Genomic DNA, 72,089 nt, shown 5'->3' with positions numbered 1-72,089 from the left:
TTTTATTAAGATCAGAAGACATCGTAATGCTTTACTAAAAGTGTTAAATCAAACTTTTGTGCCAAAGGAATTACGTGTAAACAAGTTGGATAGGCTGATTGCAAATATACAGGCTGACAATTTCCTCTCTTTTTCTGAAGATGAAATTCCTTCTAAGATGAGTGGTAGCCCTAAAGCTCTGCATATCGCGGTTAAGTGGAAATGACATATTTTATCTCGAGTGTTAGTAGATAATGGCTCAGTTTTGAACGTAATGCCATTAATGACTTTAAAGATATTACCAATTGAGAGCACACTCATGAGAAATAGTCAGAGTATTGTTTGAGCTTTTGATGGAACCAAGAAAGAAGTATTAGGAAAAATTGACATTCCTTTAACTATTGGTCCAGCTACATATGAGATAGAATTCCTTGTAATGGATATTATACCCACTTATAATTGTTTGCTGGGAAGGCCTTGGATTCACAAAGCAGGGGCAGTTCCATCCATGTTACACCAAAAAGTAAATTTTATAATAGATGGTAAGCTGATATGTCTTAATGCTGAAGAAGACATTATTGCTTCAGTCTTTACCACTGCTCCATATGTTGAATTGGATGAAGAAGCTATTGAGTGTTCTTTCAGTTCATTGGAATTTGTCAATGCCACATTTGTAGCCGATGGCAAAAGGATACCTAAACCTAAAATTTTGAATTACACTAAAATGGGACTCAGATTGACCTTAGGAAAAGAGGGAAAAGCTAAAAAAGGATTAGGAAATCATTTACAATGACCAATTAATACAGTTCTTCTTATCTCTAAAAAAGATCGATTTGGCTTGGGATATCAGCCGACCATTAAAAAGAAACATATGGGTATTAGAAAAAGTCAAGAAATGAGAAAGAAAAAGTTAGCTGGAGAAAATCTCACATGGGAACCAATGACTTTTCCACCATTGAATAATACTTTTGTGACTGGAGGACATGTTTTCCAAGAAAATCAGTAACTCAAAGGGTTGATTGTTGAAGATGCTTTGAAAGAAATGAGTATCAATGTCATATCAGATGATGAATCTGTAGAAAAGAAAGTTATATGCATTTACCCTGCATCATCAGACTTTGAGTTAAATAATTGGACTGCATAAGAATTACTTGTAGTTTTCAAATCCTTTTCAAAGTAATACACCAAAACTTTCATTGTTGCCTATACCCTGGGGCAATAGTTTGATTTTGTGTAAAGGGTTAAACTATGTGTTTTATTTTTCAATAAAAGGTGCATTAGTTCCAAATGGAAATCATTTTTAAATGCATTTTCATGATTATATGTATATACTCTTGTTTATTTTTTTCAGGAACTCAAATATCAATGACATAGATGCTGATGATACTAACCCGGAAATTGATTTCAAACAGTCTATGTATCCTGAGGAAGTCGAGGGTTATGACAATGGTGAAGGATGTGATTTACCCTCTGAGCTGTTAAAAATGGTGGAAAAGGAGGATAAGCAAATTCTACCTCATAAAGAACCCATTGAGATCTTAAATTTAGGGACCACTGTGGACAAGAAGGAGGTGAAAATTGGTACCACTTTATCTAATAAAGGGGACATAATTTAATTGAATTGTTACAAGAATACAAGGATGTATTTGCTTGGTCATACGAGTACATGCCAAGATTAAATATAGAATTGGTAGTACATAAGTTACCAATAAAACCAGAATGTAAGCTAGTGCAGCAAAAGTTGAGAAGAATAAGACCCGAAATTCTAATCAAGGTCAAGGAAGAAGTAAAGAAACAATTTGATGTTGGGTTTCTTAAAGTGGTCAAGTACCCTGAATGGGTAGCAAATATTGTCCCTGTATGAAATAAAGATGGTAAAGTCTGTATGTGTGTTGATTACTGAGATCTTAATAGAGCCAGTCCGAAGGATAAATTTCCTTTGCCACACATAGACACTTTGGTGGAGAATACTTCTAAGAATTCTCTATTCTCATTTATTGATTTTTTTTGCTATAATCAAATCAGAATGTACCTTGATGATATGGATAAAACAAGATTTGTCACCTTATGGGGAACACTTTATTATAAAGTGATGCCATTTGGATTAAAGTATGCAGGGGCAACATATCAAAGGGCTATGGTAACATTATTTCACGACATGATGTGTTGAAAACTTTTTGATATTTCGATATAACAAATTAAGTTAAATGAATTTTAAGATTTTCCAAAATGATTTTCTAAGTATATTCGATATAATTATTCGAATATCAAAACATTACTCCAAATATTTCTAAAATCATTTTTAATCCTTACTTAAGTGTAAAATTAAGTTTTAATCTTAAAACAATTTCAAAATAATCTTTCAAAGTATTTCGAACCATTTCAAAGTCAAAAATTCCAGATTGCTCAGAGGGAACCGATTCCCCCCCAAGGGGGTACCGATTCCCCCCTGAATGGTTTGGCTCCGAGATTTTCAGAATGCTCGGAGGGAACCGATTCCCCCATAGGGGGTACCGATTCCCCCCTGTTCAACGGTCGAAATATTTGAATTTTACACTTAGGGAACCGATTCCCCATAGGGGGTACCAATTCCCCCCACGCTCCAAACTGTTTTATTAATTGTTTTCACACTAAAACGGCTATATGATCTTCACTAATCATCCCCAACATTCAGAAGTGATTCAAGATGTATTTAAACAAGTTCTGAAGCCCTTGATCAACAAGAAATCATAGAGAAACAAGAGAGAAAGCATCAAACACCAAGTTTGTGCAAATCAAGCAAATTTTCCTTTCAATATTCATTTTTCTTTCAAGAACACCATTTGTGCTCATTTGTAATTATCTTTGAGTGTTCTTTTCTTGTTCTAGAATTGTGCAAACATCTTACCTTGTGAGGTTTTCTTGTAAGTTTGCAAATTTGTAATCTTCTCTTTGGGAAAAAGAGTGTTCTCAAGAGTTGGGGTATACTCTTGAGGGATTTGTAAGGTTATCTCTTTGGCCTCAAAAGAAAGAACAAATTAGTTAATTTGTTGGAAAATCCTTAGTGTGGATAGCTAAGGTAGTGGACGTAGACTTTGTTTGAGAAAGTTGAACCATTGTAAATCGCTGTGCAATTACTTTCAATTTTCTGCAAAAGCTTCCACGAAATTTTTAATTGCCAATTCATCCCCCCTCTTGGCCGATTCCGTCGATCGATTAACTCAACAATTGGTATCAGAGCCTAACTCATTTGAAGGTTTAATCGCCTCTTGAGTCGATTCGGGAAGAGTTATATCGATTATTAAAGTCATCAATGGCCTCCGCTTCAAACTTCGACTCCGGTCTTGATTCGATGCCCGTCAACAAGCCTCCTTTCTTCAATGGAGCTAATTACGCCTATTGGAAGAATAGAATGATGTACTTCATTCAAGCAAGTGACATGGGAGCATGGAATACCGTACAAGAAGGATACATCAAGCCTATCACTCATCCAAGGTTGTGGAGTGAAGGAGAGACAAGAATGTTCCAGCTCAACTCCAAAGCCATCCATATTATTTTTTGTGCTCTTGGACCAGATGAATACAGAAGAGTTTCATCGTATACAACCGCCAAAGAAATATGGGACAAGCTTCAAGTCACACATGAAGGTACAGATGAAGTAAAGAAATCAAAAATTAGTATTCTAACGCATAGCTATGAAAATTTCAGGATGAAACCAAATGAAGACATCAAAGCTATGACGGATAGATTTTCAACGATTATCAATGGTCTTAAATCGTATGGAGAGATCATCTCAAATGAAAAGCTTGTGAGGAAGTTAGTCTACTCCCTCCCAAAATCATGGCAATCAAAGAAGACGGTAATCATCGAGTCTAAGGACCTATCGTCCTTAACTCTTGAAGAACTTATCGGTTCACTCCTCACTCATGAGATGATGCTTGAAGATGAGGTGGACCTTGATAAAGTTGAAGAGACACCAAAGGATAAGGAGAAGAAGAAAAACATTGGAGTTACTCTCAAATCCACAAAAGATGAGAATGATTCTAATAATGATGATGATGACGAGGAAATGGCATTATTTGCCAAATGGTTCAGAAAAATGATGAGACTTACCAAGGAAGAAAATTCAAACGAAACAAAGGCCTCAAAAATGAACCGAAAGAGAAGGACCCAATCATTTGCTATGAATGCAAAAAGCCAGGGCATGTTAAATATGATTGCCCACAATTGAAGAAAAATGGTCAATCAAAGAATAAGCACAAGGCTCATGTGGCTACATGGAGCGATGAAGAAAGTTCCGATGAAGAGGAACAAGAAGTAGCTAACTTGTGCTTGATGGCATTTGGGGAAGATTCTAAGGTAACCTCTAACTCATCCGATTTTGATGATTTATCCTATGATGAGTTATTAGAGGAATATAATGGGTTGGCTTCGGATTATGAGAAATTATTTTTAAAATATAAAAACGATGTTTCAAAATTGAAAAATGAAAACAAACTCATATCCAAAACCAACAACGATCTTGAAAGTAAAATCAAAGATTTGCAAATCAAACTAGAAGAGTTTGAAAAGAAAAATTTAGATTTGCAAAATTTACTTTCAAAGATCAATGATGATCATCAAAAGAAAATTGATGATCTTAAAGCTTCTTTTGATAAAGTTGGAACAAAACATTTTGAAAAAGGTGAAAATTCAAAATCCAACTTTGTTAGAAAAAGTTTTAGAAACTACAATCATAGAGGTCCCCAAAGAACCTCTAATGGAAAAATCGTTAGAAGTATGTGGGTTCCTAAAGAACTCATTACTACTAAAGATAAAAATATCCTACATAAATGGATACCTAAGGGGACTAGGATTTTGGAAACTAATGAATATGGACCCAAAAGAATTTGGGTACCAAAAATCAAAAATTAATCTATGTTTGTAGGGAAAGGAGCATTGCTACAAGGCATGGGAAACAAATTCAAATTCATGGTACCTTGATAGTGGATTCTCAAGACATATGACCGGAGACAAAAGCTGGTTCATTGAGCTTAACGCCAAAAATGGAGGAGAAGTGACTTTTGGAGACAATTCAAAAGGTCATATTGAAGGTATTGGTACTATAGGTAATACCTCTTCCATACAAATTAAAAATGTTTTGTATGTGAATGGATTAAAGCATAATCTTTTGAGTATTAGTCAATTGTGTGATAAAGGATTCAATGTCTTATTTGAAATTAATGGTTGTAAAGTCATTGACATTGCATCTAATCAGATTATGCTTGTTGGTCATAGAATAGGAAACATTTACATGGTGCATTTAGATTATATTGATATGACTAATTTATGCCTAGTTGCTAAGGATGAGCATGATAGTTGGTTATGGCATAGGAGACTAGGTCATGCTAGTATGAGTGTTTTGCAACAGTTAATTCAAGGAGACTTAGTAAGAGGGTTGCCTAAGCTTAAATTTGATAATTATAAAATTTGTGATGCTTGTGCTAAAGGAAAACAAAAACGAGTTTCTTTTAAATCTATTAATGATGTATCAATTAGTATAGTATTACAACTGATCCATTTAGATCTTTTTGGGCCAACTAGAACTACTAGCTTGGGAGGAAAACAATATGCATTTGTCTTGGTAGATGACTATTCTAGATACACTTGGGTTCTATTCTTAAGTACTAAAGATGAAGCATTAGAAAATTTCATCACATTTTCAAAAATAATCCAAAATGAAAAAGGTTACTCTATCACTAGTGTTAGAAGTGATCATGGAACTGAATTTGAAAATCTTGGATTTATTGAGTTTTGTAATTCTAATGGTATTAGCCACAATTTTTCAGCACCTAAAACCCCTCAACAAAATAGAGTTGTTGAGAGGAAAAATCGAACTTTAGAAGAAATGGCTAGAACCATGCTTTGTGAAAATAATTTGCCAAAATATTTTTGGGCGAAAGCCACAAATACCGCTTGTTATGTTGTAAATCGAGTAATGATTAGGCCAATTTTAAAGAAAACTCCATATGAAATTCTCAAAAATAAAAAGCCTAACATTAGCTATTTTCATCCTTTTGGATGTAAATGTTTTGTTTTAAACAATGGTAAAGAAAACCTTGGCAAATTTGATGCTAAAAGTGATGAAGGAATATTTATGGGTTATTCCTTAAATTCTAAAGCTTATCGTGTATTTAATAAAAGAACTTTAGTTGTAGAAGAGTCTATACATGTTGTTTTCGATGATAATCTCCTTCCGAGGAAGGATTCTTGTGTTAATGATGATGTAGGTATTATACAAACAAATGACGTTAGACATGATGATGGAGAATCATCATCAAAGGAAGAAACAAAGGATGAGGAAACTCATGATCCCCTCGAGAATCCAACCATTGAAGAAAGGGAAGTATCTTTTCCAAGAGAGTACAACTATGTCAAGGATGGTGAAATTATAGGTGATCCATCAAAAGGGGTAACTACTCGATCTTCTCTTAGAAATATCTGTAATTATGTTGCATTTATTTCATGCATAGAGCCTAAGAACATCAAAGAAGCATTAAAAGATGAACATTGGATTATGGCTATGCAAGAAGAATTAAATCAATTTGAGAGAAGTAAAGTATGGACATTAGTTGAAAGGCCTAGTAATAAATCTACTGTAGGTACTAGATGGGTTTTTAGAAATAAACTTGATGAAAGTGGTAATATAGTGAGGAACAAGGCTAGACTTGTTGCTCAAGGCTATACTCAAGAAGAAGGCATAGACTATGATGAAACATACGCTCCCGTAGCTAGGATGGAAGCAATTAGAATGTTATTAGCATTTGCATGTTTCAATGAATTTAAATTATATCAAATGGATGTTAAAAGTGCATTTTTAAATGGTTTTATAAAGGAAGAAGTGTACGTGGAACAACCTCCAGGTTTTGAAGATTCAAATTTTCTGGATCATGTTTTAAAATTGACAAAAGTCTTTATGGTTTAAAACAAGCTCCTAGAGCTTGGTATGAAAGATTGTCAAATTTTTTAAGTGAAAAAGGTTTTTCAAAAGGAAAGGTTGACACTACATTGCTTTTAAAGAGAAAAGGTAAAGATTTATTAGTAGTTCAAATTTATGTTGATGATATAATATTTGGTTCTACTAATGATGTTCTTTGCCAAGAATTTTCTAAGCTAATGCAAAGTGAGTTTGAGATGAGCATGATGGGGGAGCTCTCATTTTTCTTGGGACTCCAAATCAAGCAAATAAAAGATGGCATCTTCATTAATCAAGCTAAGTACGTCAAAGATATGCTCAAGAAGTTTGGACTGGAAAATGGGAAACCTCATGACACTCCAATGAGCTCTTCAACAAAGCTTGACTTAGATGAAGGAGGTAAATGTGTAGATGTTAAATTATATAGGTCAATGATTGGCTCTTTGCTTTATCTTACTGCAAGTAGACCGAACATTATGTTTAGTGTTTGCTTATGTGCTAGATTTCAATCATGTCCCAAGGAATCACATTTACTAGCTGTTAAGAGAATCTTTAGATACCTTAAGGACACTCCTAGTTTAGGACTTTGGTATCCTAGAGACTCTAGCTTTAGCTTGCATGCCTTTTCTGATGCGGATTATAGAGGATGCAAATTAGATAGGAAAAGCACCTCCGGTACTTGTCAATTCCTTGGAAATATGTTGATTTCTTGGTTTTCAAAGAAGCAAAATTGTGTTGCATTATTTACCACTGAAGCGGAATATATTTCAGCCGGTAGTTGTTGTGCACAAGTTTTATGGATGAAACAACAACTTTTTGATTATGGAATTGAAGTAGGTACCATTCCTATCAAGTGTGACAATACTAGTGCTATTTGTCTCACTAAAAATCCCATCCAACACTCTAGAACTAAGCACATTGAAATAAGACATCACTTCATTAGAGACCATGTCACTAAGGAAGATGTAGTTCTAGAATATGTTGATACTTTGCATCAATTAGCGGATATTTTTACAAAACCCTTAGATAAGGAAAGGTTTTGGACACTTAGGAGAGAATTAGGTTTAACTGACCTATCTTCACTTAGTGTTTAAAATAATTCAGTACTTTTAATAAATACTGAAAAATGCTCATAATAGTAATTTTTGATTGCATTCATTGCTATTAGTTAGGAGGAGTTTATGATTCTTGATGAAAAATTAATTTTATGTTCAAATATCGATTAAAGATTAATTTAATTGTTTGAACATAATTATTTTTCAATATATGAGTTGCCTATACCACTAGAGAAGATTAATTTAGCATTTTATGTGCTTAAAAGTCGGATTTTAGCATTTTGGTGCAGAGGGAATCGATCCCCCCATAAGGGAACCGATTCCCCCTTTGAAGGGGAACCGATTCCCCCCACAGGGGAATCGATACCCCCATGGGGTTCTGTTAAAATCGGGCAAGAACACCCAAAACCCTAAAACCTATTCTGTCATTTCTCTCCCTCAAACACTCAAATCTCATTCTTGCCTCAAATCATTGATTTTAATCGGAAATCACTTCAAATATCATCTCCTAAACTTGCAATCATCATTAAAATCGTGCAAACAACATCTAAATCCCCTCAATCTTCATCTTTCAAGGTAAATTTTTTCTAAACTCTCTATTTCATTGATTTTGAACATAAGATTAGTTTTAATTAGTTCTAGGTTGAAATAGTGATCGGGCATTGATTGTTTAGTGATTAGAAACTAGATGTTACAACTAATTTCATCAAAAACACAAAAATTTTCCAAAAATTTTAAATTTTTGAAATTAAAAAAAAAATTGTTGTTTTTCAAATCATTGTGTTTTGATTAAATTATGTTATTGTTATGAAAACTATAAATATATTGTTTCTCAAAACCATATTTTTTCAAAAGTTTTTCAAAAACTTTGCCCATTAGGATTGATTTAGAGAACCTTGAAATATTGCGAACTCAATTGAGTTTTGGGATTAATTGAATTGCATACATTTGTTTTTAAAATTGCAGGTTATCCAATCTATTCCGATTTCCTTCACCATGTCTAATCCTAAATGTGCTAGGTCTTCATCTAGTCATTCACACCGACAACCAAATCCACCTCCAAATCCTCCACCTATTCCAATTTCTAATCCTAATCCTATTGATCCTAATTTGACTATCCAAAATTCGTGTTTCAATCATCCTGGTCCTAGAAATCATCGTTTTTGGTATTATCAATATTTCGACTCTTACAAAATCTGGGAAGAACGTATTCCTTCTCGTCAAGCTATGTTAGCTATCAATTTTAAATATCTTCCTCTTTTACAAGAGTGGAAATTTGATAAATTCTTTGACCTTGAACCCATCGTTTACCATCAACTTGTTCGTATTTTCTATTCTAATGTCGTTTGTGTTAAAGACCAAACTGAAACCGAAACCATAGGAATTCGTTCCTACCTTCTAGGACAATTCTTATATATTGACTCGGCTTACATAGCCAATACATTTGGATTAGATAATGAAGGGATTTCAAATGAAAAACAGGTTTTAGGATCTCGTTATAAAAGAAGGGATAGTGCAAGTGTCCTAGACCTTCATGAACGTTTTCTTCATCTAATGATTTCTTGGTGGTTTCAACCATCTGGAGGTCGTTATTCTACTCTTAGAGCCTTAGATCTTTGGTGGTTACATTGTTTCGAAAACAATATTAAAATCAACCTACCTCAGATTATTTTTACTGAAATTGTTGAAACCGTAAATCTTGTTCCTAATAAAAAACTTTGTTCATCTCTTGTTTACGGTTGTATTTTAAGTAATCTGTTTTCCAAAGCTGGGCTTAGAGTCGGTCTAGATGTTGTTTTTCCTCTTAAGAAACAAATTAACCTTCTTTCCTTAACGAGAGCGGGATGGATTAAGGATAAGGAAACCGGGGAATGGGTTCGAACTTCTGCAACTACTCCGGGAGCTAGTTCTTCACAAGCTCCACCCGAAGCTGACGAAGATCTCGAGTTTGAGCAACTAATGCGAGACATCGATGAAGCTGAAGCTGAACCTGAGCAGGCCGAGGAGCAGCCCGAAGAGCAAGCACAACAATCGACTCAAATGCCTCCATATTTTCAATCTTTTATGGAGACATTTGATTACCGATATACGACCATGGATTCGCGCTTTAATTCTATAGAGTCCCATTTATCCACAATGGGAGCTCAACAATTAGAAATTCTTCGGGAAATGTGTGCAAATAATGAAGCAACCAACGCACGTATTAATGACCTCACTAACGAAATGGCCGCTATGCGAGCTCGTTTTCCTCCTCCTAATCTGGATATATGATTAAATGTTTTACTTTGTTTTCCAAACCTATTGTTTTAACATTTTGAATATTTTGGAATGTTTGAATTTATGGATGGTGTGAACTTATATGTTTGGTGTGATTTATTCATTATTGCATCATTTACATCATTATTAGCAAATATGACCAATTTTACCATATCACATTGTTTATGAATATTGATTATGGAACTAATGGCTAACGGTTCTCTTGATTGTGATCTTAGCAGCTTATGCATACATATACCTAATCAATTGGCTTAATATTTTTCACGTTTATTTGAATCTTTTTGATTTAACAAAAAGGGGGAGAAGTGTGTTTTAAGTGTGTTTTTAAAATGATAAATGGGAGAAGTGTTAAAGTAAGGGGGAGTAATTTCATAACTTGATTTCAAAATCTTAAAATTACTAAAATGTTTTGTTATATCAAAAAGGGGGAGATTGTTGAAAACTTTTTGATATTTCGATATAACAAATTAAGTTAAATGAATTTTAAGATTTTCCAAAATGATTTTCTAAGTATATTCGATATAATTATTCGAATATCAAAACATTACTCCAAATATTCTAAAATCATTTTTAATCCTTACTTAAGTGTAAAATTAAGTTTTAATCTTAAAACAATTTCAAAATAATCTTCCAAAGTATTTCGAACCATTTCAAAGTCAAAAATTCCAGATTGCTCAGAGGGAACCGATTACCCCCCAAGGGGGTACCGATTCCCCCCTGAATGGTTTGGCTCCGAGATTTCCAGAATGCTCGGAGGGAACCGATTCCCCCATAGGGGGTACCGATTCCCCCCTGTTCAACGGTCGAAATATTTGAATTCTACACTTAGGGAACCGATTCCCCATAGGGGGTACCGATTCCCCCCACGCTCTAAACTATTTTATTAATTGTTTTCACACTAAAACGGCTATATGATCTTCACTAATCATCCCCAACGTTCAGAAGTGATTCAAGATGTATTTAAACAAGTTCTGAAGCCCTTGATCAACAAGAAATCATAGAGAAACAAGAGAGAAAGCATCAAACACCAAGTTTGTGCAAATCAAGCCAATTTTCCTTTCAATATTCATTTTGCTTTCAAGAACACCATTTGTGCTCATTTGTAATTATCTTTGAGTGTTCTTTTCTTGTTCTAGAATTGTGCAAACATCTTACCTTGTGAGGTTTTCTTGTAAGTTTGCAAATTTGTAATCTTCTCTTTGGGAAAAAGAGTGTTCTCAAGAGTTGGGGTATACTCTTGAGGGATTTGTAAGGTTATCTCTTTGGCCTCAAAAGAAAGAACAAATTAGTGAATTTGTTGGAAAATCCTTAGTGTGGATAGCTAAGGTAGTAGACGTAGACTTTGTTTGAGAAAGTCGAACCACTGTAAATCGCTGTGCAATTACTTTCAATTTTCTGCAAAAGCTTCCACGAAATTTTTAATTGCCAATTCACCCCCCCTCTTGGCCGATTCCGTCGATTGATTAACTCAACATGATGCATAAAGAAATAGAAGTTTATGTCGATGATATGATTGTCAAAGCCAAGTCAGAAGATGAGCATGTTAATAATTTGAAAAAGCTTTTCCAACGGTTAAGGGAATGTCAATTAAAGCTCAATCCAAATAAGTGTACATTTGGGGTGATATATGGTAAAATTTTGGGATTTGTGGTGAGCCAAAAATGAATTGAAATATACTAGATAAGGTGAAAGTTATTCAATATTTTCCACCCTCACGAACACAAAAGGAGGTTCGAAGATTTTTAGGAAGACTAAATTATATAGCTCCATTTATTTCACAACTAACTGAGAAATGTGATCCTATTTTTCACCTCCTTAGAAAGAATGATTCTGGAACATGGAATGAAGAATGTCAAGAAGCCTTTGAGAAGTTAAAAAATATCTGTCAAGTACCCCCATCTTGATACCGCCTATCCCAAGAAAACCCTTAATCATTTATTTATCGGTCTGGGAAAATTCAATGGGGTGCGTATTAGGAAAGCATGATCAAACTGAGAAGAAAGAAAGGGCAATTTACTATCTCAGTAAGAAGTTCACTGAATGTGAAACAAGATATTCTCTAATTGAAAATTTGTGTTGTGCTTTGGTATGGACCATTCGAAGGCTTAGGCAGTACATGTTGTATCACACTACACGGCTTATATCTAGATTTGATGATGTACCTTAATTATCTGGAATATTAGCTCATTGGCAAATTCTGTTGTTAGAATTCGATATCCAATATGTCAGTCAAAAAGCAATAAAAGGGAGTGCAATAACTGAATGTATTGCAAATAGAACTTCTCAAGAATATGAGCCAATAGATTTTGATTTTCCTGATGACGATTTGATGGTAATTTCAATTAAAGAAGTAGTTACATCCATTGATGAATATTGGAAGTTGAATTTTGATGGTGCTTCGAATGCTTTGGGACAAGTAATTGGGGTAATTTTAGTCTCACCAGAAGAAAAACATTATCAGTTTACTAGCCGACTTAATTTTGATTGTACAAACAATAAGGCTGAGTATGAGGCATGTATTTTGAGTTTTAAAGCTGCCATTGAACATAAAGTAAAAATGCTCAAGGTATATGGGGATTCAGCTCTGGTAATTTACCAAATTAGAGGAGAATGAGAGACAAGAGATACTAAGCGTGCAAAATATTATAAATTGGTTCTGAAACTCATCAAAGAATTTGAAGAAGTGACTTTCAGTTACATCCCCAGAGAAGAAAATCAAATGACATATACCTTGGCAACTTTAGCTGTCGCATTTAAAATAGATGAATATTCAAGCACGGTGCCTATTGAAATACAGGCTTATGAATATCCAGCTCATTGTTTTAATATTGAGGAAGAAGAAGAAGAAGAATAAAACCTTGGTACTATGATATCTTGCAATATATCAGATATCAGAGTTATCTTTAACAAACAACTGAAAGTGATAAAAGAGTCATCTGAAGAATGTCATCAGGGTATGTACTCGATGGGGAAGTCTTGTACAAAAAAGAGTCTGAATCAAGTCCTATTGAGATGTGTGGATACCAAAGAAGCTAAAACAATTCTCGAAGAAGTGCATGAAGGAGTATGTGGTACTCATTCTAATAGGCATACAATGGTTAGACAGATTATGAGATTTGGATACTATTGGTCAACTATGGAAACTGACTGTACCAATTATGCCCGAAAATGTCATAAGTGTCAAATTTATGGAGACAAGATGTACACTCATCCTCATCATTTGCATGCAATGACAACTCCTTGGCCATTCTCTATGTGAGGCATAGATGTTATTGGATAAATTTTTCTTAAAGCCTCAAATGGCCATCGCTTCATTTTGGTAGCAATAGATTATTTTGCCAAATGGGTAGAAACAACTTCTTATGAGAACATTACTCAATCCACTATCTGTAAATTCTTGAAAAAATAAATCATTCGTCGATATGGTCTGCCAGAGAGAATTATTATTGACAATGCTTTGAATCTGAACAACAAGATGATGAAATTAGTCTGTGAACAGTTCCTGATAAAGCATCATAATTCCACCACTTATCGCCCAAAGATGAATGGAGCGGTTGAGGCAGATAATAAGAATATCAAGAGTCTTATAGAGAAGATGACTGAAAATTATAAAGATTGGCATGAGAAACTACTATTTACCATGTTAGCCTATCGAACTTCGGTACGCACATCGACTGAGGCAATTCTATTTTCATTAACCTATGGGTTGGAGGTAGTTTTACCTATTGAGGTAGAAATTCCCTCACTACGAGTTTTATTAGAAGTAAAACTAGATGATGTAGATTAGGTGCAAACCAGATATGACCAACTAAATTTGATTGAAGAAAAGAGAATGAAAGCTATTTTTCATGGTCATATGTATCAAAAGCGAATGATACGAGAACATGATAAGAAAGTCTGCCTCCGAGAATTTTATGAAGAAGATCTCGTGCTCATAAGGATTTTTCCTTTCCAAAAGGACTTTCGAGGGAAGTGGATGCCAAATTGGGAAGGACCTTATGTTGTAAAAAAGGTTTTTTCTATAGGAGCTTTAGTCCTTGCTGAAATGGATGGACCTGAATTACATTACTCAGTAAATTCTGATACGGTTAAAAGGTATTTTGCATGAAAGGAAAAAAGATTTAAGATCTTTGGTGGTATGAGAAGGGGCTCTATACCTTTATCACAATCTCAAGATCCTTTCGATAGAAGATACGCTTGAATCACTTTATGGCATGCCAGGTCAAAAGCATTTGTGCTATTGGTGTTTGAGGATGCCTATTTTGTCTTTACAAATAAAAGTTTACCATGTAAATTCTTTGTATGTATAAAAGAGACATTGTCTTGTTAATTCTTTTTTGCAAGCATCTTGGTTTGAAAATTTAAAACATTTAGTTTAATTTGAAGTACATAAAATCATGGTGTATTAGTGTACAAAGAGTCTTTGAAGAATACTGATATTCTGAGGCTAGAAATGATTTTAACATATGATGACATATACATAAATCATTGAAGCATAGGAGGTTTCAGATACTTGAAAATGATCTAAAATATTTGTTATTAATTGAATGGTTTTCATTTGTATTGGTGGAATTGAAGAAGAACAAAAACAGGTCAGGTTCGAAGAAAAAGGTCAAGATAATTAGCTGAGATAAAATGATTATGTTTGCTGCACCCATGATAAGATTGAGTCGAGAATGGACAAAAAAAGGGTCCTTGTTCGAAGAAAAAGAAAATGCCCTAAAACTTTGTCATTGCACAAATTTTAGGCATAAATAGGATCATGATATTCATAAATGCATGATAGCAAACATTTGCAGTTTTTTTGAAAAGAAAGCCAAAAGTTCAAATCCCGAGATTAGAGTAATCAACTCAAAATCCCTAAAAAGAGGGGATATCCAAAGATTGTATGAGCTTACTATCCACGGAAGAGTAGTGGAACCAATTTTTTAAATATTGCAGATTTGGTCTCTACGAAAGAGTAGTGGAAGAAAATCAACCTTGAATCTGATCTTCACGGAAGAGTAGTGAAACAGATTCTTTTCAAGTCAATCCGATCTCCACGGAAGAGTAGTGGAAGCAAGCAATGCAATTCAACCTTCACAAAGAGTAGTGAAGCAATGCAATTCAGCCTTCACAAAAAAAATAGTGAAGCAAGATCAGATCAAAAGTTCGATCTCAACGGAAGAGTAGTGGAATGATTTTTTATCAAAATATGAAGTAATTTAGACGAAAATTTCTTGTCTTTTTAGCTTTGCATTATTCTTGTTAACACAAAAATAAGCAAAGAGGGGCAGCTGTCGACAGTCGTTTTTGTCCGAATTCGATTTCAATATAATTATATTATTATATTATAATTACTTTATTTTTTATGTTATATTATTATAATTAATTTTTACAATTTTACAGGTCCAAATGCCAATTTAACCTGAAGGCCCATTTACAACAAAGGCCCGATTACAACCCAACCCGAGCTAGGTCCAGATTTAATTTACAACCGGTTCAGCCCATAACCAGTCCAACCCAGGAAGCCTAATAGACTTAGTAGGCCCAAAACCTATTTAGGGTTTTCTACTAGGGTTTCATCTCATCTCCAGCGCCACCACCTTTCCACAACCGCTCGATCAGAGGAAGATCCAAGGGTCCACATCCATCCAGCAAGAACCCTAGGGTATCATTACCACCCTAGAGTCTATTCTAGCCACTGCCTCTAGGTGCTCCAACCGCCTGCTGCCATGACGTTGCCAGCTCACCAGAACTCAATAGAAGACTTCAGAAGAAGTGTCTCAGCCGCACAGCGCATCACTCTATAGTGAGTCACCACCGTAGGTCCGGTGACCCAACGGTAGGGATAATCATTTCGGTCAACTTTTTAGGGCTATAATAACCCGATCCTGTAAGAAAACCAGACAACAAGAGCAAGAGACCAAGAAACAGAAAGAGATAAATGACAGCGAGAGACCAACAACAGAGAGCCATATACAAGCCAAGAAAGAGAGAACAAACAATCCAACAACAAAAAACAAAGAAGAGAAGGAGAATAAGCGTACCTTGTCATTGTTGAAGCCTAAAAAAATCATTGAGAAACCCTCAGTTCGAAGGTATTTTCTTATATCTAGGAAGTTTTGCTGGGTTTTAATCAAAAGAGAGGCCAGATTTAGGCTTAGGGTAAACAAGGCTTCGATTTGGTGTGTTTTGGAATTTTTTTGCCATCTTGGATGGTGGCTGGTGGCAGCAGCGATCGGCGGTGCATGGTGGCCGGCCAGTGGCAGCTCTCCCTTAGGCGAGGGATTTTTAGAGTGTTTAGAGCTTCTCTCTCCTTTGTGAGAGAAGTAAAATGAGAAAATGGAATAGATGGCCCTCTTTGGGTTAATTTTAGCGTTTAAATATCCTCTCTCATACGATGTCATTTTGGGGGAGGGTATCTTTGTAATTTTAGCATGGTTAAACTACACACGAGGTCCTTCAAGCTTTGTATTCTTCCATTTTAGTCACTGAAATTATGATTTTTGAATTTCAATTTTGGTTTCGTATTTTAATTATTTTTATTTTAGTCCTTACTATATTTATATATATATTTAGGTTAAATTATGCATTTAGTCCCCTAAATATTAATAAATTTATATTTTAGTCCCGATTATTAATTTAGGTAAAATTACATAAATTGTATATAATTTTGATATTATTTAGAATTAGGTTGGTTAATTTTACTATTTTATATTTTAATCATTACTTATTATTATAATATTACTATAATATTAGTATATTTTACATATTAAGATAATTTTATAATAGAGTTTTAATATTAAATATTATTTAGTAATTATTTATTTTTAATTATTTGTAAATTTAAATTTGTAAAAACAAATTCATAATTTATTGCAAAGATACTAATTAATAAATACTAGTACTAATTTTGGGCTTTATGGGGGTACTAATCCTTCCCCATACGTAAACGACTCTCGAACTCATTTTTCTAGTAAGCAAACCTTGTTTTGTATTATTTTAATATTATTCTTAAGAATTTTATTATCATAATATAACATTTTGGTGACCAATCTCACCACATTAAAAGATTGGTGGCGACTCTATAACTTAGAGTTTCATTTGATTCAAGGAGGATAAACACTCACTTTTGGAGACTAATTACACATTTGGGGTATAATATTTGCATTCTCTGTTATCGGGCGGAGAAATGTATCGACATTCTTAATTTGAAACAAGGTGATCAAGTCATACATGAGTTTGAGGCTGAGTACAATAAGCTGAGTCGTTTTGCTACTGAAGTAGTTCCCAATGAGAAGGCTAGACGTGATTGGTTCACTGAAGGTTTGAGGCCAAAGTTGAAAGATATGATGTTGGCTTTGAACTTGCCTAACTTGCAAGAAGTCATAAACCTAGCCAAGGCTATTGAAAGAGATCAAGAGGAGACTCTAGTAGCTGAACAGAGTATGCAGACGGGGGAAATAATTAGAATGCCTTCAACTCCCCATCATGCTTAGAGAGGCAAGGGATCGAGTTCCAGATATACTGATAGAGATGGTTCTACTGCAGGTTTATAGAAAACTAAACAATCCCAATCTTTTATTGCTAGCTTGGTTAGAGCATTTGGAGAAAGAACTACATGTCTGACATGTGGTAAAATGCATCGTGGAGTAGGCAAACTTCTCAAGGGAGCTTGTTTCCAATGTGGCGAGACTGGTCACTTTGTCTGAAACTGTCATAAGAAATCTAGGGACAATTTGGCGTAATCTGAAAAATCTATGATAGCCTCTAATAGAAACAGAGGAAGGGGTAGATCCAGGGACAATCTGAATAAATGCAGGGATAAGAGACTCGGGGATTCGCCATAATTTACAACATTAAGACCAATGAGGATCGGGATGACCCAGAGATCGTAACAGGTACATTCCATCTTTTTGATGAGCCTGTATTTGTTTTAGTTGACCCTGATTCTACACACTCATACATTAGTACAAAGTTGGTTAGAGATAGAAAAATTCCTTTAGAACCAATTGTTAGTGAGATGAAAGCGATAAACCCTATGGGTCACATTACGAGAGTAACTCGGGTATGAAGAAAATACCCGATAAAGATTCAAGGGATTGTGTTTCCAAAAAACTTAATGGAGTTGTCTTTCGATGAGTTTGAAATCATTTTGGGCATGGATTGGTTGCTCCACATCATGGGTGGGTTGATTGTCATAAGAAACGATTATTTTTAAAGGATGCGGAAGGCTCCGAATTAGTAGTGACCGATGAAAAAATGAAATCACCATCTAATGTAATATCAACCATGACTGCAAGGAAAATTATAAAAAAGGGGGTATAGTTTTCCTAGCTAATGTGATAGACACTCGAGTACCGGAAGTGAGATTAAATGATATCCCAACAATTAAGGAATTTCCAGAGGTTTTTCGAGAAGAATTATCGGGTTTAGCTCCAGACCGTGAAGTAGAATTTAAGATTGAGGTTTACTCGGGTATCGAACCTGTTTCTATGGCTCCATATTGAACTGCTCCAACTGAGTTAAGAGAATTAAAAGCCCAATTGCAAGAGTTACTCGATAAGGGATTTGGGAGACCCAATGTTTCTCCTTGGGGAGCACCTGTGTTGTTTGTGAAAAAGAAGGACGGGTCTATGCATTTATAAATAGACTACCGTCAGTTAAATAAAGTAACGATAAAAAATAAGTATCATCTTCTGAGGATTGATGATTTGGTTCATCAATTGAAAGGCACATCAATGTTCTCTAAGATAGACCTGAGGTCGAGGTACCACCAATTAAAGATAAAAGAGGATGATATTTCAAAGACAGATTTTCAGACTCGATATGGACAATACAAATTTGTGGTGATGCCATTTGGATTGACTAATGCTCCTACAACATTTATGGACTTGATGAACAGAGTATTCCAACCTTACTTGGATTAATTCGTGGTGGTATTTATAGATGATATTTTGGTGTATTCCAAGTCAAGAGAGGAACATGATGCCCATCTTTGAGTGGTTCTTCAGACACTTCGAGAAAATAAGTTGTATGCCAAATTGTCCAAGTGTGAATTTTGGTTAGTGGAGATTGCTTTCCTTGGTCATATAGTCTCCGCAGAAGGTATAAGAGTATATCATAAAATGATTCAAGCTATAGTGGATTAGCAACCTCCAAAGAATGTTTCTGAAGTTTAGAGTTTCTTGGGGCTTGCTAGTTATTATAGACGGTTCGTGAAGAACTTCTCAATGTTACTGCCACTAACTAAGTTGCTACGAAAAGATGTGCCTTTTGATTGGAAGGAGAAATGCCAAGAAAGTTTTAAAATGTTAAAGGAATAGTAACAGAGGCCCTAGTGCTCGTTCAACCTGAGTTGGGTAAAGACTATGTGTTGAGTTAATCGATTGACTGAATCGGCTAAGAGGGTGGTGAATTGGCAATAAAAATTTTGGTGGAAGCTTTTGCAGAAAATTGAAAGAAATTGCACAGCGAATTAGAGTGGTTCGACTTTATCAACCAAAGTCTACGTCCACTACCTTAGCTATCCACACTAAGGATTTTCCAACAAATTCACTAATTTGTTCTTTCTTTTGAGGCCAAAGAGATAACCTTACAACTCCCTCAAGAATATACCCCAATTCTTGAGAACACTCTTTTCTCAAAGAGAAATACAAATTTGCAAACTTACAAGAAAAACCTCACAAGGAAATATGTTTACACAATTCTAGAACAAAGAAAGAACACTCAAGAATAAATACAATTGAGCACAATAAGTGTTCTTGAAAGCAAAATGAATATTGAATGAAAAATAGGCTTGAAATGCTCAAACTTGAGGTTTGATGCTTTCTCTTTGATTCTCTCTTGATTCTAATTGCTTGATGTTTCTTGTTGTTGATCAATGGCTTCTAAGCTTGCTTAAATACACCTTGAATCACTTCTGAATGTTAGGGATAATTAGAGAAAATAATATAGTCGTTTTAGTGTGAAAACAATTAATAAAACAGTTTGGAGCGTGGGGGGTATCGGTACCCTCTATGGGGAATTGGTTCCCTAAGTGTAAAATTCAAATATTTCGACCGTTATACAAGGGGGGAATCGGTACCCCCTAGGGGGAATCGGTTCTCTCCGAGCATTCTGGATTTCTTGGAGCCAAACCATTCAGGGGGAATCGGTACCCCCTTGGGGGGGAATCGGTTTCCTCTGAGCAATCCGGAATTTTTGGCTTTGAAATGGTTCGAAATACTTTGTAAAATTATTTTGAAATTGTTTTAAGATTAAAACTTAATTTTACACTTTGAGTGAGGATTAAAAATGATCTTTGAAAGATTTGGAGTAATGTTTTGATATTCGAATAATTCTATCGAATATACTTAGAAAATCATTTTGAAAATCTTAAAATTCATTTAACTTAATTTGTTATATCGAAATATCAAAATGTTTTCAACAATCTCCCCCTTTTTGATATAACAAAACATTTTAGTAATTTTTAGATTTTGAAATCAAGTTTTGAAATTACTCCCCCTTACTTTAACACTTCTCTCATTTATCATTTAAAAACACTTTAACACTTCTCCCCCTTTTTGTTAAATCAAAAAGACATTTTAAAGAATTTAAACAAGGTTTTGAAATCATTTAGCCAATTGATTATATATAATATAAGCTGCTAAGATCACAAGCAAGAGAAACATTAGCCATTAGTTTCATAATCAATATTCATAATTAATGTGAAATGGCAAAATTGGTCATATATCTAATCATGAAGTAAATGATGCAATAATGAATAAATTTAATCACACCAAATAGATAATTTCTAACCATTCATAAATCCAAACAAATTCAAAGTCAATCAATCCACAAATTCAAACATTCCAAAATATTCAAAATATTAAAATAATAAGTTTGGAGTTCAAAGCAAAAACATTGAATCACATATCCGGATCAGGAGGAGGAAAACGAGCTCGCATAGCGGCCATTTCGTTAGTGATGTCATTAATACGTGCGTTGGTTGCTTCATTATTTGCACGCATTTCCCGAAGAATTTCTAATTGTTGAGCTCCCATTGTGGATAAATGGGACCCTATAAAAGTAAAGCGCGAATCCATAGTAGCGTATCGAAAATCGAATGTCTCCATAAAGGATTGGAAATATGGAGGCATTGGATGCATTTGTTGTCCTTGCTCTTCGGGCTGCTCCTCGGGCTGCTCAGGCTCATCTTCGGCTTCATCGATGTCTCGCATTAATTGCTCAAGCTCGAGATCTTCGTCAGCTTCTGGTGGAGCTTGTGAAGAACTAGCTCCCAGAGTATTTGCAGAAGATCGAACCCATTCACCGGTTTCCTTATCCTTAATTCATCCCGCTCTCGTTAAGGAAAGAAGGTTAATTTGTTTCTTAAGGGGAAAAACGACATCTAGACCGACACTAAGCCCAGCTTTGGAAAACAGATTACTCAAAATGCAACCGTAAACAAGAGATGAAAAGAGTTTTTTGTTAGGAACAAGATTTACGGTTTCAACAATTTCAGCAAAAATAATCTGAGGTAGGTTGATTTTAATAATGTTTTTGAAACAATGTAACCACCAAAGATCTATGGCTCTAAGAGTAGAATAACGACCTTCGGATGGTTGAAACCACCAAGAAATCATTAGATGAAGAAAACGTTCATGAAGGTCTAGGACACTTGCACTATCCCTTCCTTTATAACGAGATCCTAAAACCTGTTTTTCATTTGAAATACCATCATTATCTAATTCGAATGTATTGGCTATGTAAGCCGAGTCAATATATAAGAATTGTCCTAGAAGGTAGGAACGAATTCCTATGGTTTCGGTTTCAGTTTGGTTTTTAACACAAACGGCATTAGAATAGAAAATACGAACAAGTTGATGGTAAACGATGGGTTCAAGGTCAAAGAGTTTATCAAATTTCCACTCTTGTAAAAAGAGGAAGATATTTAAAATTGATAGCTAACATAGCTTGACGAGAAGGAATACGTTCTTCCCGGATTTTGTAAGAGTCAAAATATTAATAATACCAAAAACGGTGTGAACGACTAGATGATGACCTAGCACGTTTAGGATTGGACATGGTTTAGGAAATCGAAATAGAATTGATAACCTGCAATTTAGAAAACACATGTATGCAATTCAATCAATCCCAAAACTCAATTGAGTCCTCAATATTTCAAGGTTCTCTAAATCAATCCTAATGGGCAAAGTTTTTGAAAAACTTTTGAAAAATATGGTTTTGAGAAACAATATATGTATAGTTTTCATAATAACAACATAATTTAATCAAAACACAATAATTTGAAAATTAATTTTTTTTTTATTTAGAAAATTTTGAAAAAATCTTGTGTTTTTGATGAAATTAGTTGTAATATCTAGTTTCTAATCACTAAATAATCAATGCCCGATCAAAAATTCAACCTAGAACTAATTAAAACTAGTTCTATGTTCATAAATTGATAAAAAGAAGTTTTGGAAAAATACCTTGAATGATTTCGGATTTGAGTGAGATTAGATGAAGTTTGCACATTTTTGATGATTCCAACAGGTTTAGAGGATGATATTTGAAGTGAATTCCGATTAAAAACGTTGATTTGAGGCAAAGTGGAGATATGGAGAGCGTAGAGAGGAGAAACAGCGTAAGAGAAGAGAAGAGAGTTTTGAGCCAAAACCAAGGGTTCTGCCCGATAAAACCAGAACCCCAGGGGGTATCGATTTCCCTGTGGGGGGAATCGATTCCCCTTCAAAGGGGGAATCGGTTCCCTCAAGGGGGGATCGATTCCCTCTGCACCAAAATACTAAAATCCGATTTTAAACATCCAAAATGCTAAATTAATTTCCTCTAGTGGTATTGGCAACTCATATATTGAAAATTAATCATGTTCAAACAATTCAATTAACCTTTAAACGATATTTGAACATAAAATTAAATTTTCATCAAGAATCATAAACTCCCCATAACTAATAGCAATGAATGCAATCAAAAATTACTATTATAAGCATTTTTCATTTATTATTAAAAGTGCTAAAATTATTTTAAACACTCAGTGAAGATAGATTGGTCAAACCTATTTCTCTCCTAAGTGTCCAAAATTGTTCCTTGTCTAAAGGTTTTGTAAAGATATCCGCTAATTGGTGCAAAGTATCAACAAATTCTAGAACTACATCTTCCTTAGTGAAATGGTCTCTAATGAAGTGATGTCTTATTTCAATGTGCTTAGTTCTAGAGTTTGGATGGGATTTTTAGTGAGACAAATAGCACTAGTATTGTCACACTTGATAGGAATGGTACCTACTTCAATTCCATAATCAAAAAGTTATTGTTTCATCCATAAAACTTGTGCACAGCAACTACCAGCAGAAATGTATTCGGCTTCAGTGGTAGATAATGCAACACAATTTTGTTTCTTTGAAAACCAAGAAATTAGCATATTTCCAAGGAATTGGAAAGTACCGGAGGTGTTTTTACTATCTAATTTGCATCCTCCATAATCCGCATCAGAAAAAGCATGCAAGCTAAAGCTAGAGTCTCTAGGATACCAAAGTCCTAAACTAGGAGTGTCTTTAAGGTATCTAAAGATTCTCTTAACAGCTAGTAAATGTGATTCCTTAGGACATGATTGAAATCTAGCACATAAGCAAACACTAAACATAATATCCGGTCTACTTGTAGTTAGATAAAGTAGAGATCCAATCATTGACCTATATAATTTAACATCTACACATTTACCTCCTTCATATAAGTCAAGCTTTGTTGAAGAGCTCATTGGAGTGTCATGAGGTTTCCTATTTTCCAGTCCAAACTTCTTGAGCATATCTTTGACGTACTTAGCTTGATTGATGAAGATGCCATCTTTTCTTTGCTTGATTTGGAGTCCCAAGAAAAATGAGAGTTCTCTCATCATGCTCATCTCAAACTCACTTTGCATTAGCTTAGAAAATTCTTGGCAAAGAACATCATTAGTAGAACCAAATATTATATCATCAACATAAATTTGAACTACTAATAAATCTTTACCTTTATGCTTCAAAAACAATGTAGTGTCAACCTTCCCTTTTGAAAAACCTTTTTCAATTAAAAAATTTGACAATCTTTCATACCAAGCTCTAGGAGCTTGCTTTAAACCATAAAGAGCTTTTGTCAATTTTAAAACATGATCCGGAAAATTTGAATCTTCAAAACCTGGAGGTTGTTCCACATACACTTATTCTTTTATAAAACCATTTAAAAATGCACTTTTAACATCCATTTGATATAATTTAAATTCATTGAAACATGCAAATGCTAATAACATTCTAATTGCTTCCATCCTAGCTACGGGAGCGTATGTTTCATCATAGTCTATGTCCTCTTCTTGAGTATACCCTTGAGCAACAAGTCTAGCCTTGTTTCTCACTATATTACCACTCTTATCAAGCTTATTCCTAAATACCCATCTTGTACCTACAGTAGATTTATTACTAGGTATTTCAACTAATGTCCATACTTTACTTCTCTTAAATTGATTTAACTCTTCTTGCATAGCCATAATCCAATGTTCATCATTTAATGCTTCTTTAATATTCTTATGTTCTATGCATGAGATAAATGCAACATAATTACAAATATTTCTAAGAAAAGATCGAGTTGTTACCCCTTTTGATGGATCACCTATAATTTCACCATCCTTGACATAGTTGTACTCTCTTGGATAAGATACTTCCCTTTCTTTAATGGTTGGATTCTCAAGAGGATCATGAGTTTCCTCATTTTTCGTTTCTTCCTTTGATGATGGTTCTCCAACGTCATGTCTAACGTCATTTGTATTTATAACACCTACATCATCATTCACACAAGAATCCTTCCTCGGAAGGGGATTATCATCGAAAACAACATGTATAGACTCTTTTACAACTAAATTTCTTTTATTAAATACACGATAGGCTTTAGAATTTAAAGAATAACCCAGAAAAATTCCTTCATCACTTTTAGCTTCAAATTTGCCAAGGTTTTCTTTACCGTTATTTAAAACAAAACATTTACATCCAAAAGGATGAAAATAACTAATGTTAAGCTTTTTATTTTTGAAAATTTCATATGGAGTTTTCTTTAAAATTGGTCTAATCATTACTCGATTTATAACATAACAAGCGGTATTTGTGGCTTCTACCCAAAAATATTTTTTGCAAATTATTTTCACAAAGCATGGTTCTAGCCATTTCTTCTAAAGTTCGATTTTTCCTCTCAACAACTCCATTTTGTTGAGGGGTTCTAGGTGCTGAAAAATTATGGCTAATACCGTTAGAGTTACAAAATTCAGTAAATCCAAGATTTTCAAATTCAGTTCCATGATCACTCCTAACACTAGTTATAGAGTAACCTTTTTCATTTTGGATTACTTTTGAAAACGTGATGAATTGTTCTAATGCTTCATCTTTAGTATTTAAAAATAGAACCCAAGTATATCTAGAATAGTCATCTACCAAGACAAATGCATATTGTTTTCCACCCAAGCTAGTAGTTCTAGTTGGCCCAAAAAGATCTAAATGGATCAATTGTAAAACTCTACTAGTTGATACATCATTAATGGATTTAAAAGAAACTCGCTTTTGTTTTCCTTTAGCACAAGCATCACATATTTTATCATTATCAAATTTAAGCTTAGGCAACCCTCTTACTAGGTCTCCTTGAATTAACCGTTGCAAAACACTCATACTAGCATGTCCTAGTCTCCTATGCCATAACCAACTATCATGTTCATCCTTAGTAACTAGGCATAAATTAGTCATATCAAAAGAATCTAAATGCACCATGTATATGTTTCCTATTCTATGACCAACAAGCATAATCCGATTAGATGCAATGTCAATGACTTTACAACCATTAATTTCAAATAAGACATTGAATCCTTTATCGCATAATTGACTAATACTCAATAGATTATGCTTTAATCCATTCACATATAAAACATTTTTAATTTGTATGGAAGAGGTATTACCTATTGTACCAATACCTTCAATGTGACCTTTTGAATTGTCTCCAAAAGTCACTTCTCCTCCATTTTTGGCGTTAAGCTCAATGAACCGGCTTTTGTCTCCGGTCATGTGTCTTGAGCATCCACTATCAAGGTACCATGAATTTGAATTTGTTTCCCGTGCCTTTTAGCAATGCTCCTTTCCCTACAAACATAGATTAATTTTTGATTTTTGGTACCCAAATTCTTTTGGGTCCATATTCATTAGTTTCCAAAATCCTAGTCCCCTTAGGTATCCATTTGTGTAGGATATTTTTATCTTTAGTAGTAATGAGTTCTTTAGGAACCCACATACTTCTAACGATTTTTCCATTAGAGTTTCTTTGGGGACCTCTATGATTATAGTTTCTAAAAATTTTTCTAACAAATTTGGATTTTGAATTTCCACCTTTTTCAAAATGTTTTGTTCCAACTTTATCAAAAGAAGTTTTAAGATCATCAATTTTCTTTTGATGATCATCATTGATCTTTGAAAGTAAATTTTGCAAATCTAAATTTTTCTTTTCAAACTCTTCTAGTTTGATTTGCAAATCTTTGATTTTACTTTCAAGATCGTTGTTGGTTTTGGATATGAGTTTATTTTCATTTTTCAATTTTGAAACATCATTTTTATTTTTTAAAAATAATTTCTCATAATCCGAAGCCAACCCATTATATTCCTCTAATAACTCATCATATGATAAATCATCAAAATCGGATGAGTTAGAGGTTACCTTAGAATCTTCCCCAAATGCCATCAAGCACAAGTTAGCTACTTCTTGTTCCTCTTCATCGGAAATTTCTTCATCGCTCCATGTAGCCACATGAGCCTTGTGCTTATTCTTTGATTGACCTTTTTTCTTCAATTGTGGGCAATCATATTTGACATGCCCTGGCTTTTTGCATTCGAATCACTCTCATCTTTTGTGGATTTGAGAGCAACTCCAATATTTTTCTTCTTCTCCTTCTCCTTTGGTGTCTCGTCAATCTTGTCGAGGTCCACCTCATCTTCGAGCATCATTTCATGAGTGAGGAGTGACCCAATTAGCTCTTCAAGAGTTAAGGATGTTAAGTCCTTAGACTCGATGATTGCCGTCTTCTTTGATTGCCATGATTTTGGGAGGGAGTAGATTAACTTCCTCACAAGTTTTTCATTCGAAATGATCTCTCCATATGATTTGAGACCATTGACAATCGTTGAAAATCTATCCGTCATAGCTTTGATATCTTCATTTGGTTTCATCCTGAAATTTTCATAGCTATGCGTTAGAATACTAATTTTAGATTTCTTTACCTCATTGGTACCTTCATGAGTGACTTGAAGTTTGTCCCATATTTCTTTGGCGGTTGTACACGATGAAACTCTTCCGTATTCATCTGGTCCAAGAGCACAAAAAATGATATGGATGGCTTTGGAGTTGAGCTGGTACATTCTTGTCTCTCCTTCACTCCACAACCTTGGATGAGTGAGAGGTTTGATGTATCCTTCTTCTACAACATTCCATGCTCCCATGTCACTTGCTTGAATGAAGTACATCATTATATTCTTCCAATAGGCATAGTTAGCTCCATTGAAGAAAGGAGGCTTGTTGACGGGCATCGAGTCAAGACCGAAGTCGAAGTTTGAAGCGGAGGCCATTGATGACTTTGATTATCGATATAACTCTTCCCGAATCGACTCAAGAGGTGATTAAACCTTCAAATGAGTTAGGCTCTGATGCCAATTGTTGAGTTAATTGATTGACTGAATCGGCCAAGAGGGGGGTGAATTGGCAATAAAAATTTTGGTGGAAGCTTTTGCAGAAAATTGAAAGAAATTGCACAGCGATTTAGAGTGGTTCGACTTTATCAACCAAACTCTACGTCCACTACCTTAGCTATCCACACTAAGGATTTTCCAACAAATTCACTAATTTTTTCTTTCTTTTGAGGCCAAAGAGATAACCTTACAACTCCCTCAAGAATATACCCCAATTCTTGAGAACACTCTTTTCTCAAAGAGAAATACAAATTTGCAAACTTACAAGAAAAACCTCACAAGGAAAATATGTTTGCACAATTCTAGAACAAAGAAAGAACACTCAAGAATAAATACAATTGAGCACAATAAGTGTTCTTGAAAGAAAAATGAATATTGAATGAAAAATAGGCTTGAAATGCTCAAACTTGAGGTTTGATGCTTTCTCTTTGATTCTCTCTTGATTCTAATTGCTTGATGTTTCTTGTTGTTGATCAATGGCTTCTAAGATTCCTTAAATACACCTTGAATCACTTCTGAACGTTGGGGATAATTAGAGAAAATAATATAGTCGTTTTAGTGTGAAAACAATTAATAAAATAGTTTGGAGCGTGGGGGGAATCGGTTCCCTAAGTGTAAAATTGAAATATTTTGACCGTTATACAAGGGGGGAATTGGTAACCCCCTGGGGGGGAATCGGTTCCCTCCGAGCTTTCTGGATTTCTTGAAGCCAAACCATTCAGGGGGAATCGGTACCCCCTTGGGGGGGAATCGGTTCCCTCTGAGCAATCTGGAATTTTTGGCTTTGAAATGGTTCGAAATACTTTGTAAAATTATTTTGAAATTGTTTTAAGATTAAAACTTAATTTTACACTTTGAGTAAGGATTAAAAATGATCTTTGAAAGATTTGGAGTAATGTTTTGATATTCGAATAATTCTATCGAATATACTTAGAAAATCATTTGGAAAATCTTAAAATTCATTTAACTTAATTTGTTATATCAAAATATCAAAATGTTTTCAACACTATGTAGTCTTTAGTTATGCTTCTCATAATGGGTTGGGATGTGTGCTCATGCAAGATGGAAAATTCGTGGCCTATGCTTCAAGACATTTGAAAACTCATGAGAGAAATTACCCTACACATGACTTGGAATTGGTGGCGGTTGTGTTTGCTTTGAAAATTTGGCGTCATTATCTGTATGGTGAGCGTTGACATGTTTATACAGATCAGAAAAGTCTAAAGTACTTGCTGGCTCAAAAAGAATTGAACTTGAGACAGATAAAATGGATCGAGCTTTTAAAAGATTATGATTTGATCATTAATTATCATCTCGGAAAGGCTAAAATAGTAGCGGATGCACTTAGCATAAAGACTTTTGTCGTTTTATGGGCTTTGGATGTGCGTATGTCTTTAAAGGAAGATGGTGCCTTGATTGCTAAACTTAAATTAAAGTCGGTGCTTTTAGATCGGCTAAAAGAGCTGCAAGATCAAGATGAGAAATACTTGGCGAGAATGGCACAAGTAGAAAAAGAAGAGGTCAAAGACTTCGAAATGAGGGCTGATGGATGTTTATATAATCGTGGAAGACTTTGTATTCCTGATAATGAGGAATGAAAGAAATATTTTATTTCCAAGGCACATTATAGTCCTTTGACTATGCACCCATGTGGGGATAAGATGTATTAGGATTTATAGAGTCGTTATTGGTGGCCTGACATGAAAATGGCTATATCAGAGTTTGTTGCGTGATGTATGACATGTCAGCAAGTGAAAGTTAAACATCAAGTACCTTCCAGATTGCTACAATCGATATCTATTCTTGAGTGGAAGTGGTAACGAGTTACAATGGATTTTGTTTCGGGGCTACCTTTGTCACCAAGTAAAAAGGACTCGATATGGGTAATTGTAGACAGATTGACCAAGACAACTCACTTTATTCCAGTTCGGGTAGATTACTTGATGGATAAATATGCAAAATTATATATAAAAGAAATAGTTTGATTGAATGGAGTGCCTATATCGATAGTGTCCGATCAAGACCCAAGGTTTACTTCAAGATTTTGGAAGTCCTTACATGAGGCATTGGGTACTCGATTGAATTTTAGCACAACTTTTCATCCTCAAGCAGATGGGCAGTCAGAACGAACTATTCAGATATTAGAGGATATGCTAAGGGCATGTGTGATTGAGTTTAAAGGATCATGGGAAAGATATTTGCCTTTAGCAAAATTTACATATAATAACAGTTACCAATCGAGTATCAAGATGGCCACGTATAAAGCTTTTTACGAGAAGAAGTGCAGAACACCATTAAATTGGTTTGAACTAAAAGATCGAGACCTAGTTGGTCTGGATTTGGTGAAAGAAATGGAGGAGAGAGTGAAAGTTATCTAGGATAATATAAAGATAGCCTCTAGTCGACAAAAGTCTTATGCTGATTTGAAAAGAGAAAAAGTTGAATTTCAAATGGGAGACAAGGTATTTCTAAAAGTGTCGCCTTGGAAGAAAGTATTGCGGTTTGGACGCAAAGGAAAGTTGAGTACGAGATTCATTGGACCTTATGAGATTTCGAAAAGGGTTGGACCAGTAGCTTATCAGTTAGCTTTGCCTCCGGATATGGATAATATCCACAATGTTTTCCATGTGTCGATACTCAGAAGGTACCGATCAGATCCATCCCATGTTATCACACCAGAGGAAATAAATATCTGACCAAATTTAACTTACGAGGAAGAAACAGTGCGGATCTTGGCTAGAGAATGTGTAACAAGAAGATTTCTTTAGTTAAAGTGCTCTAGCAGAACCATAAGGTAGAAGAAGCTACTTGGGAAAGAGATGAGGACATGAAGAAGCAGTTTTCATACCTCTTCGTTTTAGGTACTTCTTTAAATTTGAGGACGAATTTTCTTAAGGGGGAGAATTGTAATACCCCAAATATTAGGTTAGTTACTATTTTGAAAGGATTTAAAAATATGGAGGATTAAATTGAATAAATGGTAAAGTATAAGAAATGATTTAATTAAGACCAATTAGTAAGAACGGAAGAATAAAAGGTCAATTTGGTCCTTTAGAGAGAAATAAATTTAAAATTTATTTTATTAGGTATTTAAGAAAGGGAAAAAGGGGAAAATTAAAAACTAAACTATGTCATATACTCTTCTTCTTCCTCGTGACTGTGCTCTCCTCCATAGCCAAAGGTAAGACTTCAGCTAGCTAGTTTTTCCTTTCGTTTTTGGTTTGTTCTTGAAACCTTAAGTGATGTGGAAGCTTAAGGAAGGGTTAAAGAGGATTAAAACTAAGAGATTATGATTTATTTGAGATTGAAGAAAATGAGTTTTTGAATTGTATGTTGAAATATGAGTTTTTATTGAGGTTTACTAGTAGATTTGACTTGTCAAAGAAGTAAATAAGAGATTAGAAGCCTTGTATGTGATTAAAAACATGTTAAAAAAAGTAGTATGATTCGTAGTTTAAGATGTTCTTTGGAGAATTTAGATGTTACAAGAAGCTAAATGGAGGAAAGTTAGTTGGGTTAAGTGATGTTAAGTTTAAGGGTATTGTTTGAGGTAAAAGTAAGAGATTTAAAAGAAAAATTAGTAAAAACAAACTAAAAAATGGAAAATATGGGTAGGGGTATAAGTACTGGAAGAATAGTACCCATATTATAGGTTTAAATTTAAAGGATTACGATTAACAATATCGATACTGATACAATAAGTATCGATACTGTTGTGGGTATCAATACTAAGAGAAAGGTATCGATACCATGGATTCCAGAATGCAGAAATGGTATCGATACTGAAAGGAAGTATCAATACCATAATATAGAAGTATCGATACCATGGTAGGGGTACCGATACTATTGAGCCTGGAATTGTAAGATAGGTTGAAATTGTAATAGAAATTGAAAATAATAGTATTTTTTAGTGTTATTAAAGTATAAATGTTAGGGAATATACTAACATTGGTATGGTATGTGCCTTTAATGGATACTTGTGTAGATCATAATCAAGCTCCTGAGTCAAGCAAGAAAAAGGGAAAAGATAAGGTTGGTGAATAGTTAGATCATTACAACTTATTAGCGAGGCTTATCAGGTGTGTGCATTTATGGTACTTGTATGAAAGGAAGAAGACTCGTGATAAGTCAATCTCGAATGTTTTATTAAATGTATATTTTACAGCATTTTGGTATATTTTCATAATGTATATAGAAATGATATTATTAATAAGTTTTAGAGTATAAACCGCTCTAAAATGAATAGAGGAATGTTAATGTTGTGCTATGGTTATCAATGTTACTGAAATAAATGAAAATGCATAACGGTGGATTATTAGCAGAAATGTGCCATAAATGAAAATACATAACGGTGCATTATTAACAGAAAGGTGCCATAAATGAAAATGATAACGGTGCATTATTGGCATAAAATGTGCCGCTCATGGTATTCATAAAAGGTGGCACTTCGGTGCAATGTATGTACCTTAAATTATTATTTAACATATATTGGGAAAAATAAAGTATAATTGGGAACAAAATACAGAAAAATAAGTATGTTGGGCATACTAAGAATGATTTTGATGACTATATAAAAGAAACCAGGGTTTAATTGAGATGATTAACTGATTTTTATGAAGTATACGATTTAGTTTGTATTTCAATAGTTATAATATGATTATTATGAATTTTCAGTTCATTTACATTATTACGCCTCACTAAGTAAATACTTAATGTATGTTGATTTCACGCGCAGGTAAAAGAAAATACTGAGCAGAGTAAGGAGTGCAACAGAAAACATCAATCCAAGGTTGACTAATCAGTAACTATAGGGCAATCAGGTCTTCTTTTGATAATTAGATGGCATGTATATGAATCTAAGAAAAATGATTTGTAATGTATTTAAGTTAGAACTTTGTAATAGTTTATAACGAATATTTCACCTTATATTAAAAATGTTTTGTTTTAAATTTCGAAACAAAAATTTTACAGGTTTATAAATAAGAGAATGTTTTTAAAAGTCATGTGACACTTGTCACTTGTGTACGGGAACATATACGGGAAATGAGTGTTACATATGAAAAACCTTCTAATGTAGTTAATCACTTGTGAATTAACACCTTGTTTTGTTATGATGTGAAAATGAAAATGCAAACAAAAGACAAGAAAAATAAGATAAAACAAAAAAAAAATTGTTAGTGCCATTCAACAAAAAAAATAGAAAAAATTTTACGAAAAGAAAAGATCCTACCCAACATGGTATCTATCCTGACATGCTTTTACAATAGTTCTACCCAGACATGTTTTCTACCCCCATGCTTTGTTCAACGTATAAATCCTAACCTCATGTCAGCTAGTTCACATGCTTGATTGAAAAAATGAACCTAACCGCATACTCTTCTAGTTCTCATGCTTTTTGCAAAATAAATAAATAGATTCGAGGAAAAGGATAGATTGAATTTCCTCTTTGTGACTTTTGAAGAACCACAAACATAATTTTGCAACAAAATAGGCAGAATTTTTGTACTAGTAAAAGGGTTGTCAAATTGTCCTTTGTTGGTGCCCCCTTGGGCCTTCCAGACCCTCGATCTTCACCTATTATAGGCTTAAATGGGTCGAGTTTAATTTGATAGGATGCATTTCCCTATTTCTATGCGACAAAACTCAATGTTTCGCTCGTAAACACAAGGCACGTGTACCCCAGAGGTTACTTGCTAAAGTCCATGCAGAGAAAAATATTTTTTCTCACGTAAGCGTAGCTTTCACCCCTACCTAATGGGACAAAGCACAGTTATAATGTTCTAAATATCGAACGGTTATAGAACGAGTGGGGAGAAACTAACAATCATTTACCTCGATCCAAAAACCAACAGACTAAAACAAAAGTAAAAAATCTAAAACATGTAAATCACACGTTAGTACAACTAATAAATAAAAAATATACGATGTGATGCAAACAAAATCTGAGGATCAAAATTTAAATATCATTCATATTTTCCATTTTCAACTAAAAGTATGACGTATAATCGATTACGGCATGACTCTCTAAGTCCCCAGCGGAGTCGTCAAGCTGTCGGAACAGTTCTTAAGCTTTTTAGGGTTATGGCGGGGATCGATCCAACATAATATTGGAAAAGATTGGGTTTTAAAGTAAATAACAAATAAATAGTTTTTAAGTCGCCATCGACCTTTGGGTTAAGTAGGTCGAGTACCTAAAGATAACTTTTAAAATAATTTTAAGAAAAATAATTTTAAAAGATAAAAAATGATATGTGTTTAACCAGAAAATCGTTTTGAAAAGGGTTTGGGAGTCGATTACGTGTGCGGAAAGATTAGCACCCCCACAACACCCGAAATCGGTACCTAAGCGATTATACGTCATCTAAGTATTGAAATTTGCAAATTCGAATATACATTTAAATTATGATCCTATTAGAAAAAAATTTCAAAAAGGTAATCGTATGGATAATCCTAAAAACACACTCCTTATCAGTTAAGGTGCGTTTACATAAATTTCCCATACAAAATAATATTGCTTTAATTTATTCTTTTAAAGGAAATAAAAGGTATATATTTAATATATTTAGAAATTATTTGAATACAAAAAGGATACTAATTTGTACGAAAAATCCTTGGAAACACGTTACTTGTCAGTTAAGGCGCTTTTCCATGAATTCTCTTGACAAAATAATATTACCTTAATTTTTAGTGAAATTTAAATATTTAATATATTCGAAAGAAAAAAAACTTTGAAAATAAAAATAATACTAATTTATGTGGACAATCCTCGGAAACATATTCCTTGTTAGTTAGGACGCTTTTCCATGAACTCTCCTCACAAAATAATATCTTAAAGATGTTTACGATCGAATCTAGCAAAATATATTTAATACTAGGTATATATGTAATACAAGCAAAAATTATAAACAATCAAAGGTAAATAGCAACATATAATATATACATAATACCTAAAAATAGTACATGAGGCTATGTAATGTATTGTTGCATACATATTTGTTAAATAAATAAAAAGGACTTAAATGCAAGAATATAAACGTGACAAGACATAAAATAAATAGCAATAAATACATGGGCACTGACATAAATATGGCTAAAGGTAAGGAGAAAAATGTAAATAACATGAAGCACAAGTACTAGAATCTTAATAAAACCATAAGAAGCATGACCAAAATGAAACATTATTAAAACAAGGCACCAAATGCAAAAATCATAATAAAACTATGAACAAACAAGCCTAGAACTAAAATGAAAATTTTTAAAATAGGATGCTCAAATTAAAAATAACGCTTAAAATAAAATCACTAGTAGAAAGAGGACTAAAATAGAACACGAGAAAGACTTAAAGCGCAAATTAAAACAGATAAATCTTCATTTCAATGACCAAATTGGATTTTTACAAAGTTAGAAGGACATGGGAAAGGTTTGCTCACACGCCCAAAACGCATAAATCCCCTCCCCAAAATAACATCGTCTAGGCCACAATATATATATCCAACAAATGGTTGAAAATAGCCAAAAATCCCCCATTTTTCATTTCACTCTATCTCTCTAAGAGAAGAGAGAAAAGAATTCTCTGGCCTCTCTCTAACTTCCTTCGTCGAGGGAGCCCGGCAGCTTCTGGCAACATCCTGTCGGAGCCCTTTGCCGCCGTACACGGCGGCCGGTTACCTAAAAATTTACCCAAAACGACCATTTTCTTCCCCTAAAATTAGATTCGCACGCCCCTAAGCCTAAAGATCTTCTTAATTCCACAGATATAGGGTTTTACCTTCGAAAAAATGGCCCTATGACGACGTTGGAAGACTCCAGTGACGACAAGGTAATTCTCTTCTCCTCGATCCCTTCTCCCTTTCTTTTCTTTTAAAAAAACTCTCCTTTTTTCCATCTTTCGGTTCTTTCCTCCTTTTTTTACTCTTGGTTTTTCTTTGTTTTTGTTCTCAGAGTTTTGTTCTGTTGGGTTTTTTTTCCTTTTATGTTTGGTTGTTGATAATATAGATGACCTCTTTTTCCGTTGCATGTTTATGGGACTGATTCTTTTTTGTTTCTTTTGATTTTTTTTGTTACTTTTTTCGGTGAGACGTGTTAGACGTACATACGAACGTGGTAAGATGGTTTTACTTGAGGCTCTTTTTGTCCGCTTTTTTGGTGACCGACGGATATCTCGACGACAGTGGCAGTCCTTGGGACACGACAAGGAGTCACAGGTGGCTCTCGATTGGGCGATGTGGCTGACGCGCAAGGAGCATTGGACGCGTGACGGCGGCCTAAGCGTATGGAGGTAGTTGTTGATTAGGACGAAACCCTAATCATCCTTGATCTGGACCATTGGATGCCTTCTGGTCCGACGGCTAAGAGGCCAGGCGGCTGGAAGCCATAGCTTGAAACCCTAGTTTGGTTGGATCTTGGGATGCTGGTTATAATAGCTTGGGCTCGATTTTGGGTTTATAACAAAATCTGTAATATTAATAAATAAGTAAATAATATTAAATAATAATAATAGTAATATTAAGTAGTAATAATAATAAATGTTAATAATAACCCGGACAAAACGGGTATCTACAATGTGTATTATTAATTATTTTATTTTTTGAATAAATGTTATTTTATAATCACATCGTATTATTAAAAGAAATTTTGAGAGTTTTTTCCCCTTTATTTATGTATGGGATGATATCAATGTTTGGTTAACATCTAAGACAACTAAATCACTTGCTTTTTGTATAACTGAAATAACAGCATTTCGCTTTGTTTTTTCTTTAGGATAATAATGTTAGTCAAGTGGCGAAGGGATCGATCCAAGTTGAGTAAAGAAAGGTTTTATAAGAAATTTCAGGTTTAAATCATATAATTAGAAAAATAATGTTGGAAGAGTTTTATTTTTTATTTTTATTGAACATTTAATTTAATTTAATATTATATATAATTAAGATTCATATACTGATTGAATATTAAAATAAAATATCTATGAAAATTAAAAACTTGAATGAATTTTTCACTAATTCTAACTTTAAATAAAAATATAATTGATATTAAATATTTCAGTTCAAATTATAAATATTAATTTAATTTTTTAAAATCGAATTCAAAATAAATAAAAATAATTAAAGAATATTTATTAAAATTTAAAATATATATATATATGTCGAAGCAAAGGGAAGAAAAGAAAGTCTGTGGTGGATGGGTGGATAGATATTGAGAGTGGCTTTTCTCCACTCAATAAAGATGGATCCATCTATTTTAATGGAAATAGCAAACTGGCTAATTATTATTATTTGATTGTTCCTATTTGCTTCAAACATATTGACCTGAGTTTTTTTGGGTGTCAATTGTCAATCATTATCATCTGACTATAATTTAAGACTTTTTTTCTTTTAAAAACAAGAGAGGGGTGGTGTAATTTCCACATTGTGAGTGCTTAATCCATGATTTTAATGTGTGGTCTCTTACTTGTTTGTTTGATGGCAGTATTAAAAATATCATATTCAATACGAATCAAACGACTTCGATCGTAAATGAATGGTTGTTGTTCTTTTATATTTTAGGTTCAAGCACCATGAATGTTAGGGATATGAGCATTCAATGTCAAATGATTGAGAGTCATCTTTGAACAAATATTAATTTATACTTATCAATATTAATAAAAAAAATCATATTCACTCCACAATCCAACACTTTGACTATTAACACCGTGCCCTAAAATGTTATTTTTTAAAGTCTGAGTAGTATTGTCGTCTTTTGAATTAATTACAAAATTAGGGTGGATAATTTTTTTATTTGATTTAAAAAATTTAAATTGTTTTGATTTAGATTGTATATATATTTTAATTTTTAATTTTTTTCATAAAGTATCTTCTTAAAAAAAGAAATTATAAATATTTAGAATTATAGATACATTTGATTTATTAAATAATATTATAATATGAAAAAATTATAAAGAAACATATTTATATATTTCATATGCTTAAAGAAATTTATTGAATTGGATCAATCTGCATCTTAACATTATAAATATTTATAACTAAAATTGAACAGAAACTCAAAAATTTGACTATTATTTCATAAACTTGACTATACTAAAAAATTTATTAAACTTGAGACCTAAATTAAGAATTATCAACCAACTAACTTAAAACTTTTTAATTAATTTAACTCTACTCGATTGAATATTTACCCTCTACAAAAACACAAGAACCGTGTATACACAAAACAAACAGTGGAACGTCAGCTATCTTTGGTTCATACTCAAAATTTTCTGCAAAGGGCCGTTTGCTTCTTCCAATTGGCTTCTACTTTTGCATGTAGACGCTTAATCAAATAAAACATAAATAAAAAAACTGCTGCAATAAATATATTTAACAAATTTAGGATTGTAATATTGTTTTGATATAATATATGCAACTTTTTCTCAATAAAGTTCTTCTCGCACGTTTTATCTTTCGTTATCAAATATATTTTAATGAATATAATAACATAGTTTTTAAAATATATAAAAATTTCAATAAAATAAAATGTAACTGTATTTAATAACGAAATAAGAAATTTAAACCATGAAGAGTGAATGCAGATGGACCGGGAGAGCGAATAGAGGCAGTCACCCTCTTAAAAGTTTCAAATGCTTTTTTTATATTTTTAATTAAAATATATTTTTATCTTTAAAATTTTATAAATATATAATTTCATAAATTTTTGTAAATTAGTTTATTCTTAAATGTAGGTCGAATAAATTGACATGAGAGGTATTCTAAAGTCAAGATACATTTAACCTATCGTGAATAAAAGTCAACAACAAAGTCGTGTAAAAAATAGTGAGATATAAATACTAGCATTTAGCAGTATTAAACAAGAACGTGCATGGCGGTCGGGCGGAAAGGCGGGACAAGGACTGTACAGACTATGAAGTAATGATAGCAACTAGATTATGTGGACGGCTGTCTGCCTTAAATATACTACCTTTTCTACTTTGATTGTTTATTTTCTTTTCCAAATTAAGACCTAATATTATTATTTTTCTCAGATTAATCTCTACGGTTATCAATGCAATTAAAAAGTGGTCAACATGAGAAATTTAGTAAAACGCATCGTGTGACATCTCTAATCAAAAGTAAAAGAGTTGAAGTAGGAAAATAAGTATAGTTTAGAGATCAAATCACGTGGGGTGTAGATTAATTCCAAAACCCTATCGATGAACAAAGGATCCTTACAACCTAGCGAATAGCGGAGACGAGGGAGAATCTAATTAGCGATTGTAAACCCCTCCCTCGAAAGACTTAGGTCACCTGCGATCCAAGAGGCACAAAAAGCTACTAAGAAAGTTAAAAATCGCACAGATGGGTTAACACATGATGAGGAATTTGTTGAAGATATTCACATGCAAGAAGGTGATGAAACCCTAAACCTAACTGACAAAACCAATGAGAAAAACAACTCCCATGGGCGAATATCATATGCAGCGATGGCCTCAGGCACATCGGACAAAGGGAGAAACCCTTTTATACCCTTCTAGAAAGTATCGTACTAAAGGTCATTATTGGGACTTCAGACCTATTTTTAGCACTGATACTCAAGGAGAGTATCAATACTCTTGACTTAGTATCAATACACGAGGACAAACATTCTTCATAAGAATTGGTCGGTAGAGCATCATATTTATGGGAATTTTGTGATGAAATGTATTATTATGAGAGATAAGGATTTTATGATGAAATGTATTATTATGAGAGATGATTCAGAGTCGATAGTAGTTGGCGAAAGACTCGAATTATTTTCTCTTGTTGTTCCAGTGCTTAAGATGGAGAATATGTTTAGTAAGGGTTGTAAATCTTATCTATATATTCTTAATTCATGGAGTAAGGAGGTAAAGGTGCAATATGTTTGATAACCGTCGTTTTTTTATCAAAATAATTCCAGCTTCTTAATCAATAGAAAGGAAAAGTAGTATAGAGAAGCAGGGTCAATCCACAGTGACTGTGGTGTTTTTGATTTAGTAAAACTCTTTCTTGATTTTAGAAGAATATAGAATTCCAGAAGAAATTGAAAATATAAAATAAAATAAAATAATAAATATGATTTAAAAAATAGTAATAAAGACAAAAGGGGTTTAAAATTATTTAAAGAAGTATAATGAGATAAAAAATAAATAAATAAATAAATAAAAATAAATAAATTGAGATAAAGAAAACTTATGGTAAAATCAGCCTTAGACTTCAGCTTTGTCTCAAATTTATCAGATCATCGAAACATATCTTTACTCCAAGATTCTTCTTCGATGCCGACTCGGATTATGTTGTTTCAACAATAACTGATTCCGATCTCGGTTTCCTCTTAGCAAATAATTTTGCTAAGTGTGTTCTCGGGAAATTGAATGTGCTTTAATAAGCCAATCATTCTTCCAACGTTAACCATAACAACATCCAGACCAACGTCAACTTTTGGTTTTGAAAATCGTTTTGATTTGAAAAGTAAGCTCAGAAAACAGAGAGAGAAATCTGAAGCAATTTAAGTGCCTTACAATTCTCACGTTTGGAATTGAGCCTTCGTTTTAGCCTTCGTCTTAAAAGAAAATTAGCTAAGCATGACCAAAGTCATACTTAGCATTTTTTTAAAACGAAATTTAAAAGAAAACAAAGAAGAATGCAACAAATAGAGAGAAAGCTAGAGAGAGAAAAGAAGATTTAATTCTCATATGAGAGAATACGTCTCTAGGCTCACCCTTAGAGGGTATTTATAGCCTTCAAATTCCTAAAAATAAGCTAAATATAATTTCTAAAATAATATCTTTTATCCTAGTAAAAACACTTAAAACTATTTAAACTAAAATACCTAAAACAAAGATAAACTAAAATACTATTTAAAATAATATCCTAAATCATAATTGAAATACTAAAACCTATTTAAACTAAAATACAAAGATAAAATATAATGTTTAAAATATTATCCTAAACTTGAGTTTAATTCAAATCAGTATTCCAGAAACGTGCAGCCAATTCATTCGTTCTTCTAGAAACGTTGACTGGATCTTCTAGAAGGTGTTGACGTCATCTCCTCGTCGTATGTTTCATGCCCGAGTTCATGCCCACTAATCCAGCTTCGACTTCGAAAATAAAAAAACTGTAGAATTCTGTCATTTTAGTGCAATTTCCAGAATCTAACGTCCTACACAGAAAATGAATCAAAACGAACAAATAAGCCACAAAAACCAATGATTAAGGAGTAATTTAAAAGGTAAATATTAACTAATTTAAGCACTTATCAAATCTCCCTTCGCTTATTGAATGCTTGTCCTCAAGCATTCGTCAATTAATTCATCAAAATCACAAGTTTCCATCTTCAATTTCAATTTATTCCTCAAACTTCCAATCGAACTAAGTCCATGACATTTACTGAATTCAAGTTACAATCAATCAAAGACACAACTAAGAGAATTTAAATTAAGAAAGACATCCCAATTAATTGCCAACTTCAATGAAACATGACTCAATACCTCACAAAGATTCACACATATCCGCTCAAAGTGTTTGGGGTAAATGAAATCGCTTAAACCGAAACTAACCAAAATATTACCATAGGCTTGGAATCCAATCAAGTCTCCACTACTAAAAATGAACATAATGCAATAATCAAGGGGTCTTAAACAAGGTGTAACGGGGCTTAGGTTAGGGTAGGGAAAAGGCTAAAAAGAAAGGTTTAAAATGCCAAAACAATATATCAAAATAATTAAGAACAATCCACGAATTAATCATGAAGCACAATGAAAGATAAAACAAAGAAAAAAAGAATATATGAAAGGTAATTGAAACGATCGATTTTTCCTTCTTCTTCTTTTTTCTATGTTCGAAACAATGGACTTTTTTTATGTTCGAAACAGTGAATGTTTTTTGCTGTTCGAAACAACGAACAATATTTTTTCGTGGAACAAGAATGATACAAGATCTCAAGTTTAGGCAAGGGTGTGAAAAAAGAGGAAAAATTAAAGAAAAGGATTCGGGTTTAATTATGAGGTGTAAAATAAAGAAAGAGAAATATACTCAAATGTGGTTCACTAGTGGATATGTAAATAGGTAGGCTTTTTGGTAAAAGTGGGTCCATTCTAGGTGCCCCTATCACATTAAAACATTACGTTCAACATGTAGTCTCGATATGCATTGTGATTACAAGTTCTAGAACATCCTAATTAGTCTGGTACACACAAGTAAAATAATGAAAAAGAAATAAAATGTATGCTCGTTAGGCTCAAATCTCACAAGAAAAGTTTATATTCACTGAGTCAAGTTCATCTCTATCGACAAAAGCATGAAATATCAATACTCAACAAAATATTCACCAGCTATAACCAATCATGCAAATTAAATTCGATCAAAACATGATCACAATCCAAAAGGAAGCAAGAGTATAAAGCGAAGTTCAAGACTAGCAACCACTGATCCCAACATACCAACATCAGAATAACTCAATTTCAAACAATTAAACAAATCAAGGAAAATTTTGACAACATAATTTTCCTTCCCCCTTCACTTATTTCGTTTTGTCCCCAAAACATATATTAAATTGAAAATCAAAGGAAGGGAAAAGGAATACTCCCCAATCTAGTGGCGACCGCAGCCATGACAACGTCGAGACGAGCCCGGGCGAAGCTAAGAAAGAACCTCGGCAAGGTTGGCTTCAATGGTGTCAAAGCACTAGTCACGCCTTGCATCTCGACTCGCATATCCGGTTTTGAACTGGCTGCCGGAGGTGGTTCAGTCAACCTCATGTACACACGCCCATTACGTGGTGTAATGGTGTTGGGAGGTACAATGTGGGGGGCAGCGAGAGTGCCTGCGAGAAGTCCATTGAATCCAATCATCTAGCATAAAGTGGATCCATTTAAAAAACATGATTGAAATTTGCAGTATCAAAGGTCAGTAGAAATAAACGAGATGCTAAATGTGTAATATAGGGTCCGAGAATCAATGGTCGATTAGTTCGTACAACTCGTACAAAAGCTCGAGTGAACCAATATCTTAAGTTTACTTTCATGCCAGTTTGCATGCACCATAAGAAAAATAATTCAACCTTACTCAAACAAGATGTAGTATCATTACAACCGGAATAATTGTAGGCAAGGAACCGGTATATGTAGCGGAGAGTGGGGTCGTGAATATGCCACACTTTGGTAATGCGTGCATAGAATTGAATACGTGCTAATCATGTTAGTGCCTCATAAGCCATATCAATGTCAAAATCCTGTGGAATATCATGTAAAGATGTCAGATAATCATGGTATGTGACATCGGTCATGAACCCCATAGAGAAATTAAAATCATTCAACGACATCCTAAAATATTGTCCTAGCAGCCGAAAAGCAATAACATCAAGTGTATTCATAGATATAGCACGACGATACTGAAAAACAAAAGTGGTATAGAACTCAAAGACCAATTCATAGTAAGTATCACATCTAATATTCGAATCAGGAGTCCAATCAATAACATCGAAATAACGCATCACAACATCACGTAAGTGTAAACTGTTGATGTTCGTGATGAAATGTACTTACACACTTAAAACTTGCGATGACGAATGCTATCAAACTCCTTGCATCATTACCATCAAAATCGAGATATCCTTATAATAACTCATCGGGTGGCACCAAATATGTTTGGTCCCATCGATTACTTTCATCGAAAGGATCGACCATCACATCTGGTGGTCCTTCAGTTTCATCCGAGCCTGCTTCAAAGAACGTAGGTTGTGGCTGCTCGGATGAGTGGCATGGTGGTGAAGGCACGGGTCCGTATAAGGATACGGAACTCGGTTGTGGTGGTACACCACCCGGAAAATTGACTCCACGTTCGGCATTGAACGTGTTTCTGAACCCGAAGGCATGGAGTAAAACGTTGGGGTCGATAATGAAGGATTGGGTGGTCGTGCAGTACTCAGTCCAACAGCGTAACGGTGGAAGGAGGAATGACCAAACGATGGAGGGAAGGCGGCGATTTTGGATGCACGTATTGCCATCCTTGGTGGTAATCCTTGTGGTCTTCGTGCACCTCATTAAGGAAGTGATGGTGTGGGCAGAGGGTCAGAATTACTTGGAACATCGACGACAACTGGTACGGCATGGCGGCGGTGTCCTCCAATGTTGAGCGGCAGGGGAGCTCCTTGGTTCTCTTGGTTATGTGTTCTTAAATAAGTGGAGTAATCAGCGTGTGGAGGAGGCGACGATCATTGAACCGACGATGAAGCGTTGAACGGCGGTCTCAGGTTTGTAGTATGTGGCCGATCGAATGAAGTAAAGGAAGAAAGGTGGAGAGGCGTTGAATTCAAAAAGAAAGAAGATGTAGAGTTGTTTGTGGGGGCTTATCACGTGGGGAATAAAAGAATGGAAAAGAATTTTAATTTTAGTCAAACTAAAATGGTGGAAAGATAGATGATTGGCTTAGAATTGGTAAAGTTAAGATAATGATAGATAAGTTGGGCCCATAATGAATAAATTTGAAACAAAGGTGGTTTCAAACTTGGAATTTTTTTACAGTGGATGGAACAACTAAAATTAGGGTTTGCTAATATACGCCTCTTAGGGTTTGGGTTTTGCTAACGTGCACCCCTTCCTACTTTCAAACGTGAACATTGCTCTTTTCGTCAAATATTCTATCGGAATTCAGATCTGTTCAGATAAAAATAAAATAAAATTAATTAAAATAAAATAAAATAAATAGAATGAAAATAAAGTTTGCTAAAAATAAAATAAAAAAAACAAAATAAAATAAAAATAGAACGAAATGGGTTGCCTCCCATCAAGCGCTTTTGTTTAACGTCGTTAGCTCGACGACCTGATTTTCAAAGTGTGGGTTCCTCTAAATTGATTTATTCGATTAGACCAACCGAATCATTTTCATAATACGGTTTCAACCGAAGAAAACAAAGAAGTATGTGAAAAATAGATAGAAAACTAGAGAGAAAAAGAAGATTTAATTCTCAGATGAGAGAGATATGTCTCTAGGCTCACCCTTAGAGGGTATTTATAGCCTTCAAATTCCTAAAAATAAGCTAAAGATAATTCCTAAAATAATATCTTTTATCCTAGTAAAAAAACTTAAAACTATTTAAATTAAAATACTTAAAACAAAGATAAACTAAAATACTATTTAAAATAATATCCTAAATCCTAATTGAAATACTAAAACCTATTTAAACTAAAATACAAAGATAAAATATAATGTTTAAAATATTATCCTAAACTTGTGTTTAATTCAAATTTGTATTCCATAATCGTGCGGCCAATTCATTCGTTCTTCTAGAAACGCTGATTGGATCTTTTAGAAGGTGTTGACATCATCGCCTCGTCGGATATTTCATGCCCGAGTTCATTCCCACTAATCCAGCTTCGATTCCGAAAATAAAAAAACTACAAAATTTTGTCATTTTAGTGCAATTTCCAGAATCTAACGTCCTGCACAGAAAATGAATCAAAATGAACAAATAAGCCACAAAACCCAATGATTAAGGAGTAATTTAAAAGCTAAATATTAACTAATTTAAGCACTTATCAATGTTCAGACTGTTAAAGATTTTCTTAACGCGTTTCTGGATTCAAATTTACTATCTGATTGTGAGGTTGAGTTAGACATTGAGGTATATCCTAATATAAATTTGGTGTCCATTGTATTATATCAGATGGTACTTAAGTAATTGAAATTTTGAATGTTCAATTATAAGAATTATTGTATAGAGGATTCATTTGACCTAGTATTTCTTTATGAGATGCTCTTGTGTTGTTTGCCAAGAAGAAAGATGGTATGATGCGATTATGTATTGATTATCGCCAGTTGAATAATTTAACTATCAAGAATAGGTATTCTTTGTAGAGGATTGATGTCTTATTTGATTAGTTATAAAAAAATAAAAATATGTAATATATATTTTTTGTTAGAATTTTTTTATTAAATGAAACAAATAGCAATTCATTACAATATAAAAAATGTCAAAAATATTTTAAGCATACAAATACTTATAAAAAATGCTTTCAAATATTTATTGATGCAAAAATCATTAATGATAGTGTCAACGTCGTTACTTTCCAACATATTTTTCTCAAGTCATAATATAACATTTGGAAATAAAAGAACGATCATATTTAGAATTTGAAATATTAAAAAAATAAATAATTTGAAAACATGATCTTATCTAGTATTTTAAGAACAATCTTCAATATGATTCAAGCACCACAATTGTGACTTTGTGTTTGTGAGAAAATATTAAAAATTAAAAGTGAGAGTAATAATGTTAAGAGGAATTGTGAAATACGGAAGAGAAAAGAAATATACTAATTATACTTAATTTTTTCTCCTATTGAGTTTTGAAAAGAAATAACGTTAATAATTTTTTCCATTGACATGGAAAATCAAAAAAAAGATTTGACGCATTGATGGTGGGAATTTGAAAAGACCAAAATTAAAAAGATTCAATTTGAATTTTTTTTAAAAAAAAAGAAATATTGAACTACACTTTTATGGGAAGTGGAACAATTTATTAACACTGATATAAAAATTCAATAATTACAATTAATACCTTAATAAACTCGTGGGTCTCATTATTTAATTTTACAGTTTTTTTTTAATTTCTTAACAAAAATAAGGGAAATGTTATACTAACAATATTTTTTAATTTATGAGTCCTAGGCAGGCGTCCTTTTTACCTTGGCTTAGGACTGGTCCTCCTCATTAAGCACCCATATAAATGACTCGTATTTACACTTTTCTTAAGTCTATATATATATATATAATATATATATATATATATATATATATATATATATATATATATAGATAAATAGATAAATAGATTTGTATCGTGCTCATTAAAATTACATACTTAGTATTTAAATTATCACTTTTATTTTATTTTAGTACTTAAATTTTATGTTATTTTTAAAATCATTCATAACGTTTAGTTTAGGTTTTAATTTAGTATTCGTCGTTAAAAACTAACTGCATCGATGATGTGGAATTATTTTTCCCTTTTTTAATATTCCATGCGTCTTGTAATGTAAATTCCACATCATCAGTACCGCTAAGTTTTTAACAATATCATATTGAAACTTAAACTAAACATTAAGTATGAATTTGTAGAAAAAAATAAATTTAAGTACTAAAATAGAATAGAAATAACAGTTTAGATACTAAATGTGAAGTTTACCCTAAAACTAATGGTGGAAGTAGATGAAAATAATGACCACGAGCAACAGGTGTCTCTGTTATGGTGAATAAAAATTAAGGAAAATACTGACACTGAATCCTTGGTGCGTTGATCCCTTGATAACCCACACCACCCATCTATGATTATTTTATATCTATTGCTAACGCCTTTAACTCCCTATTTACGCATTCTAATTACTAAACAGGATCGTGCCAATGATGTCAATGCTGAACGAATTTCTTCTTCCTCTTCAAATAAAAAAATTCATGATGATTCAATTTTGGACTCATCGAATGATCTTAGTAGTTAAGAGAGTATTATTCTCTTTTGATATTTTAGGTTCGAATAGTTATATTTACAGGGTGTATACATTATCAACGATTAAGATAGATTATGAACAAATACTACACTATAATCTCTCCAGATTATTCAAAACATAAATAAATATTTGATATATTAATAGTATATTATTTTATATATCATGAGTGAATTAAATAATAGTACATTTTTTAAAACAACATAATCTTTATATTTTATGATATAATATCATCCTCTTATTAAGGATGCATAAACATGCATTATTTACATATTAAATATTAATCCAAAAAGTTAGATAAGGAGATAATTCATAACCACTAGATCAGATTGTTTTTCCTCCATTGCAAATTCAATTTCCCACAAACTCCCATAAAATGTCAAATAATCTTGAGTGATATAGGATTTGTTCTGTTGTGAGCTCGCACATGGTGGGCTCTAGGACCTTCATGAAATTCTTTTATTTTATAACTTTAATAGTAAGTAACCCTTTAATAGTAAGTATATTAAAATAATTGAGTAAATACATTTAACCGACTGATCAAACTGTTTATCTTTGTTCCGTTTATTTTAGTATTCAAGTGGTTCCTTATTTACCTTAGTATTCATCTTTGATTAATATAAAAACAAAATCTTATTTAAAATATTAGATGGTTTTCTTTCCTTTTATTTGCATTGTTACCATCTTGGAAGGAAGAAATCAAGAGGCAGAGATGCCCAAAGTTGATTAGTCATTTGGGAACGTATTGGCGCAATGGATAGGCAACAATATCTTCATCTTTTGGTAACCCTTAATAGTGGCTATGTGGTCCTTTCCTTTCAGAGGCAATAGCTGCGCCCATTCCTTCCCTAATACCCTCTGATCTTTAAGTCACTATATATATTTGGCTTGATTAAAAAGGAGAAGGAAACCTGAAGAACTAAATGAATGGTGTTGATCAAATTGAAACACCTAGGTAGATGATAGGTGATGCAGGAGCATCAACCACAATACGTGCTAGTCAATTGTAGGGAAATATTTAGTGGGAGACTTGAGAGTTTAAAGGTCCCTTAATTGGATTCCATTGCCTACAAGTTGAAAGACTTTTATAACAAAAAACTTCAAGTTCCCACGCTTCCCAATTCCCTATATAAGCTTGCCGAATTCATCAAAGTACTCAAAGGAAAAATCACTAATCATTTCTCCACCATGACCAAGCATCTGTATGTTTGGGTTTCTTTTACCATCTTATTTATCTTAATTAAGCTAGCAAAAGCTGACAATTATATTGTCCATATGGACCTCTCAGCCATGCCCAAAGCCTTCTCTAACCACCAAAGCTGGTACTTGTCCACTCTTTCATCTGTATCACCCAAATCCAGAGCTCAAACCAACATTAATCTCCCTTTTTCTAAACTTATCTATACCTACAACCATGTTATTCAAGGTTTTAGTGCAAGTCTCACACCTGCAGAGCTTGAGGTCTTGAAGAATTCTCCAGGGTATGTTTCTTCTGTTATAGATAGAACTGTGAAGGTCGATACAACCCATTCTTTCAAGTTTCTTGGCTTGAATTCCGGTACCGGTGCTTGGCCGGTGTCAAATTTCGGCAAGGATGTCATTATCGGGGTGATTGATACTGGGGTTTGGCCAGAAAGTGAAAGCTTTAATGATAATGGGGTGACTGATGTTCCATCGAGATGGAAAGGAGAATGTGAAAGTGGCATCCAATTCAATTCCTCATCGTGCAACAAAAAGCTCATTGGTGCTCGGTTTTTCAATAAAGGCCTGATTGCGCACAATCCCAATATAACTATCTCAATGAATTCTCCGCGGGACACTGAAGGACACGGCACCCACACTTCAACAACTGCTGCTGGAACTTATGTCGAAGATACATCGTACTTTGGCTATGCCGTGGGAACTGCAAGAGGAATGGCCCCAGGAGCTCGTGTGGCCATGTATAAAGCTCTCTGGGAAGAAGGAGCTTACACCACAGATATAATTGCAGCCATTGATCAAGCGATCGATGACGGTGTTGATGTGCTTTCCATGTCATTAGGCTTGGATGAGCTTGAGTTGTATGAAGACCCAATTGCAATAGCCACATTTGCCGCCATAGAGAAGAACATCTTCGTTTCGACGTCTGCAGGAAACGAAGGACCAGATGTGGAGACCTTGCACAATGGAACACCTTGGGTTTTAACCGTCGCGGCCGGCACCATGGATCGAGAGTTCGTCGCAACGTTAAATCTTGGTAGCAAAGGGCCAGTCAATGGTATAGCTCTCTATCCTGGGAATTTCTCTTCAAGCGAATTCCCAATTGTTTTCATGGACGCATGTGGCAACACAACTGATCTGAGGAAAACCAAGCAGAAGATCATTGTGTGCCAAGATCCAGGCAAGGAAGACTCCCTCAATGACCAGTTTAACAACGTTCAAGTAGCTGGAAACATTGCCGGTGTCTTCATAACAAATAACAGTGACGTGGATGTATTCGCCCAAAGCCCATTTCCAGCCATTTTCTTGGAACAAAAAGATGGTGATGCAGTTGTGGAGTTCATTAAGACCAACAATGACCCAAAAGCCAGCATTGAATTTAAAAAAACAATCCTGGGTATAAAACCTTCACCAAGGGTAACTAGCTATACCTCTCGAGGTCCTTCCTACAGTTGTCCATCTGTTTTAAAGCCTGATATTATGGCCCCTGGCGACTCGGTCCTTGCTGCATGGCCTACAAACATTGGAGCAGCTCGTGTAAACGAGGACCTGGTGTTTTCAAACTTCAATCTACTTTCGGGAACATCCATGGCATGCCCCCATGTTTCAGGAATAGCAGCACTTTTAAAAGCATCATATCCTGATTGGAGCCCCGCCGCCATCAGATCAGCTTTGATGACTACATCGGATCAGATCGATAACACCGGCAGTCCTATAAAGGATATGGGCGATAATCTCCGGCCAGCCAATCCTTTAGCAATGGGAGCTGGCCATGTCAATCCCAATAAAGCGTTGGACCCTGGACTTGTATATGATGCTACGGTTCAAGATTATGTGAATCTTCTATGCGGTTTAAACTTCACAGAAAAACAAATCAAAATCATCACGAAATCATCTTCAAACAACTGCTCCAACCCTTCTCTGGATCTCAATTACCCTTCTTTTATTGCGTTTTTCGACGATACGGGCGCAAAACCAAATTCAACGGCCATGTTGGAGTTTCAAAGAACTGTGACAAATGTTGGAGGTGGGAGCTTCACCTACAGAGCAACTGTAACACCAATCAATGGACTTAAGGTGACGGTGGAACCAGACAAACTGGTTTTCACTGCAAAATACGAGAAGAAAAGCTTCAAACTGAGCGTTGAAGGTCAAAGACAACTGAATGAAGCAGTGTCGTTTGGTTATCTTATTTGGGAAGATAGTGGAAGAAAACATGTTGTTAGAAGTCCAATAGTTGCCACAAGCTACAAAATAGAAAAATGACCAACTCCATTTTTTTTCCATCTTCAAGTTTCTACTTTGATGAATAAAGAATGCACAAGGTTTAAGCAAACCAAATGATATTCTGTGAACTGTAATTACACTTGTCAGTTTCAGACATACAGGCTGAAGTTATGGATATATATAATTAAGGTTTTTGTAGCCATCTAAACTTCCAATTTGGTAATTTTGAATGTAAGAGATACTTTTTAGCAGAAACAAAACGCTTAATGCATGAATTGGTCCTAAAGTACACCACTTTTTCTACTTTGTTCCTTAATGATTTTTTGGTCCAGATTAGTCCATAAAGTATATTTTGTTAGCCGATTCAGTCCTTTTTCATAATCGTGTTAAGAAAAACCGGTTCGATACATGACCCGATTAATACACATCACATGGCACCTTTATTAAAAAATAAAATGACCAAAATAAGAAGAGGATGTAATTTAGGGGCCAAATCAAGTATGAAACCTTAAAAACATATTGAAAAAATAGAAAATATTTTTAAAAAAATAATAAAATTTAAGAGAATTATAAATATCTAAGTATAAATTCTAAAATCCAAAAAAAAATATTAACAAATAAAAAAATCTAAGTTCAAGTTAAAAAAGTAAAAAAAAATATCAAAATTTTAAAAATATATATTCTAATTAAAAATTCAAGAAATGTTCTTTCAAATGTCTAAATATAAATTCCAAAATGTAAATAATTCAAATTATATCGGTAAGCTAAAAGTATCATCATTTTGGTCTTAGTTTTGTTGTTTTTTTGTCATTAATTTCAAAAAACTATGTTTGAATCATTTATATTATTAATTTGTTTCAAAAGTATCAACATTTTGGTCTAAATATAAATTCCAAAATGTAAATAATTCAAATAAAAAGATCGAATGCAATTAGTGCATCAATGCATAAGGCATGCATCGATGCATCCCATTAATAATAAAACATCGAATGCATTTTATGCACCGATGCACAAGTAGTGCATCGATGCATACCTTCATTAAAAGAGGAAATTGACATTTATCTTAATCTAAAGAGTGAACCATTAGAGTATATTAGCTATAATACTGATATAGATCCATGTGTGATTATGTAGATACTAAAAGTAAGCTTATTCCGGAACGATCAAAGGATTAGAATCGAATCAAAGCAAAGCTAAGGTGAGTGTATACTATATGTATAGTATAATGGAATAAGACTTGTGATAAGTCTAATTCCTATATTGATTTTCATAGTACAATAGTTGTGAACATGCATACATGATAATTATTGTAATACATGCATAAGGCATATATATGTTCATGTGATTGGATAAATGATGTATATATATGAATATATTCAAATACACATGTGATATGATATATGATATGTGATATGAGAACATGACATGAGCTACATGATCACAAAAGAGATGACATGAGCTACATGATCACAAGAGAAATGACATGAGTACATGAATATATAAAATATAAGAATAATGCCCATAGTATACGATATGAGAGCTATAGGTGTATTTGGCATGCCAAGAGTTGAGGGTATAATAGTCCTTCGGGATGTAGTCCTTCGGGATGTAGTGGTCCTACGGGATATAGGGGTCCTACGGGACATATATGACAATCTTTCGGGATGAATACTGAACTAAGGTTCGGTGCCCATGAGGGAATTGATACGAGCTGTGGTGACAGCATTAGTGCACAACCTCAATGTACTCACATACCTCTATTCTCAATAATATACATGGGCAATTAAAATACAAAGTAAAGTGAAAGTGGTACAAGAAGGTAAGTTTTGTACATGCATGATATGATTATATATGTTATTTTGTAATAGATACATGCATATTGAAATGTCATGAAGGAAATGGTAAGAATGCATATTCATTTATTGCCTCACTAAGTCTATGACTTAGCGTGTAAGTGATTTACACGTAGGTACCAAGAAATAAGAAGATTCAGAATAGCAGTGGCACGGACAGCAACATTACTAAGAAATCATATCAGAAGTAATTGACAAAGTAGGTATTTTATTGTGTATAAAGTGTTGGTATGTAATAAGTGGTTAATTATGAATGCTCTGATCGATTTTGTATTAAGTGGTCTCTTTTATGTAAATTAAAGTATTTTGTTTTAATGAAAGTTTTAAATTCCTGGGATTTTCTTTAAGAATTAAAGTTTGAAAAGTCAATGTGACATCTTGGACTTGTATTCAGGTCGAATATGAGTTAGGGGTGTTACATTTAATGGTATCAGAGCTACGGTTTAGTCGATTCTCGGTATAAACCGGAGTCTAGAGAGTTTGATAATGTATATATACCAACAAAATAGTGGAAACTTCTGATCTGATGGAATAGTAAGTATGTTGTTTTGCTAATAGAACTATATGGTTGTATTTTTATAGATGTCCGGACGAGGTAGTTCTAGGAATGAAGCGGGAGATGATAGACCCGCTAAAAGTAGTAATTCACCTGCCCTGGCCAGGCAGAGTGAAGAACAGACATCATCTGGAATGCCTATAAATGATCAAGATGTATTCTTTATAACGTTAGACGCGGTTCCAACCTCCTGTTACTTCAACTCCAAAAATGATGTTGCGAAAGAGTTGAAGGGATTAGGAGCTCCAGAGTTTAGAGGGGAAGCCGATGAAGGTCCTGTTACTGCGAACCTTTGGCTTAATGACGTGAAGGTCATGCTTATGGGACTTCATTGTTCCGATGCTGAGAAGATAGATGGAGTAATTTCCTTATTGAGAAGACAAGCAAGGATATGGTGGACCAATGTTACATTGAGGATGTCTAACGCCCAAGTAACTTGGTCATTGTTTTTAGAAGAATTCAAGCATAAGTACATCAGAGATCAATTTGTGCGTCAAATGAAGCAAGAGTTCATGAATCTGAAACAATAGAATCACACTGTATATGAGTACGAGTGTTAATTCAATAAGTTGAGTCGTTTTACTACCGAGTTAATTCCTACGGAAAAGGATACTTGTGAGTGGTTTGTAGAGGGGTTATGTCCTCGGTTGAAGGAAATGTTAATTGTCTTGAATTTATCCTCGTTTCAAGAGGTAGTCAACCGTGCCAAGGCTCTGGAAAGAGCTCAGAACGAGAGGTTTAAAAATTTCAAAGCTCATACAGTTAAAAGATCGGGTGCTTCTTCGAGTTCCGCACTATCAAAGAGGGGCAGAGATGCTAGTTTTTGACCCCAAGTTAGATCAGAGTCAGTGGCATCCTCCGCTAAAGGATCAAATCAGATGAGAGGTAGACAAACTCAATCAGTGGGATCTGGAGCTGGGAGATCTAATCAGAGTCAAGCCAGATAATGCTCACATTGTGGAAAGAATCATTCAGGGATATACCGAATGATTTCTGGAATCTGCTTTAGATGTGGGGACGTTGGACATTTTGTTCGGGATTGTCCAATGTTAACCAGTGAATCTATACAGCCAGAGAGATCTATTTCTGCAGGCCAGAGAGGAAGAGGTAGAGGCAGAGGAAGAAGCCAATCGGAATCCTCTGCTCAACAGGAGATACACTCCACTGCTCGAGTGTACAACCTCAAGACCAATGAGGATTGTGATAACCCAGATATTATAACAGGTACCTTTCTATTGTTTGACAAAGGTGTTATTGTATTGATTGATATGGGGTCTATATATTCATACATTACTAGTAAGTTAGTGAAAGAATTGAATATTCTGTTAGAAACTACTAGCAATGAGGTGATAGTGACGAACCCATTAGGGTACAGTGCTCGGGTAAATATGGTGAGTCGAGGATGTCCCATACGGATTCAGGGAATTGAATTTCCTGCTAATCTGATGAAATTACCTTTCGATGAATTTGAAGTGATACTAGGAATGGATTGGTTATATCGTTATTACGCTAATGTCGATTGTAGATTGAAAAGAGTAACGCTGAGAAGTCCAGAAGGGTAGATGTGGTGGTATTTAGTGAAGGATGGAATCCATTGGCAAATGTAATTTCAGTAATGTCGGCGAAGAAGTTATTGCTACAAGGATGTCAAGGGTTCATTGCTAATGTGCTGGATGTTAGAACCAAGGAGAAAGGGATTGAAGGAATTCCTATAGTCAGAGAATTTCCCGATGTATTTCCTGTAGAGTTGCCAGGTTTACCTCCGGACAGAGAGGTAGAATTCTAGATTGAGATAATACAGGGAACAGTGCCCATTGTAAATGGCACCATACAGGATGGCTCCAAAAGAGTTGCAAGAATTAAAGATTCAATTACAGGAGTTACTAGACAAAGGGTTTATTAGACCAAGTGTATCACCTTGGGGAGCTCATGTTCTATTTGTTAAAAAGAAAGATGGATCAATGCGTCTTTGTATCGATTACAGACAGCTCAATAAAGTGACCATTAAGAACAAGTATATACTTCCCCGAATTGACGATTTATTTAATCAATTAAAGGAATCTTCAGTGTTTTCAAAAGTTGATCTACGTTTGGGTTATCGTCAATTAAAGATTCAAGAGAAATACATTTCAAAAATGGCGTTTAGAACAAGATATGGTCATTATGAGTTTATCGTGACGCCATTTGGAGTTACGAATGCACCAACTACTTTTATGGATCTAATGAACAGGATATTCCAACCTTATTTGGATCAGTTTGCTGTGGTGTTTATTGATGATATTTTAATATATTCAAAGTCAGAAGAAGAGCATAGTTCACACTTACAGATTGTTTTACAGATTTTACGAGACAAGAAGCTTTAAGCTAAATTTTCTAAGTGTGAATTTTGGTTGAATGAAGTGAAATTCCTTGGACATGTAATTTCTGCAGAAGGAGTTCGAGTGGATCCCCAAAAGATTAAAGCTATTATGGAGTGGGAAGTTCCAAAGAATGTATCAGAAGTTAGAAGTTTTCTGGGGTTAGCTGGTTATTATCGAAGGTTCGTTAAAAACTTTTCGATCATAGCATTACCCCTAACTAAACTGTTGAAAAAGGAAGTAAAATTTGTTTGGACTCAAGAATGTCAAGAGAGTTTTGAAAAGTTAAAGAAGATTCTTACAGAAGCTCCAGTGTTAGTTCAACCTGAGTCTGGTAAGAACTTTATAGTGTATAGTGATGCGTCTCATAGTGGTTTGGGATGCGTATTAATGCAAGAAGGCAAGGTAGTGGCCTATGCTTCGAGACAACTAAAACCGCACGAGAAGAATTATCCAACACACGACCTAGAGATGGTGGCAGTAGTGTTTGCTTTAAAGATCTGGCATCACTACTTGTATACAGATCATAAGAGCTTAAAATACTTGATGACTCAGAAAGAATTGAATTTAAGACAAAGAAGATGGGTGGAATTTCTCAAGGATTATGATGTTGTGATTGATTTCCATCTCGGAATGGCAAATGTGGTGGCTGATGCCTTGAGTAGAAAGACGTTTGCAGCTTTGCGAACTCTTGATGCTAGATTATCGTTAAGAGAAGATGGTGCAATTTGTGCAGAACTGACTGTCATGCCAGCATGGCTAGATCGAATTAAAGAATTGCAAGCTAATGATGAAAAGTGTTTAAAGAAGATACAACAGATAAGAAATGGAGAGGGTACGAATTATGAGATTAAGTCTGATGAGAATTTGTATTATCGAGAAAGATTGGTAATTTCGAATGATGATGAATTAAAGAATGATTTGTTAACGGAAGCTCATTGTAGTCCATTGACAATGCATCTAGGAGGGAATAAAATGTATATGGATCTCAAAAGTCGATATTGGTGGCCGGGAATGAAGAAAGACATTACGAAATTTGTATCAAAGTGTTTGACTTGTCAACAAGTCAAAGTTACAACCAATTTCAATTCCTCAATGGAAATGGGAAAACATAACGATGGATTTTGTCACGGGGTTGCCTTTAACTCCGAACAAAAAGGATTCAATCTGGGTGATTGTAGATAGATTGACTAAGTCAGCCCATTTTATTTCAGCACGAATTGATTTCTCCATGGATAAGTATGTGGAACTGTATATTAGAGAGATTATATGTTTACATGGTGTACCTATTTCCATAGTTTCTGATCGAGATCCTAGATTCACATCACGTTTTTTGAAGTCATTACATGGAGCACTAGGAACTCGGTTGAACTTCAGTACAGCGTTTCATCCTCAAACCGATGGTCAATCTGAGCTAACTATTCAAATTATGGAGGATATGCTAAGAGCTTGTGTCATTGAATTCAAATGATCGTGGGAAAGGTATTTACCACTTGCTGAATTTGCGTACAACAATAATTATCAGTCAAGCATCAAAATGGCTCCCTATGAAGCTCTATACGGAAGAAGATGTCGTACGCCCTTGAACTGATATGAACTTAAGGATCGAGAAGTTATTGGTCCTGAGTTGATTCAGAATACGGAAGAAAAAGTTCAAGTAATTCAGCATAATCTGAAAGCTGCAGCTGATAGACAGAAATCGTATGCTGATTTAAAAAGGAAAGAGATTGAATTTCAAGTCAGAGATAAAGTGTTCTTGAAAGTGTCTCCGTGGAAGAAAGTATTGAGGTTTGGACGGAAAGGAAAGCTGAGTCCTCGATTCATTGGACCTTACGAGATTACTAAGAGAGTAGGACCAGTAGCATATCAGCTAATTTTGCCACCTGAAATGGAAAAGATACACAATGTCTTTCATGTCTCAATGCTTAGGAAATATCGATCTGATCCATCCCACATTGTGACTACTGAAGAAATTGAAGTTCGACCAGATTTAACTTATGAGGAAGAACCTGTTCAAATATTAGCTCACGAAGTCAAGCAACTAAGGAACAAGATTATTCCATTGGTTAAAGTCTTATGGAGGAATCACAAAGTAGAGGATGCAACATGGGAACGTGAAGAGGATATGAGGATTAAGTACCCCTACCTCTTTGCATAATGAAAATTCGAGGATGAATTTTCTTAAGGGGGAGAGTTGTAAAATCCTTAATACCGGGTTAGTGACTAAATTGTAAAATCTCAGAATTTGGTGATTAAAATAAAATGAATGAATAGTATAAAGATTTATATGTAAATTATTGTGTAGGATGGAATTGAAAGGAAGAATGAATGAAAGGACAATAGAGTAATTGCAAGGAAAAATAATTAAAGAAGAGATAAGTATGTATATAAGGATACACGTGGGTGGAAGGGGAGAAAACACCCAAGACTTCCAGAGTTCTCTTCTTCTTCTTTCTTCCTTGTACGTGTGAACCAAAGCAAAGGTAAGAATTCTGATTATTGAGTTTCTTGTTAAATTTAATATTGGGTTTTGATTATTAGATGATAACTAAGCTTAAGGAAAGCTTAAGTTATCTTAACATCAAAGGATGATAGAGTTAGGAGAGATTTAAGACTTGAAGTTCTTAAATGAAATCTTGGAATAGAGTTCATAACTATAATTGAAAGTTAAATTTGACTTGTCATCAATCTAGTTAAGATATACGAAGTGTTAGAACTGGAATTCAAACATGTTGAATTATTGATGTAATTCTTGAATTACATATGAAGGATAGAATTTGGAGGTTTAAGATGAAATAAATGAGTATAAATTGGTCTAAGGATGTGTACTATAGTTAAGAATGAAAAAGAGGATTAAACATAGATGATTTAATCCAAAATGAATGAATTTTCAGGTTCAAAAAGAGGATTATGGGCAGAGTGCATCGATGCATATTCATAGTGCATTGATGCATATTCATAGTGCATCGATGCATCAAGGTTAAAACCCAGAAAGTGTTTGAAGGTGTATCGATGCACAGGTAGTGCATCGATGCACTCTTTTAAAATAAAAAGATCGAATGCAATTACTGCATCGATGCATAAGGCATGCATCGATGCATCCCATTAATAATAAAACATCGAATGCATTTTATGCACCGATGCACAAGTAGTGCATTGATGCATACCTTCATTAAAAGAGGAAATTGACATTTATCTTAATCTAAAGAGTGAACCATTAGAGTATATTAGCTATAATACTGATATAGATTCATGTGTGATTATGTAGATACTAAAAGAAAGCTTATTCCGGAACGATCAAAGGATTAGAATCGAATCAAAGCAAAGCTAAGGTGAGTGTATACTATATGTATAGTATAATGGAATAAGACTTGTTATAAGTCTAATTCCTATATTGATTTTCATAGTACAATAGTTGTGAACATGCATACATGATAATTATTGTAATACATGCATAAGGCATATATATGTTCATGTGATTGGATAAATGATGTATATATATGAATAGATTCAAAAACACATGTGATATGATATATGATATGTGATATGAGAACATGACATGAGCTACATGATCACAAAAGAGATGACATGAGCTACATGATCACAAGAGAAATGACATGAGTACATGAACATATGAAATATAAGAATAATGCCCATAGTATACGATATGAGAGCTATAGGTGTATTTGGCATGCCAAGAGTTGAGGGTATAATAGTCCTTCGGGACGTAGTCCTTTGGGATGTAGTGGTCCTACGGGATATAGGGGCCCTACGGGACATATATGACAGTCCTTCGGGACGAATACTGAACTAAGGTTCGGTGCCCCATGAGGGAATTGATACGAGCTGTGGTGACAACATTAGTGCACAACCTTAATGCACTCACATACCTCTATTCTCAATAATATACATGGGCAATTAAAATACAAAGTAAAGTGAAAGTGGTACAAGAAGATAAGTTTTGTACATGCATGATATGATTATATATGTTATTGTGTAATAGATACATGCATATTGAAATGTCATGAAGGAAATGGTAAGAATACATATTCATTTATTGCCTCAATAAGTCTATGACTTAGCGTGTAAGTGATTTACACGTAGGTACCAAGAAATAAGAAGATTCAGAATAGCAGTGGCACGGACAACAACATTACTAAGAAATCATATCAGAAGTAATTGACAAAGTAGGTATTTTGTTGTGTATAAAGTGTTGGTATGTAATAAGTGGTTAATTACGAATACTCTGATCGATTTTGTATTAAATGGTCTCTTTTATGTAAATTAAAGTATTTTGTTTTAATGAAAGTTTTAAATTCCCGGGATTTTTCTTTAAGAATTAAAGTTTGAAAAGTCAATGTGACATCTTGGACTTGTATTCAGGTAGAATATGAGTTAGGGGTGTTACAGTTTATGTTAGTGAACAATGTTGAACTACATTACATTTCACTTGGATGTTTGTAAAATTTGATTTATTTATATTTTTATGTATTATTACTTAATTCGAATCATAATTAAATTTAAGGTTGTTATTGGATATTGTTACAAGTTAAATTTGGGTAATACAATTAGGAAAAAATAATTTGAAAATCAATTTAGATTAGCGGCATTTTAGGAGGAAAACGCCACTAATGGAGTACATATTTATCGGCGTTTATAGAAAAATGTTGCTATATATCACGACATTTAGTGACGTTTGTGCCTAAAATGCCGCTATATAACCAAACATGTTGTGGCGTTTGCAGAAAAAACATCGCTAATGGTTAGGTTTTTTAGCAACGTTTGTACCTAAATTCTGCGACATAACCAAACTTGTTGTGGCATTTATAGAGAAAATCGCCGCTATATATCATGACATTTAGTTGCGTTTTAAATACAAACGCCGCTAAATAACCTGACCTTTTGCGGCGTTTGTCAACATAAAATGTCGCTAACAGTTGCGGCGTTTGTATTAGCAGTGCTTTTTGTGGCACTTTTTTTTGGCATTGGGAGTGTTTTTAACGGTGTTTTAAAATGCCGCTATAGGGCTAAAAAAAGGTTGTTATAGACCTATTTTGTTGTAGTTGTTGGGGTAGGAATGTGGTAGGCAATGGTCCTATAAATGGGTCGACTAAGATAATATAAAGTCTACGGTTAAGTTCAACAATATCAGCCGGTTACGAGATGAAGTTCACCTATAAGTCATTGAAAAAACCCATAAATAAACTGTTTGAAGAGCCACTAACATCAGGTCATCCCGTTCTTTTAGATGATGCATGACAAGCAAGTGTGAATTAAAATACAGGGCCTTCAATTTCGATAGAATTAGCATCTAATTCGTGATAGAGTCAACACAAGAAGCATTCCTCCCCTAATTCCGTTATAGATATATCGTCCACCGGATGTCAAAGATTAGCGAGTGTCAAACGCATAGTTTGAACATTAACGACGTTGAATGTTATAACCCCCCGCCCCCCCCCCCAAACAAAACAATTGATAAAAGATGTCAATGAGCTATGCCCATTCTAATCAATTGGTAAGCCTCCTCTTCTTCCTCCCCTAAGTTCAAACCTTCTATATTACTTTCAATATCCCCTATCGCAAAACACCAGATGATAGAAGCTCCGAGACAACTCATAAGAAGTGCCACTAAGGTAAAGATAAACGTATCAATCGACAGAGAGAAAAAGACATGTCAAGAAACGACTGAGAGAAAACGTACTAGCTGGTAGATGTTGGTCAAAGTTAAATATATTAAAAATATATATAGTTTTATTTTTATAGTATTTATATTTTTATAATAGATTAATTTTATGTTTATTATAGAGATGATGTTATTTTTATGATTATATTAATTAAGACAAAATAATATTAGTTATATACGTTAATAATGTTTTATTTTACAAAAACAATTAATCCATTATTAGTTAAATTATTAAAATAACTGTAACCACCATTTTTACCCGACCTTGTTTAAATGATATTATTATTATTATTACTATTACATTAGTATTACTATTATTCTATTATTGTTATTACCATATTAAGTATTATTATTATTAAGTACTATTATTATTATCCCACTATTATATTATTATTATTATTATTATTATTATTATTAAGTTTATGTTAAATATTATTACCATACTATTATTATTACTCACTATTAACGTGTATTAGTATTACTATACTACTACTACTATTATTAATGTTATATTAAGTGTTATTATGATTATATTTATTATTACTTACACACTACTATTATTATTATTAGCTATTGTAATTATTAATTATTATACTACTATTACTATTATTATTTCCTATTATTATTTAATATTAATATTATTATTACCTATTATTATTTAATATTAATATTATTATTACTACTACTATTTGTTATTATTAATTATGTTATTATTATTAAACAAAATACAAAAAAATATTAAATATATGTATTAAGCCCAAATTACAATCCAACCCAAACCCTAAGCCCAGATAAAAAGGCCCACATACTTCACTTTTTAGGATAACCCTACCGCTACATAAGCTAACGTCGCCGCCGCTCCCCTATCCAAACCGAGCAGACATATCACGCGAAATCCGGAGCATTCAATGTCCGGTCAGGCAGCCATACGACTTGCAAAAAGGAGAAGGAAAACACTGTCAGAGCAAAAAGGAGGATCTGCTTTCTTTTTCTTTTTATCAACTGATATGCAAAAAGGATATAAAACCCCAACAAGAACAGATTGTAAGACCGGGTTTTTTATAACAATCAACCAGATTTTCAAAGCAATCAAAAAAAGATTTGAATCAATCAACAGAACAAAAATTGAAGGTACTGGAATTTTCTTGTTTACCTTTCTTTATCTTTCCTTTTCGGTTGCTTCGGTTACTCTGGTTCAGGTGGTGAATCCTCGTCGGCGAGGAGGGTTGGTCGTGTGAAGCAACTCTCCGTCGGGGCCATTTCGGCCGGACGTGGAGGGGGTACTTGGTAGGTTTCTGAGGCTCGGTTTAGGTGAGTGTTTGGCCGTTTAGTTGGGGCTTCTTGGCTTTAGATGTAGACTGGTTTGAGTTTACATTAGAGAGGGGGAACCACCGCTTGCGGCGGCATTGGAGGGTTTTTGAGGCATTATCGATCGAAGGTGATGAAGGACGAGAAGGTCAAGAGTGTGGATTTTCTTGGCTCGATCGTGGTAGACCCTCGGGCGCACGTTCGCGGTGAACGTCTGGGGCGGGTTGGCTGCGGCGTGGCCTTTCATTTGCTCCTTTTTCGGCCGGCGGCGGTTTGTAGTTTATGGAAAGGCTTGAGAAAAAAAAAAGAAAAAAAATGTAGAGGGGAGCTTTCTAGGATTTTTTTTTACCTGATAGGGTAAAAGAGTTCATTTTATGATTGAGAAAAAGGGGTAATCACATCGCGACCCCCTCAATTCAGCACTCTTTTGCAATATGGCCACCTTTGTTTGGGTTATTCACGGATAAATACTTTCCTTTTAGTTTGTTTTACGTTTTAGTCATTGATTTAGAGGAAAATCATGTTATAGTCCTCCAAACTCTGGTGCCTATTCAAGTCTGGTCACTAGTTTTAGGGTTATTCATGTTTAAGTCTCCTTTAATTTCGAATTTCGATGCACATTTTTAATTATTTTTAATTTGGTCAATTATTTATGCTTTTTTATTTCAAATTAACTATTGACTTTTATTTTATTGTATTTTAGTCACTGTTCTATTTAATTTTGTTAGGGCACTAACATTCGAATCGACTTTGTGGTGACCTGATTGGAGTATGATCATCATTATTATGGTTCGGGCTTGATTAATTTCTAACTCTTCTATCTTTTAACTTCTAACTACTAACCACTAATTATTAATTTTATGTTCGAATCATGGTAGGACTTTGCGAAGACCCATCCCGAGGTACGAATCGCATTATTTATGGTCTGGTTTAAATGTTAAAATTAACACTAACTTTTTATTTATGCTAATTAAGTTTTATGCATCTTTAAATTTATGTCATTTTTTCTTTTATTTTGGTTTAGTCCTTAAAATTCCAGAACTTTAATTTTCTCTCTCTTTAATTCCCAACCTTTTATTTTGGTCTTTTAAATTTCTTGCACTTACTTTTTTGTACTTACATTTATGAATCTTAATTTGCATTTCATTTTATTTTAGTCATCAATATTAGTTGTGGTTTATTTGCTTATAATGCCTATACTTTCCATTGTTTATATTTTGGTCCTACTTATTATTTATCATATCTATGTGATGTTTTAATCTTGGCTATTAATTTACAAATTGCCCATGTTAATCCCTTATTTATGATAGTAAAGAACTGATGCTTGATTTATATTTTAGACTCAAATTCGAATTTGCTTGCCTTTATTATTACTATCTCTAGTTAAGAATAGGAATCGTCGAAGACTTATAACATGTTTGGTCCTTAGCATTTTCTTTTATATTCGATCAAATCTTTAATTAAAGTTTATTGACTTAACTATTTAATTATTGTTTCTTTTAATTTATTCAATATGGTCACTCCCCTTTTAAACATATTTGTTCACATTATCTATATGCATTATTGTTTGAACTTTATTTTATTATAAGTCCTAATATTTTTCTTACGTATACTAAAGATAAATTTTGTTGTGAGGGAAACATATGAAGACATCTCCCAACTACAAGGAAATGTATTTTCAAAGATTGTTAGTACAAAATGATGTAATTTCTCTTTTAAAAATAAAAATAATCTTTTGGGGTAAATAAATAGTTTTTTTTATGTTGGATACTAATTATTCATATATTATATTATTGCACTCATTGCATTTATTATTTATCATTATTTTTTTAATTTTAATCATTTCGAAGGCAATATTGTTTTGGTTTGGGAGAATTGACAAATTAATATCCTAACTCCAAAGGATGGCAATCTTTGTGAATTTTCTTGAATCGAAAGGACATCCTTTTGAACAAATTCGAGTGAATCAATTTTCATTTCCCAATCAAAATCATTTTAATGAAATTCACTCATTTCAAAATAAATTTGAATGAACGAAAGTATCACAATTTAAATATATGTTCGAGTTTGCAATTCCAGTGTTAAGACGACATATAATCGTTTGGGTACCAAGTTTGGGCTTTGTAGGGTGTTTTTACTTCCCTATATGTAGTCGACTCTCGAACTCTAAAAAATGAATCTTTGGTAAATCGCATATCATTTCTGTCTTTTAATATATTTTTTTAAATTCATTAAAGATATATTTTTAGGTATTCGACCTACTTAACCCAAATGTTGATAGTAACTTCAAAAATCAAGTTGTTTAAAACCTAAATTTCACTATCCTTTCTCAAATTATTTTTTTAAGTCTAACTGACACCCGCTATTCGTTGGGCTGTTAGGGGAGACGTTATTACAACTTGGTGACCCCACTAAAGACATTAGAGAGTCAGGCCATAAATTAATAAACGTTGTCTTTATTTTTTGGGAATTGCAAACTTAAGTTGTATTTAATTTATGATCATTTTGATCTTATTTCGAATTACATCATATCATGCATATTTTTTTTTATCTTTTTAACAAATCAATTTTTCGATTTTATTGGGTTTCAGATTTGAAGAGATTGTTGAATTTGGAAATAGGCCTTCATTTTGGTTGTGTATTTAGAGGTTTGTGAGTTTTTCCTCACACACAACACGTGCACTTACATACCATGAGCTCACTTACCTAGTTTTGTTCCTTTTAAGTTGAGGTGAAAACTTAGCCTACGTGAGATAAATTGTTTCTTCGTATGGAAAGAGGGGAATGTATCCTCTCGAATTGAACTCGATCCGCATGAGCTAGTAATGGGTTAGGATTGATGGTTTGGTAGCCGAAGGAGGCACCGACAAGGACAATTCGAGTACATTTTTTCCTTAGAACTAAAACCTCATATAGCGAGCCATAGTAGCCCGCCCAACTGAATTCATGCTGAAACTCTGTTCGTTATTAGGTACCCAAATAAGTATACACAAAGGAGAAACTACGCTAACCTTTGCTCTCTATTTAGATCAATGTACTTTCCGAATAAAGCATGTGAACTAGAAAACATATGGTTAGGATTTACCTTTTGAATAAATGGATGAGGATAGAAATCATGTTTGGGTAGAACCTACTGAACTATGTTTGGGTAGACAACATGTGAGGGTAGGTTTTATTCGTTAGTAATAGTTCTTACCATTCTATCGGTTATTTCATTGGTACTAACCCATTTTCTGTTTTTATTTTTTTTTGTTTCTTGCACTGCATTGTCATGACATTTGCATCTTCATACCATGATCAAATGTGCTAATTCGCAAGTGATTGGCCAAATTAGAAGGTTTTCATATCAATAAAAGGGGTTCCATAACTAGATAGTCAAATCTAGGCAGTCGATGATCTACTAAAGGAGTTCATCGATGAAAAAAGAACTCGAAACCGGTCGAAGACTTATCGAATGCACAAAGATCAAGATAAAGTCCAAAAGTCAAATGCTAGCCGATTTAAAAACAGGTAAAGCCTTAGTAAAATATGAAAATCATTTTTCTTTGGGAGAATCTACTAGAAGTAGAGGTCTAAAGATCCGATAATCATAATAGGTGGCGGCGAATAACAAGAGGCGGTTCAACATCTTGAACGACCATAGGGATAACATCAAGTCGTGAAAATAGCCTGGACCAAAGACATGAAGAAAATGAAGCTTATAAAATTTGACTATCCACTATAATGAGAACCTGTAATATGATGAAGGTCGTTATATGGTGGTCACTTTTGAAATTAGCACATTTGGCATCTGTATACATTCATTGCATATATCTATGGAATTTGTATTGTCTCTACTTGTATATTTTAAATATCTCGCATTAAAACATTTTGTTCATTAAACAAAACACCAAAATAATATGAAAAGGTTTCTAATCGCAGCTACCCTGGCCCTCACTAGTGACAAAGAGACCCAACATCCCTACGGTACTCGAAAAACAATTAAAAGAATATACGAGAGATTAACACACCTCGAGAAAAAAAACAAAAATGAATAAATGAATAAATGAGAATAAAATTGGCTAAGATCGAAGCTGACATCGCAAGTTTACAACTCGACATGCTGAAGAATATAGACATATTTAGGAAACACACAATCGCTCAGAAAGGTCTTACTGAAAACCCCACATACTCTAACTAGGAGCCCACACATTATCCAGGTTTCATGCCAAAACTCACTCATCCCCCAGGTTTCGCACCTATTCACATCCCTGCTCATTCTCTAGTTCCCCAAGAAGCTCGACCTCATATGTAATTCACTAATGAGAACCAACAACATCATATGGAGCATGTATTCCCAAACAACTATATTCCTACGTTATGTGCAATGCCAGAAGGGTTTGGTACCAAGAAACTAACTCCAGACCTGAATGAGTTAGCCGAGAAGGAAAAAGCCAACAAATAAAATACTCAACAGCTCAAGAGCCTAGAAGAGATGGTGAAGTCAGTAGAGGTAATTGAGCCATTTTATGGGTTCGATGCCAAGGAGTTTAGTCTAGTCCCAAACATGATCATCCCCATGAAGTTCAAGAGTCTCTACTTTGAAAAATACGATGGGACCACATTCCCTTCATCTCATATCACTATCTTCTGTCGGAGGATGACTCGTCATGTAGAGAATGAAAAGCTATTAATTCACTATTTTAATGATAGTTTGACATGATCCACCACCTAATGGTATAATCAATTGATCAAGGCTCAATTCAAGTATTGGAAAAATCTAGCAAAGGCATTTTTGGAGTAATATCGTCGTGTTATGGATACGGTTCCTGACAGGTGGACTCTTCAGAACATTGAGAAAAAGCACAATGAGACTTTTAGACAATACACCAAGAGATGGTGCAATATGGCCGCACAGGTTCAACCCCTACTGTTGGAAAAAGAGGCCACTGTAATATTTGTGAATACATTGAGACCCATAATTATGCCATCTACTTGGAAATGCCACCGAGAACTTTTTTGATCTAGTTATCTCTGGTGAGCTCATCGAGATCGCCATAAAGGGTGGCAGGATTGAGGAGGTAAGGGATCAAGTTCTAAGAATCATGTATATAAAAATAAAGAAAATGAGGTGAACAACACGAGCACCTATAGAAAGAGTGCTCTAAAAAGTGTAACGATCACCGAAGGGTTGAAAGAACTAACACAAATAGAAATGAGAACAAAGGACCAAGGACCAATGAGGGAAACCAAAAAGATGTCCTTCACTCCTTTACCAGTGCCACATTCCGAGATATATGCATCATTGTTAAAAGCAGACGTGGTCTGACCTTATCATTTGACCCATCTACAACCTTCTTATCCTCGTTGGTATGATACCAGTGCACGTTGTGATTACCATGCTGGCATTTTTTGACATTCCATTAAGAATTGCTTGGCTTTCAAAAAGGTTGTGCAAAATATCATCAATATTGGGAACTTGGAGTTCAACTCACCAAAACCCGTAACTCATCCACTACCAAACCATGGAGGCCAGGGAGTGAATGCAATTCATGAGGATGATGGTAAGAAAGTTAAGATGTACATTGCTGAAGTGAAGTCCCCCTTAGTTAGGTTTTCAATCAATTATCTAAAGCTGGCCTTATTAGCCTTAATTCAAAGATAAATCATAGCAATAGTGGAGTCTATTGCAAATATCATCAAGATGATGGCTATGAGATTCAGTCTTGCCATGAATTTAAAGAATTAGTCCAAACCATGATACATAAAAAAGAAATTGAGTATTTTGACAAAGATGAATGAAGGAATGAGATTGATGTATGTACATTTGTGAGCTTCGAACCCGTATATGGAGTAAGTAAACCTATAATCATCACTGTACGACAACAAGAAGTAAATCATGTGGCAATATCACCGAAGGTTGTGATAACCACCCTGTTGAGTTAATCGATTGACGGAATCGGCCAAGAGGGGGTGAATTGGCAATTTAAAGTTTGGTGGAAGCTTTTGCAGAAAATTGAAAGTAATTGCACAGCGATTTAGAGTGGTTCGACTTTCTCAACCAAAGTCTACGTCCACTACCTTAGCTATCCACACTAAGGATTTTCCACAAATTCACTAATTTATCTTTCTTTTGAGGACAAAGAGTAACCTTACAAACCCTCAAGAATTATACCCCAAATTCTTGAGAACACTCTCTCCCAAATAACAATGCAAATTTGCAAACTTACAAGGAAATCCTCACAAGGTAGATTGTTTGCACAATTCTAGAACAAAGAAAAGAATACTCAAGAATTACAAGTAGTGTTCTTGAAAGCAAAATGAATATTGAATGAAAAATAAGCTTTAAATGCTCAAACTTGAGGTTTGATGCTTTCTCTTTGATTCTCTCTTGATTCTAGTTGCTTGTTGTTTCTTGTTGTTGATCAATTGCTTCTAAGCTTGTTTAAATACACCTTGAATCACTTTTGAACGTTGGGGGTCATTAATGAAGTTATTGGAGTCGTTTAAGTGTGAAAACAATTAATATTTCTGCTTGGAGCGTGGGGAGAATCGGTACCCCCTCATGGGGAATCGGTTCCCTCCGAGCATTCTTTTTTTCTTGGAGCCAAACCATTCAGGGGGAATCGGTACCCCCTTGGGGGGAATCGATTCCCTCTAGACATTCTGGAATTTTTGGCTTTGAAATGGTTCGAAATGTTTTGTAAAATTGTTTTGAAATTATTTCAAGTTTAAAACTTAATTTTACAATTGAGTAAGGATTAAAAATGACATTTGAAACATTTGGAGTAATATTTTGATATTCGAATAATTATATCGAATAGACTTAGAAAATCTTTTTGGAAAATCTTAAAATTCATTTATCTTAATTTGTTATATCGAAATATCAAAATGTTTTCAACAATCTCCCCCTTTTTGATATAACAAAACATTTTAGTAATTTTAAGATTTTGAAATCAAGTTTTGAAATTACTCCCCCTTACTCTAACACTTCTCCCCTTTAAAACACTATAACATTTCTCCGCCTTTTTGTTAAATCAAAAAATCTTTTAAAAGATTTTAAACAAGGTTTTGAAATCATTTAGCCAATTGATGATAAATATATATAGCTTAAGTTGCTAAGATCACAATCAAGAGAAATGTTAGCCATTAGTTTCATAATCAATATTCATAAATAATGTGAAATGACAAAAATTGGTCATAATGCAAATAATATGTAAATGATGCAAAAATAAACATTAAGCTCAAAATGAAAGTTAAAACCAAACCAAATATATAAGCATGTAAGTTCAAATATCCAATTATCCAACAAATTCAAACATCCAAAATAAAACAATCCATGAACATCAAAATATTTCACAATTCAAAGTTTTGAGTTCGGGATGATAAATCCATTGGCCCGTTTCCTTATCCTTTTTCCATCTTGCTTTCTTCAAGGAAGTAAGATTGATTTGGTTTTGAAGAGGGATAGAATACCAGAAGAGACCCTAAGACCGAGTTTGATAAACAAATTACTAAGGAGACAACCATAAACCAAGGTTTCTATATTCTTGGAAGGAATAGTGTTTATGGAAACTCACAAAAGATGATCTGTAGCATATTAATATTATTTTTATGTTAGATACAATATATCCACCATATATCTATGTTCCTCAGGGAGGATTATCTACCTCCAGATGGTCTAAACCACCAAGAGATCATATAATGAAGAAATCTATCACGATAAGTTCTTAGGGTACTCTCATTATCCTTAGACTTATAGGGTGAATACACAGTCTCTTTTTCATTAAACATGAGTTATCTAGTCCAAAATGGGTAGCGATTATGCCGGAGTCAATAAAAATGAATTGTCCTAAAAGATAGGATCGAATTCCTATAATTTCATATCGACGCTCGTTTTGGACACATACCAAATTGGAATATAAAAATGCAGACTAATTGATGATTAACCAAAGGTTTGAGTCTAAATAGTTTATCAAACTTTTAGGATTTAAGAGTAGGAAGATATTGGAATTCCATATCTTCTATAGCTTGGATTGAAGGGATACGTTCTTCCATGATTTTGTATGACTCAAAACAAGTATGGTACCTATGATATAGATCTTGTCTACGACCAGGTACGTGAAACAAGAGTTCAGAATGGTCATATTTGAGTTATTTGGATTGGGTGGAGGAATAAGAGGTCGGTTTTGACTTGAGCGACTAGACAATGTCCTAGGTCGTTTAGGATTTGACATAGTTTAAGAATCCGAATAGAATATGTAACCTGCAAATCTAAACACATATATGCAATATAATCAAACCCAAAACTCAAATGAGTCCTCAATATTTCAAGTTTCTCTAAACCAAATTCTAAAGGGCAATGTTTTGAAAAACTATTTGGAAAATAATGTTTGAAAATCATAATACGTATAGTTTTTATGAAAACAACATAATTGAATAAAAATATCAATTAAAACAACAATTCTCAATTTTTTTTATTTCAAAATTAAAAGATCATTTTGAAAAATTGAGTGTTTTTGACGAAATTGGTTGTAAAATCATCATATAACCAATGCACGATGTAATGCTCATCTTAGAACTAATCAGAACTAGTCATAAGTTCAAAAATCAATAAAATAGAGGATTTTGAAATATTACCTTGAAAATATGGATTTTATGAGAATGTGATGTTGTTTGCAAGGATTAGAAGTTGAAGAAAGATCTAATTCCGACTTGTATTTGATGATTTTGGCAAAAATGAAGATTTAGAGAGAAATAGATGATGAAATACGTTTAAGAAAGAAGAGAGGTTTCGAGATAATGGGTTTTCTGGTCGTGATATATCCAGAACCCGTGGGGGGTATCGATTCCCTCAAGGAGGGAATCGGTTCCCATTCAAAGGGGGGATCGGTTCCTCTTCAAGGGGGTATCGATTCCCTCTGCACTAAAACTGCTAAAATTTGATTTTAAACACTCAAAATGCTAAATTAATTTTCTCTAGTGGTACTAGCAACTCATATTACGAAAAATTAACCATGTTCAATCAATCAAATTTATCATTAAAATTTATTTGAACATATAATCAATTTTTCACAAAGAATCATAAACTCCCCCTAACTAATATCAAAGAATGCAATCAAAATTTATTATAAGCATTTTTCATTTATTCTTAAAAGTGTTAAAATTATTTTAAACACTAAGTGAAGATAGGTCAGTTAAACCAAATTCTCTCCTAAGTGTCCAAAATCTTTCCTTGTCTAAAGGTTTTGTAAAGATATCCGCTAATTGGTGCAAAGTATCAACAAATTCTAGAACTACATCTTCCTTAGCGACATGGTCTCTAATGAAGTGATGTCTTATTTCAATGTGCTTAGTTCTAGAGTGTTGGATGGGATTTTTAGTGAGACAAATAGTACTAGTATTGTCACACTTGATAGGAATAGTACCTACTTCAATTCCATTATCAAAAAGTTGTTGTTTCATCC

At 33.9% G+C, this 72,089-nt stretch overlaps 1 protein-coding gene across 1 annotated transcript; it reads left to right on the top strand.

Moving 5' to 3' along the window:
* Window positions 1-48,513: 48,513 nt before the first annotated feature.
* Window positions 48,514-50,995, top strand: LOC120202060 (subtilisin-like protease SBT3; the record flags this gene model as incomplete). Its single annotated transcript, XM_039202548.1, has 1 exon — window positions 48,514-50,995. A coding segment is annotated over one exon (2,412 nt), but the record flags the coding sequence as incomplete, so codon positions are not given.
* Window positions 50,996-72,089: the final 21,094 nt, after the last annotated feature.

The sequence above is a fragment of the Hibiscus syriacus genome, unplaced genomic scaffold (genome assembly GCF_006381635.1).
Source record: "Hibiscus syriacus cultivar Baekdansim isolate YM2019G1 unplaced genomic scaffold, ASM638163v2 tig00008146_pilon, whole genome shotgun sequence".
Classification (NCBI taxonomy): domain Eukaryota; kingdom Viridiplantae; phylum Streptophyta; class Magnoliopsida; order Malvales; family Malvaceae; genus Hibiscus; species Hibiscus syriacus.
Note: the sequence above shows the minus strand (reverse complement) of the source record. Positions and strands in the feature narration are given on the sequence as shown.